This window comes from Arachis hypogaea, chromosome 20 (assembly GCF_003086295.3).
Source record: "Arachis hypogaea cultivar Tifrunner chromosome 20, arahy.Tifrunner.gnm2.J5K5, whole genome shotgun sequence".
NCBI classification, from domain to species: domain Eukaryota; kingdom Viridiplantae; phylum Streptophyta; class Magnoliopsida; order Fabales; family Fabaceae; genus Arachis; species Arachis hypogaea.
In genome coordinates, this window is record NC_092055.1 from 131,372,213 (window position 1) to 131,444,301 (window position 72,089).

A 72,089-nucleotide genomic window follows, 5' to 3' on the forward strand; every position below is an offset into this window, starting at 1 on the left:
TAAAGCTGTCGGGGGGTGAGAACCTAACCACACGGTCTCACCACGGAGTTTCAAAGTTGTCATAAGAATATATTTAACAAGAAAACTATTTTCAAGCTCAGCGATTATCATTGCCTTATGAATATTTTAAAACCAATAGGAAATCGTTCAAAAAATTTTTCAAAGAAACAATGTTTAATCCTTCAGAAGTCCGAAACCTTTACTTTCTTATAAGAAAAACTCAATCAGAAACCAACCACGCAATCAAACAACACAGTCACTAATTCAGCACCAAAGTTCATTCTCAAATGTAGCACGCCAGGACAAACACAGGCAAGACAGACAAGAAAAGCACAAGTAGGTAGCAGTTACAGCAAATAGTTCAAGTAGCAGTTAAGAACAGTTTAGCAATTAGGCAAACCAAAACAAGTTCAAACCCAAGCAAAGCATACAAATGCATATGATGCATGCCTGTCCTATGGCTGATGAGGCTCATCTGTCGGTTATCCAGCCAACCCGACAAATCTGAATTGTACTTAGACTGTCTCCCGACGTACATCCCCAAGAGTCTATGCATATCTTTTTCTCAAATAATCAATATCTCAGACCATTTTCAATTTAAACTCATTTTTCAACAAATCAAGCTTATTTCTAATATTATAATCCTTTCTAGATCTCAATTCATTTCCAACAAAGCCAACCAACATTTACTCAAACCCTTTTCAACGGTTTCAAATTCGAGTCATTCACAAATCTCAAGCCGTTTTCCAAACCCAAATTAACTCTAACATCAAATCATTTTCCAATCCTCAAATTATACTTGATAAACATTCAAATCAGATTTTCAAATTAATCTTCTACTCACTATCTCAATACCAACTCAATATTCAAAAATAGCCACAGTCAAGTAAGCAATCACATTCATTCAAGGCAATTCAATTCAATTCATAAGACTCCATAATCACTAAAAATATTTATTTTCTTAATATCAATTTATAACAACTCTTAAGAATAAAAATGAGTTTAACGAAAACGCCCCTACCTCAATTTAGTTTAAACGCATCAATTCCTCTTTCGTTCATCACTTTTGTTTGGCTCATGATCCTCAAAGAGACCAGCCTTCGATATTATAGTCCTATAATCTCCAATATTAGCAACATAGAGATGGTTATCAATCAAAACAGCGGTTCAAGTAGTAGAGCCATCATCCCAGAAAATGTCTTTTTCAGAATACAGAAATTGAGAATTAGTACCTTGGTACGTTTCACTTATAGCCAATTTGGCATCAGTACAAGATTTTGGATGCTTCATGAGATTATCAAAGAGATGCTCTTTCAAATACTCTGCACCACGAAAACCACCATGACCATCAAATACTCCAAGTAAGCATACTGAATGACCACCAATTTTTAATGTTTTAATATCGTAAAAATCCTCCATCGCCCTCTGAAGCTTGAATACCTACAGCTAAGCCTTCCATCCTCACTATTCCACCCTCCACTTGCAAACAGGCCATCATCATCTTTCTCTGGCATCATATCTACAAGGGAATCAGCACTTCTTCACATGGAACACGTATCCACCATCATCACTGTGAATGTCTTGAATTGGCGAGTAGGCGAATAAGAAATACTAGGGACAGCTTGCAAACTCCTCCTAGTGTTGTTTATTCTCACTCATTTGGCAAAGGTTCTAGCTTGAATAACCAAAGACCTTGCACAACTGCTACATACCATCTAAACGACCAACCAAGAAGACAAGGGTTCCGGCGGCAACTGAATAACTCACAATAACAACTTCATTCAACATAAACACTCCCTCACAACAGTAACGGAACAACTTAAGCGTACACAACGAGATCAGAAATAAGGCTAAGGCTCACCAGAATAGTAGCGGCTTCAACAGTGGTTCTCTGGCGACAACGGCGCCGTTCTCCGGCAATAGAAGCACGGCTACAGCAACGGCGGTGGCAGAACAGCAACTCCAAGAATCCAACCACTGAACCAATCTTCACCAAATTCCAAACCTTGATTTTGGAAAACCCAATCTACGAATCTTCCTCATCAAACCCCGATGACACCGTGCAACTCACCGGCGTCCATGGCAGCGGCGGAGATGAAGCACAGCAATGAGCTGCTATGTACATCGCATCTTTTTCTCTCTCCTTCGTCCAATGGCAACGACGACGGCAAGGGTTCTGGCGGCAACGCGAATGCTTTCAACAGACGGCGGTGGCGGCTCTGATTACGACGACGAGGTGTGGCGGTGGGGACAAGGCAGTAGTAGTGTGTGACGATGGTGGTGCGAGCTGGACAGCGGCAACCTCTTCTCCTCCCTCTCCATCCTCGGCTCTCTTCTCCCCTTCGTTCTCCCTCTTCTCTATTTCCATTTCCCCCTTTTCTCCTTTCTTCCCCCTCTCCGTTTTTTCCCTTTCTCCTTTTCTTTCATTTTCTTTTCTTTTGTTTTTGCTGAAGGCTGAGGCGTAAGGGGTGAGGGGGTGGCGGTGATAAATTAGGGTTAGGATAAAGTGGTTTAGATAATTTTAATAAAATTAGAGGTACATAGTATTAATTAAAAATCTAATTTAATCCCTCAAAATTATTTTAAAATACTAGTTAATTATAAATTTGCTAATTAACTTCTAATAAGTATTTTAATTTAAAATTAGAGATAATATAATTTATTTTCTTTGTTTATAAAATTAAAGTATTAAATTCTGAAATCTCAATTATTTAAATTAAATCATATAAAATTTTTATCCTTTTATGACTATTAAGTTGTATAATTTAAATATAGAAAATTACTCAATAATTATGAGATTAAGTAAAATTTTTAATTTAATTATCAAAATTTAATTTAATTACTTTTAATAAAATAATTTTTAAAAATAAAATCTTTAATAAATAAATAAATAAATTGAAACTAACTCATAATAATATATATATTTTTTAAAAAAACCTGGGTCTTACATAAAGGACCTAAGTGACTGACGGAGTTAATTGTTAAGTACTAATCGAGTAATTAATTTTAGTTGATGACTAAAGTGTCTGGTCCAAAATTCTTTGAGGACCAAAATGGATAAATACTCAAAAATTGAGACTGAAATTTTATTAATATTTCTTTTAAAAAAATACCCTTATCCAAATTTTGAAATTCCAAGTCTCCTCTTTGTTAAAACTGGTTAGGATTTCTTCTAATTTTCATTGCATCTCTTCTCATTCTGGAACACAACGTTGGTCCAAACCCTCCTCAAGCCCATTATGCCAGCATCGCCACCAGGACTAGCTCACCATAGTCGTCAGAGCCGTGGTGATGAAGGTAAGTCACCTTGCATCTTGCAATTTAATCACACAGAATACAAACATTGACAAAAGTAAACGCTGAAAGCTGTGAAGCTATCACACTGTGGAGCTGGTAACTCCACTCATAAACTACGATTTGATCTGTGTTCTGCCTTTGTTCATCAATTGTAACACCTTACCACATAGAATCTTACACTCGAGTCGTAAAGCAGAGGTAGTGAGGTATTACGACCTCTAAAATAATATATATATATATATATATATATATATATATATATATGTATGTATGTATGTATGTATGTATGTATGTATGTATGTATGTATGTATAATAATAGAAAGAATGTAATATACGAGGAGCATTGAAAGATAAGCAAAAACGTAGAATTAAAAGCGCAACGCTCAGAAATAATGTTTACTTGCGTGTGAAGAATAACTAAAGCACACATACATATGTATATAAAAAGAGAATAGAAGGTCAAGGGTACAACTTAAGCAAGCTCCTAACTCAGCCTGCGGAGTTAAGGCTGGCCGAAGAATATATTTATGTACATACATATAGATATCTATAACCCAAAATACATAAAAGTAGCTCTAGTTCTCCATAAACCTCTATGAGGTGTAACCGTAAGGTATATATAAATAAGGAGAGTCTGTACACATATAGATAACAAAATAAAACAAAATGTAAACTCCCAAACACCCACTTCGCTGTAGAAAACTTCAGACGCCTAGCGAGGTGCCTCTCAACCTACATCTAAAAACCACAAATATCCGTATGGAATGAGAACTGGAGGTTCTCAGCATAGTAGAGGTGCCGCATACATAAGATATAAGGTCCTGAAAAAGCCAGAAGCAATTCTAGAACTCTGACATCTAAATTATAAAATTTAAAGATTTAAAACTGAAACCATAAACAGGTTGGTCCTCGAAGGTTCTAAACTTAACCCAAATCGTACTATAACCCTCAAATCCTCCGCCTTTCCTCCAATCCTCCAACTTTGGTGCACAGACAAGCAAAACAGATAAGTCAAGCATATACAGAAAGTATATATAACAAGTAGGCAATTAGCAATTAACATGAATAAATAATTAAGCAAGCTAAGACAATGCACAATCAAACAAAACATACAAATGCACATGATGCATGCCTTTTCTACTGGCTGTGAGCTCACTTGTCGGTTACTTTACCAGAACCCGACACACCTGGTAGCTAACCCGGATACCATCTCTCAACTGCGCATCTCTAAGAGGCATAAAATCGGGGGATTAGTGCCCTACCACCTTCTCCTGGAGGCATACACAAGGGGAAATAAATCGGGGGATTAGTGCCCTGCCACCTTCTCCTAGTGAGGCTATGCCATACTTGTCAAGGGATTAGTGTCTTACCACCTTGCAGACAAAGAGAGAAAGAATGTGAGGGAATATATCGGGGGATTAGTGTCCTACCACCTTCATCACATCCCACAAAACACAATCACAATAAATGTGGGAGAATGAATCGAGGGATTAGTGCCCTACCGCCTTCTCCACATCTCACAAAACACAATCACAAGGAATGCGGGAGAAAAAGATCGAGGGATTAGTGCCCTACTGCCTTCCCCACATCCAACACATCAATATCATCATTATATCCATTTATTCTCAAAATTCATCATCATCATTCCTTTACAATCATTCCTTATAGCGATGGAATCACACATATACCTCATAACTTCGCATTTTTGTATATAATTCATCATTTAAAATCTTACTTCACTCTCAAGTTACCACCTCTTCCTAGTTTCATCTCATTACTAGGCATACTATTAAGATCTAGGGCTAAAAGAATGAAAATAGAGGTTTAGAGGTTTGAAATTAAGATTTAGAACACAAATCCATGTTTGCTGAATCAGGGGCCATGCGTACGCGTGGGCCACGCGTACGCGTGGGCGTGCAATTTTCCATGCTTGCGTATGCATTACCTCGTCCGCGTATGCAGGTAAGCTAGACAGAATCAAACGTCCATGTATAAAGCCCCATGCTCACGTACGCAAGGGTCTCTTTTCGCCCATGATGCATACGCAGCACATGCCTGCGTATGCATGCATGCCAAACAGAAACGCCCATCCGCGTATGGAGGGATTTGCATACGCATGCATTGCAGATTAGTCAAAATGGTTAAGTTTATAGAATTTCAATTTTACATATCAAACTTCCGACGTGCATAACTTTCTCGTTTTAAAACATTTTTCATCCGTTCTTTAAACGGCATAAATTTCACGGACCCAATTTTCATATGAAAGAAGTTTTAAACAATTTGGGTATCCAGAAGCTGAGTTATGGCTCGCCAAAGTTTGACCAAAAATGAGATTTTCACAAAAATACTCTAACCTCTATTTTCAACAATTCACCATTCAAAAACCAACTTTCTATACTAATAAAAAACACCAAAACATACCATATTATAGAAACACAGCCCCACATCCTACCACAACCAATCATACCTCAATTTTAAACAATCTGATACATAAACTTCTCAATTGAACCAGCAAACTCATCAATAGTTCATCACATATATATTCAATCCCATCATTCTCATCATTCATCATTAAAATCATCATGCCTCAATACATTCTCACCACAAACATCAATTGCCATAATTCATACTCAGCCCAATTTAACAATTTTCATCAAGGGTACTAAATATTTAACACAATCATGCATTTCAACATATCCTAAGGTCATTTAGCCTAAGTTTTCACAAAACATTATATATTATATACGAAAAACCAAAACTATACCTTGACAAATTTCTCTCCTAAGTCAAAGGCACCACAAGTTGGCATAAAACCTAGCCCCAAGGTTCTCAATCCTCAAACTAACAGCACCCAAGGCTCCACCAAGCATCCAACATTCACAATTTAACTCCAATTCACATATATACATTACCTAGTTCACATTGCCACATCCAAGTATACCAATTATTATTCAAACATAATGAACAAGGAAAAACTACTAGGGTTCAAAGATTCTCACCTTACTCAAGTACCAATATTACAAGATTAAGCATTTTCCTCAAGCTAGCTTGAGCCTAAACTTCACAATTTAACGAAATCTAAACACATACACTCATTTATTTTTGAAATTAGGGGAGAGTGGCTGAGAAGAGAATAATGAGTTACTTACCAAATTATTCTATAGTTTTTGTAGAGCTCGTTGCGGTGAACACATGGCCGCAAACGGTGCGACAATCAGAACTCCAGATCAAAAGTTATGTGAGGTTGAATTATTAAGTGAAAGTTTGTATTTTTGGAAGCTCTCTTCTCTCCACGGACATGCTTCAGCGTGTTTTTGGCTGAATGGAGGAAGAAGAATGACTCTTCTTGAAGTTATTGGGCTGATGGGTTGGGCCTTGGGCCTATTTTGGGCTCGGTTTAGCCCAATTTTAGGCCAAATTATTTAAAATTAGCGTCAAAATTCTTGTTTTAATTAGGTCTATCTTATTAAACTATAAAATTCATAATAAATTATTCTATTACCATTTAAATTTTAATTTCTAATATTATAATAAAGGATAAAGTTATAAAAATATTTATTAAGCCAAACAAACTTCTTTTTTATTTATTTTAAACTCATGAACAAAATTTAAGCTTTCATTTTTTTAGGATAATTTTTTAACAAAAAGCTGTGTGTATATACCGTTATTTATATAGGTGACTAAAAGTGTGATATACGAAAATAGGAACTAGAAAATCAAATAGGGAATTTAGCAGTAAATTTTATTTACTGACGTGTATAGTTAGTTCGAACAGAAATCAGTTAGCATATTCCCTTCATAAGCAATGCCGCCAAAGGCATGCATGTACGTGTATAAAAGCCTCACATGAATGATGGAGAGTTTGGATCCTTCCACTCTAAACCAACTCTCATTTTTTGAGCTTCTCCTTCTCACAAGGTGTAAGCTTCTGCCTCATCACCATAGTGCACTGAGTATGAAAGCTAAGCTTGCAGAGGAGAGTGATTCTTTCACCACTTGTGAGATTATATTATCAGAGAAGTTCGTGAGTTTGTTCATTATTGATTTTTCTACTAATGGTGACAAATGAGCCAGAAAGTATCGTAATATTTTCGTCTAGGACCGTGCAATTCGGAGTAGATGACTGAGATTTGAAAAGGATATTCATTGGTTTCTTAAAAGAAATTATGCTATTAGATCAGATTTAGAGTTGCCACCAATTAATTTTTTTATAAGAATGGAATGACTAATTGAATGTCAAAAAATGAGAAAAATCTATCTTACTAGAATTTGAATTCAGAAAAGAGATTAGCATCCTATATCAGCTACTTTTAGATGGTTACCCTTTTTTTTTTTTGCTAAGATAGTAAATTTCATTGCAATAAGGTCCAATTGGATAACATACAAAAAAAAAATTAGAATAGAAAAAGATCCACCAATGTAACTAAAAGAAGTCCTCTTCGAACAGGGGTACAATCAAAATTGAAAAAAAAAATCATCTTATAAGTTCTATCTTTCTCACTTATCTTCGAGCTTTTTTCACGCACTGCAATGGAGATCTGTGTTTCTGTTCAAACACTATCCTGTTCCTCGCCGTTGCCAGCATAAATTTGCTGCTAGTTCCTTTCTTTCATCCATAAGCCTTGTTTGATTGCTTCTGTTTTGGGTTGTTAACCACCATTTTCATGCTTCTTCTTTGCAGGTCGGCACTGTGATTCCAAAAATGTCCCAGCTGGCTTCCGCGAAATCTGCACATATCCAGATGCAATGAACAACCGTTTCTTCCACCAAGTTGGATCTGGGGTCCTGGTGTGGAGATTCTATTTAACAGGTATACCTTTGTGTAGTATCTTTTAAATAAAATTTTTTATTTTTAGTTGGCACTTCAATTTTCAGAAATTCGACCACATCTATTTGTTTTGGAATTATTCAGGGAGGTATGTAATTGATAGGTGATTAAATTAGAACCTTGTCTGATAGCCGATTGCAACTGAATAATTATCATTCTTTTTTTTTTCATTCAGATAATTTTATCTCTTCCTTCATTAATGATAGTGTTAATGATAGCTGCTAAGACTTTTGGATTGAACAATTTTACTATTGTGTTGTGGTTTCATTTTCTATTCGAAAATATTAAATCTCATACTCGAAAAGGAATGTCTTAAACAGTTATTTTTTATCCATTATTATTTGTAAATTTTATTTTATTCATTTTCTTTAAAAAAATATATATGTATTCTCTTCGTATTTTTGTTATTTTGATAACTAAATTTTGTTAATATAATTTGCGAGAAGTAATATATTATATTTTAACAATTTTATCAAAAAATATTTATTTTATATTATTATTATTTTTGTTATGAAAAATAAATTTAATCAAATACTCATAATTGAAACTTAGAATATAACTTTAAAAATATTATAACAAAAGAAATATAATAGTTTTAATTGATACTTTAATCTTCTTCTAATTTCTATCATGAGTCAATTTAAAAATTTATAAAGTATATTAAATGATAATAATATATGTTTATAACTATGATAATATATTGTTTTTTACAATAATACTCCTTGAAAAATATAAAAAATAAATTTAAAAAAATTATTAGAGAATATGTATTATATATTTTTTTATTTAAGCATAATAATCATTAAAGTGATTGAATATATATATATATTCGCATGAATTCATAAAAATATGTAATAGCTTCGCGGAAATTAATGCACAAGCTATCTTTATTGTCTTTGGTTTGAACTTTAGATGGCAAAATTTTTTTATACATCAACAATGTAAGATTTAAAATAAATAAAATAAATATTTTTAATTTCTTCAATTATAAAATTTTTATCTTCAATACTATAATTAGTATTTCTAATTAGTGTCAATAATCTAATTCTAGTAAAAAACTGCATATATAAAAATTAGTGTTTTACGTGGACATGTGTTGCAATTAAAAGTGAGTCACTATAATTCTACAGCTGAAGAAGAAAATAGATTTCAGTATTGTAGAATTTGCCAAATTTATTTTATAATTTGATGCCTCTTCTAAATCGTATTTTGATGATGATGATATGAGTATTTTTTTTTTTTTGAATTCTCAATAATAATAATAATAATAATAATAATAATAATAATAATAATAATAATAATAATTAGAAGAAGAATGAGATGAAGAAAAGGTACAAGAGGTGCAATAGAAAGGTTGAATAAATAGGGTTTGAGTATTGATGTGGAGATTCGTTTTGTGAAAATAAAGTATAGGCATTTAGAAGTGCATGAATGTAAACTTAATTTTAAGGATATTGATCGAAATATTTTGATATAAAACAAAATCCTCTTTGCATTTGTGATAAGTTAGATGAAAGAATTTAAAATGTTTTTTGTAGAATTTTTTTAATGAAGATTTTTGTTAATAAATATTTTATTCTTTATAAATTCATCATATATACCCTAGTTTCTAAAATTCAGACTCTCTTGTTATTATTATTTCGCATTATATATTAATATATTTAAGTAAGTACTGATTATATGAGTAGTAGTACTATATATACGTATGATTAAAGAAGAGAACGAGTTTTAAGAAACAAATTAAGCATAAAATTCATGAAGATTTTGTTGGTTCTACTGTTATAGTTATATATACGTGAAACTGATCTTACCTTATTAAATCTGTTTTTGGCATACAAATTAAATGGTGGTTTGGTTTAGATCCAGTTTGTTGTTTTAATATGTTAAATATAAAATAATCATGCAATATATATATAAGAACAACAATAAATTAAAGTCTCATACTCGATCATAACAATATATTAAAACTAAAATGTAAGACAAATGAGAATAAAATATAACCTGAAAATTTATTAATAAACGTGCATAATTGCATTATACTTACAGTGGACATTATTCAACTATATATATAGTGGTGATCTACATGTTCTTTAAAGAAAATATCTGAAAGGAGGACCTTCCAGTATTGTCGGTGTCTTATTACTAACTGGATTTGGACCACCGGAAATATCATGGTCATGATTCATGTTTCTAAAGGATAATTTTGTGGTGCCGGATTACCGATTGGATTTGGAACAGATGGAACATCATGGGTTTGGCGGCGGTGGCGGCGGCGGCAATCCATTATGGATTGGATTTGGACCACCTGGAACAGTACGGTCGAGACCTATATCGTTTGAGAAAGAGTATTTTCTAGGAGGAGGTCCATTTGGTGGCGGCGGCGGTGGCGGCAATCCATTATGAATTGGATTTGGACCACCTGGAACAGTACGATCAAGACCTATATTTTTTGAGAAAGAGTATTTTCTGGGAGGAGGTCCATTTGGCGGCGGCGGCGGTGGCGGCAATCCATTATGGATTGGATTTGGACCACCTGGAACAGTACGGTCGAGACCTATATCGTTTGAGAAAGAGTATTCTCTGGGAGGAGGTCCATTTGGTGGTGGCGGTGGCGGCGGCAATCCATTATGGATTGGATTTGGACCACCTGGAACGGTACGGTCGAGACCTATATCTTTTGAGAAAGAATATTTTCTGGGAGGAGGTCCATTTGGCGGCGGTGGCGGTGGCGGCAATCCATTATGGGTTTTATTTGGACCACTTGGAACGGTACGGTCGAGACCTATATTGTTTGAGAAAGAGTATTTTCTGGGAGGAGGTCCATTTGGCGGCGGTGGCGGCGGCGGCAATCCATTATGAATTGGATTTGGACCACCTGGAACAGTACGGTCAAGACCTATATCTTTTGAGAAAGAATATTTTCTGGGAGGAGGTCCATTTGGCGGCGGCGGCGGTGGCGGCAATCCATTATGAATTGGATTTGGACCACCTGGAACAGTACGGTCAAGACCTATATCTTTTGAGAAAGAGTATTTTCTGGGAGGAGGTCCATTTGGTGGCGGCGGCGGTGGCAATCCATTGTGGATTGGATTTGGACCACCTGGAACGGTACGGTCGAGACCTATATCTTTTGAAAAAAAATGTCCTGGAGGAGGACTTCTATTACCGATTGGATTTGGACCAGATGGAACTTCATGGTTAACACCAACACTTTTTGAAAAATAATATCTTTTGAACAAGGGTTCTCTTGAAATTGATAATGGCAATACTTCATTATTGATTGAATTTAGGCCAACTAAAACATCATGGTTGAGACCTACCTCAGGGTTATTAATTTTCGTAGCATCTATAGTGTCGTAAACAAGTGATAGAAAAAAGAAGCAAACAATGATATAAAACAAAAGTTGAGTGAATTCCATTTTTTAAATTGATGTGTTAGTAATGCTCCAATTATCTACTTATATAGGAAAACTATATCACCTTGGGGTTTCTCTTTTGATGGAAAGATGATAAAACTTAAATATTCATAGTCAATTTTTATTATCAGTGAAAAACAAGTAATTAATAATGAGCTATATATATATGACCCATTTAATGAGGTGCTAATATAACTATATCTAATTTGCTATTATTTTATAATGTGATAAGAAGTTATTTGCAAGGAGAAATTTGTGATCATCACAAGCTCTTCGGATTTCCAAATTTTAAAATATTATAAATGTATCAATGTTTAAAATCAAAATTTGAGAACATACAAACATTTTTCAAATTTGATATTTTTCAACCTTTTGTTATTATAAAAACTTTTTTACCAAAATTATTAAGCAAGAATAATTAATTTAATACTATTTTTTTTACGAAAAAAAAATGACCAACATTTGATTTTAGAAATTTTATAAAATTCAAAATAAAATCGGTCAATGCATCAATTTTTAAACTAAGAAATTGAGAGTATATAAGATAATTTTGACTGAAAAATTATTATTGAGAGAATTATTATAAAGTTAATTACTACTAAAAAATTATTTTGTTCTTCCAAAAATGTTAAGAAAGAATGAACCATTTAAATTGTATTTAAAGAAGAAGACCAAAATTAATTAGATATTGAAAATAGATAATCCTATCCTAAGATACATATTAAAATTGCATTTATTAGTTTGGGTTTAGAGGAATTTGCTGGATGGGAGCTGGGAGGGGAATGAAGGACTTTGAATATATAAACGGTATTTATAAATTTTATTATTATGAAGACAGAGATTGGAAATTTTTATTTATTTTTACATTTTTTTATAAATAACAGAATAGAAACGCTCAAGAAAAAAAAATGTACCCATGTCACTATTTTGATAAATATAGTTCTAACAGAATCTGAAAAAAAAAAACTAATAGATTGAAAGTTTATTTTTATTAATAATTCAAACTTTTCATTTAATTTTCAATTTCTCCAAGTCGAAGGTTTCATGAGAACTAAATATAAATTATTTTTTTATTTCTAAAAAATTACTATATTACCATTTAAATTTTAATTTCCGATATTATAATAAAGAATAAGATTATAAAAATATTTATTAAGTCAGACAAACTTTTATTTCTTATTTGTTTAAAACTCTTGAACAAGATTTGAGCATATAATTTTAAGGATATTTTTTGAAAAAAAAAAGCTATGTGTATTTAAAAGTTCAATCATAAAATTATTCATAATATATATGTGTATAAATATATATTATTTCACATATTTTTAATATGTATTTTATATTTTAATATATAATATATATTAATAACTAATTTTTTATGTATGTATGCTTATTTCAATATTTTATGATAAATTAATTATAAGTATTTTTGTTGGTTGAACTAAATATTATATTACAAATTATAAATAAATTATAACTGACGGATAAATTTAATTTAATTATAACTAGTCTCTATTTGTTGTTCCTGTCCCTTTTGCCCCATCCCCAAAAAAGAATTATAAAAATAAATAATAAATAAGTCTCTAATTTTTTTTTTGTATTAAATTAAATATCTATTAGCCTCGGGCATTTCTACGTATTAATTTTGGTTAAGAACTTATAATATCCATACAAAAAATGATTAGAGATCTATTTGTGTACTTTATTCAAATCATAGATAATAAAGAAAATTAAAAAGTAAATAAATACAATATGATTGAAATTAGCCAATTACACAAGAAAATGAAAAAAAAAATATCGACCAGCCATTTCTTCTTTTTTTTTTTTTTTTTTTTGAAAATCAATCATTTATGTTCTTAAGCAAATCTAGTTCTACGGGGAACAAAATAGAAAAAAAAAAAGAATACTTAAAAAGCTAAATCACTATATCTAATTCCTTATTGATTTGGTCAAATCATTTGTTGTTAGGCTATGAATTTCATATTTACATGTACCATATTAGTATTAGTATTAATATAGTATAAAAACCGCGTAAAATTTAAGTTTTCAATACCTGTTATATATTTATTAAAAAAAATATCATAGTATTTAGATTTTATTATTTATTTTGTTTTCATAAACTTTTAGTTCCTAAAAAGCAATTTTTAATTATAAATTTGTTTTTTAAATATGCAACAGGACATTACGTAAAAAAAATAATTAAACAACTATTCTAGGAACAAACACATCCCTTTTATCAGCATCAAGAACTAAAGAAAGAAAACAACGAACAACAAAAAAATATAATTTAAAAAAAATCATTCAATGGAAATGAGATTTATAAGAAATGGATATGGCAGTGTTTGTTTTTTGTCTATATAGGTGTGTTTGATATGGCATGAGAGTTTGAGATTGAGATTGAGATTGAGACTGAGATTGAAATTTAATATTATGTTTAGTGGCCAAAGATTATGAATTGCATATGCTATATATTATTTTTATTATAATTTATATGTACGTGTTTTGTTTAATAGAGTCTCTTCACTTATGTACTCATGTACTTTCCTAATCTATATATGAGCTTGGAATGAATTTATGAATTGTGAATTACATATGCTATATATTATTTTTATTATAATTTATATGTTTGTGTTTTGTTTAATAGAGTCTTTCTATTCATGTACTCATGTACTTTTCTAATCTATATACGAGTTTGGAATGAATTTATGAATTGTGAATTGCACATGCTATATATTATTTTTATTATATTTTATATGTATGTGTTTTGTTTAAGAGAGTTTTTCCGCTCATGTACTCATGTACTCTCCTAATTTATATATGAGCTTGGAATGAATTTATGAATTGTGAATTGCATATACTATATATTATTCTTATTATAGTTTATATGTGTGTTTTGTTTGGTGATGACACGCTATGTCCCACCATTAATATAATGAGCTATATGATGATATATACAATTGCAATAGATACGACTTGGTAGTGTATTCCAAACCACAAATTTGAGCATAATTCCTGTATACCAAGTAAACTTAGTATCACATAATATTGATTTATCATAACTATCATTACTTATTAATACCATTAATTGTTAATATATTTCATAATTCTGATTAAATTATCTATTATCACCCTTAACAAACCGTCTTTGGCCTCATTTTATAAATTATTTAGTATCAATATGTCATAAATACCTGAGTTCAAATAATAGTAACTGGGATATACCAGTGTCATTTTTGCATGTTAATACATATTATTATCTATATATTAATTATTATCACTTTGTTTTGATCCGAATGCAGTTAGAAAAGATGCCCAAGGTAGGTCGTTTCACGAAGAAAGTCCGTATAGCCACAGCATGTCAGCAACCTCAAGTAGGATTTGATGCGGCCTCAACTTCGCAGAGAGCGGACTGCCCAATTCCGCCGCCAGTGGCAATGGTGTCCCCGCATCCTCATCTTTACGCCCCTTTCGTTCGCATTGCAGCGAACCACTGCCTGCTCCACAGGCTTGCACCCATGATATTCAAAACTCGGAGCCGGACACCGAAGACTTAGACCCAGAGGCAGATGAGGTAGATTCTTTTGACTAACATGTTGATAACCTTTTTGCTGCATCGGATGCTCAGAAGCGCAAGGGACGCAAAATCACAGAATTTTGGGATGTTAAAACAATTGGTATAAGAGAATTTATTTAATTCTATTTTTCATTCAGCTATTTTCCTATGATGTCATCGCAACTTGGCTCCAATGGTAACTAACTAAGAATAAATATGTTTTACAGAATCTGATGGCACAATCAAACAGGTCAAACTGAGTGTGAAGGAAGCTATGAAGCCACCTAACGGAAGAAAGATTGTACTTAGGTTTAACAGTGCACTGCAACCAGTTGGGGATGAAGCAGGTCTACTGAGCAGCGTTATGGGACTGCTAGGATCTGACTACACCAAATTTCTAATATGCGAGAAGGACTGGAGAAAGGTTCGCACCAGGGACAAGATCTATAATGAATGTGTAAAGGTAAAATGTTATTTTTATATTTTCGTACCATTCCAAACTCATAATTTGAACACTACTGACAACTTAATTTTAATGTTGCAGGAAATGTTCCATTTTGAAGAAGATAGTAGAGGAATTATCAAGCGTATAATATTCAAAATGCTAGGAAGGGCTTGGAAGGAAACGAAGAACAGATTATACCATCACTGCTATGACCCAGAACTTTCACTTGAAGAAAATATCGAAAACCGCCCAGATGGAATTACTGCGAACCATTGGAGGTGGTTTCTCGATTATCGCAATAGCGAAGAGACACATGTAATATAGTTTTGTTTCATAACAGAAAAAGTCTATTTATGTCACATTGAGTTAGTCAGAACTAGTGTCTAGTAACTCTTAATTTGATGGCATGACAGGAGAAGTGTAAGAAAAATGCTGAGAATCGATCAAACCAGCTTTACACCACACCGGCGGATCGAAAAGCTTGGCAAGGCTCGGAGAAGAAGAGTTAATCTAATTTTAGGAATGTTTTTGAACTATATCTTCCTCTACTTATTCACTTTGTCATCATTATTGGTACAGTCGGAACGATAAGGGAGGAGAGTTAGTAGAGGAGAGTTGTATCTCTTAACGCACAAAAGAGCTAATGGCTCCTAGGTCCATGATGCAGCTCGGGCTATTGGAGTAAGTAATGTGTTGAGAATCGGGAAGTAGTTTCTCCTATGTTTTAGTTTTTAAAATTTTATTGGAAGTCTGTGCGGTTAGTGACTAGCTAGTAAATGCTTATAATTGCTTATATATGTGTGTAGGATAGAATTGAGGCTATTGAGCAACGTGATAAATCCTCTAGACTGTTGTCTCAGAATGATTCGCTTGCTCAAGCTCTCGGAAAGGAGCACCCGGGTAGGATGCGTGGCATGGGGTTGGGGATGACTTCTAGTCAAGTCTTCGGTATGAATTCCCATTAGCCGAACAATGATTTTGAAAGGGAGGAGACCCAAAGGGTGCTGCTTGAACTACAAGCAGAGTTGGCAGCAGAAAAATTGAAAAGGAAGGCAGTGGAGGATGAAGTAGCAGCTGGAAAGGTCAGGATGCATGCAATGGAGAGTGCTTTGATATGTCTACTTCAAGGGCAAGGTAGGAAGTTGCCATCAGACGTCGCCGCATGGATGAGTGCGTTGGAGGGACATAATAGAAAGTAGATCTTAGGATTGTGGAACCTTTTCTTCTTTTAGATATACACTTTTATGTTGTTGATTATGCAACTCTTAGTAAGGAGTATACTTTATTGATATTCGGATAATTATATTAATTAAATTAATGGTTTTGCTATTGTCGTTTACCTTGCAATTTATTTTTCGGGATATAAAATAATTTAACTTACAAATATTAAGAAGGATTAAGAAAAAAAAAGAAAAAAATGTACATTAAAATAAAAAACAGTGTGGTTTGTCAGTGTACAATACAGTATTTTTGCGGCCATTTAACCGGAAAATAGCGGCGGTTGCGAACTAGCCGTTAGAAATTTAAAAATTCAGTTTAGGAGATAGAAACCGCCGCCAGTTATATTTGAAAAAACATTGGGCCTTAAACAGCAGCGTTTTCAAACCGCCGGTGATTACATTTGAACAAAACCGTGGCCATTAAACAGCGGCAGTTTCTAACCGCCTATCATTTCGTGTGCATAACTGTTGTCCAGATCGCGGCGGTTTCAAACCGCCGCTAAACATTGCGACACTATTTCTGGGTTTTGCGGCGGTTGTGCCAGCGGTTCCTGAGAACCGCCGCAAAATCATATAACCACCCCCAATAGGCGACGCTTAACAAACCGCTGGAATCCCGTTTCGCGGTGGCTTAAAACCGCCGTGAATCACTCCAAGAACCGCCGCTATTTCCCGTTTCCTTTGTAGTGACAAAATATCAGTTCTTTAGGTAGCGTTTGTTTTGAGATATTGGGATAGAGACTAAAAGATTGAGATTCAGTATCATATTTGTTAGTCCAAAGACTGGTAATAAAATTTCAGCTGTCCCCAAAATTTCAGTATTTAATACTTTCAAAAATTAGAGACACCTGAGATTGAAATGTTTAGGGACGAAGATTGAAACTTTAATAATATTTTATACCTAAAATATCTACATTCCAATTAATTAATTTCAACTTTATCTTTTGTACAAATTAAATTAGAGTTTCATTCTTATTTTAGTCCCTCTTCTACTTTACACCATGTAAGGTCCCACATCGGTTGGGGAGGGGAACAAAGCATGCCTTATAAGGGTGTGGATACCTCCCCCTAGCATGACGCGTTTTGACGAGTGAGTGTGGGGGGCTTCTGCTATCATCCCTATTGTCAAAGGCAAAACCGTGAGGCTGTGCCAAAGCAAACAATATCGTACTAGCGGGTGGTTTGGGCTGTTACACACCAAATACAATACTTAGACTTATTTCAATCTTTATCTCTCAGTCTCTATCTTTTGGTCTCAATCTGTCAGTCTCTGTCTCTCTTTCAAACGCTACTGTAACCTCAAAAAAATAAAGACACATGAGATTAAAATTTTAAAAAATAGAGACTGAAATTTTATTAATATTTTTTTTAAAACAAATATTCTTATCCAATTTTTGAAATTCCAAGTCTACCCTTTGTTAAAACTGGTTAGGGTTTCTTCTGATTTTCATTGTATCTCTTCTCATTCTGGAGCACAACATCGGTCCAAAGCTTCCTCAAGCCCATGATACCAGCGTCGTCGCCAGGAATAGCTCATCGTAGTCATCTGAGCCATGGTGATGAAGGTAAGTCACCTTGCATATTGCAATTTAATCACACGGAACACAAACATTCACAAAAGCAAACGCTGAAAGCTGCAAAGCTACCATACTGTGGAGCTGGTAACTCCACTCATACACTATGCTTTGATCTCTGTTCTACTATTGTTTGTCAATCGTAGCTCCTCACCATGAGATTTCATTCTCTGTTTTGTAAATTTTGTTGTTTTTCTTGCTTCTAAATTTTTATAGTGGTCTATAAAATTCACGCGATTATTCAATTTAACTTTTCAGATTTTAATTTCACTTTAGTAGTTTTTCAAAGGGATAAGTATTGTTTTGGTCCCTCACGTTGAGGGTTGGAATCGAACTCGTCCCCAACGTAATTTCTGATTTAGAATCATCCTTAATGTTTTTTTCGTATTAAAATCGTCTTTTTTAATAAAATTTTTAATTTTATTCCTAAACTACCCCTACTTTAATAAAACCACCGAACCAAGCCCACCACCACAGCGCCACCATGACCACCTTTCCCCCTCCCCTTTCTTCTTCCTCTTCTCTCATCTCTTCTTTGTCCCCTTGCCCCACTCTCCTCTCCTCTGCCACCGAACAGCCACTGCGCCCCTTAGTGACGGCGTTGCCACCCAACCTTAGCCACTGCACCCTTACCGGCGTCCCAACCTGTCACCACCCCCTGTCCGAACCCTAACCCAGCCAACCACCCCTGCAACCCTCTACCATCTTCTCCCCCTCGCATCTCCTCTCAGCGTCGAACCACCATCGCGAACCAACCTCCCCATGGCCGAACCACTGACCTGTAGCCTCCACCATCGACGAGCCATGGCGACCCAACCCAGCGCCGCCGCGGCGTCCAGGCCCCTCCCCTCCGTGCGAAGCTCTTTCCCCTTCCCCTTGCTCCATCGTTCCTCCCACTGTCTTCGAAGGTTAGAACAGGGCAAAACCCCTGTTTCCATTTCACTGCGTACTGACCATTGCCACGTCGCCAGCGCCACTACCAGGCCAGCTGAGTTGCTCCGCCCGTTCCTCACCACCACGTTTCCTTCTCCTTCCCTGCTCCAATTTTCTGCTTCCCAGATCTCAATTTTTTTCTCTTCTGTTTATTCTGTTGGTGTTGGTGTTGGTGGAGGAGAGGGAGGAGGGGAAGTGGAAGAAGTCGGAGAAGAAGAGGAAGAAAATGAAGAGGAAGGGGAAGTGGTTTTGATATTTTTACTGTTGCATCTGAATTTTGCTTCTTCTTTTTCTGTATCTGTTGAATTTTGCTGTTGAATTTGCTTCTTTTTCTGCCTCTATATCTGATTTTTTTCTTTTTTATTTTGCTATTGAATTTGGTGGTGGTGGTGGTGGTGGTGGTAGTGTTGGTACTGGTGGTGGTGGTGGTATTGGTGCTGGTTGTGGTGTTGGTGTTGGTGTTGTTGGTGGTGGTGGTGGTGGAGGAGGTAATTGTGCTGTTAGTGGTGAGGGTATTTTTGTCCAAAAAAATTAAAAAGACGATTTTAATACGAAAAAAATGTTAAGGATGATTCTAAATCGAAAATTACGGTGGGGACGGGTTCGATTCCGACCCTCAACGTGAGGGACCAAAACAATACTTATCCCTTTTTCAAATTAAGTTTCGGATACTATAGTGGTCCTTGAACTCCTTTTCGGTGATGAGTTAACAACCATAGTGATGATGTGGCACTTCTTTACTATATTGGATGCTGTAATAGTGGTGTCAATTGAACCTAAGGCCCTAAGGTTAACCATAAACCCTTCAATAAAATTTTAGCCTATAACTCCTAAAATTACAAAAATACATTTTATAAGGTCCTGACCTTAATTAAGTCCAAAAAAATTGAAATAAGACTGGCCCTACAAGCCTAAAAACAAATTGGCAAGTGACTAAGTGGTGAGATTGGTGACCTACGCAGTGCTGCTCTTCCTCCCTAATGAAATTGGTGGCTATACCTGGAGAAGAAGAAATCGGTGGACGACGTCGTGGCTGCTCCTCCTCCCTGACGTGGTGGACAAAATTGGTGGCTGTTCCTCCTCCCTGACATGGTAGATGATGTGGTGGCTGCTTCTCCTCCCTGACATAATGACTATCTCATCAAGAACTAAAAGTGCAAAACTAATTTAAAGCATCAAATATTCTTCTTCTTCTCCCCCTCTCTTAGAGTTTTTGTTTTGCTTGTTTCTTCTTTCCCTTTTCGTGATCTCAAAATGGGATTTTTCTTTGTCACTTGAACTATGAACTCAAGTTTCATCCTTTAAATGGTTGGTGTTTGAAAACAAATAACAAGAACCCAGTATGATTCATTGGTTCTTTTAGATTGCTTCTGATTTGTTGTTGAGTGCTTGATTAATCTTATTGGTGCCTGTAATAGTATTTTCTAATGGAAGTCCACGTTCTTCCTTATAATATTCTTATCCGATTCATTTTCTAGCATTAATTTAATTTGGAAGATTGTTTTATCTTTTTGACTTTGTAAATTGTATTTTGATTGTCTAAAATATGATTAGGAAATTTATCATCCTAAATGATGAGATTGTTTTTAAGACTTTTGAACAATATTTAAAAAATAAAAAAAAAAGGATTAGATGATCTATGAGCTGGCCCTAGGACTTTTGGTCCATAAAGATTTTTGGTCCTGCGAGTTTTTTGAAAATTTGACCCTATTGATTATACGGTCTTTTGTTCTTTTGGCCCTATAGGACTAAATATATTGACACTACTAGTTGAAATGACTAGCGGACCTAGTCAAAAATTAAAATTGTGATCCAATTTGATCCCTCCCATTTATATAATCATATTCTAATTAAGAGCGTTGCATTCTTTTTCATCTTTTTCCTGTTCTTTTTCTTTTTCTTAATATTTGTTCGTCGTCACTCATACTTACTAACTAAAGGTAATTGAAATTTAAAAAGAATATGCAATCACAATTTGATGATCATTTTGTTTTTGGTTTTTTAAAAAGAACAAACATCCAAGTAGAAAAATAAAATAAAATAAAATAAATATAATTTCCATCGCCCACAACCATCAATCATTGTTTATAGATGATTATTAATGTTGGGCAAGTAGAGAACAAACCCAATGAAACACAGAACAAATGCATAATAATTTAGTTTGGTTGTTGTCAATAATCACCGACCATGATATCTGGTCCAATGGTTCAATCCTTATAATCGTTTGAGGTAGAGGTGGTGGTGGTTGATTAGTTCCTCCAACAGTCTTTTGACAGGTGTGAATTAGGTAGTGTCTACACTTGAGGCAAGATGAATGAGAAGTGAGCCACTACTTGTCAATGCAACAAACATCGAAGCCATGGTTACAATTTGGCAGAATGCGCAACTTTTCACCATTTGTGAAGTCCAAGAGGCATATCACATGCTCAATGTTCAACTCCGTCGTTTGACTACTTAATGATGATGATGGTGATGATGATGATGAGTTAGGATTTGTTGTTGAGGAAGATGATGATGATGAGTCGTTGATTACTAAATCGAAACATACACCTCAAAGCACACTTTATGATTGGTTCAATTCTAAGGAGAAAATAAGTCGGATAGGAGGATGGAGAGAACCTGAAGAAGATGATGAAAAAGAAGAATGCAATACTTTAAATTAATAGAAATGAATTAGATCAGAGTTATATAAAGAAAGAAGATGGGTCACAATTTTAATTTGGTCATGTCAGCTAGTTATTGCAGTGTCCACCGTGGTAATAAAGTGCTACATCATTATTATAATTAGAGAAAATTTATTCCTAAATCAGTCAATTTTAAACAATTCTATTTAATATTTATTAAGAGTAAAATATTATTTTTGTCTCTAACAGTTGGGAGAAATCTTATTTGTGTTCCTAGCGTTTAAATCGTCCTATTTGTATCCCTAATGTTTATAAAAGTAATTCAATGTTATCCTGCCGTCAATTATACTAACAAATCAGATTGTATTTTTCAATTATTCTCACTTGGATGTATTCATTCTCAAGTAGGTCTCATTTGGATATGTTCGATTTCAATATTGTACCACTACAAGAAAAATACCCATTCAGGTACACTTGAAAAGTGTAGCCAAAAGTGAAAAAAATGATGCCTTAGGCTAAGGCTACGCTTTTCGGGCTACGGAGACGCTTTAGTGGGGGATGCCTATTCGGTCGTTGCCTATTCTCAAAGGTTACGCTTTTCTATACCAAGGGCTACGCTTTTGGCATTTGAGAATAGGGTGCGCTTTTCAAGTGATGCTATCCAAGACCAAAGGCTACGCTTTTTAGCTTCCATTTTTACCAGAATAGGCTACGCTTTTCAACGCTACTGCATCACCTGTAAAGCATAGCCACATTGTATACCATGGCTACTGTTTATAAGTGTAGCCTTAGATCCTTCATTTTTTTTATATATACATATTTATAATATTCTAATAATTTTTTTACATCTTAATATTTAGTAATATTTTAGTAATATTTACAATTCTGTATTTAGTAATATTTTTCTACAACTTAATATTTATAATTTCGTATTTTCAATTAAATTAGTTAAATCTCATTAAATAAAAATAAATACATAATAATACTAAATAATTTCTTTAAATAATAAAAATGATCTTTAATTTCAACAAAATATATTTATAATGAACCAAAAGTATTGGAATGAACATAATTTTAAATATTCATACATCTCACACTAAATTTATATATGAAACTACTTAGAGTTTACTACTAACAAACTATGAAAAATCAAAATATTATATCCTACATATATAAATCTTCTAATATAGAAGTCAATAATCAACGAACCATCTTTGCCAATAAACTATAATAATAAACAGCTTAATCTTCATCAACATCTTCAAAATTATCCTACATAATTATATAGAAAAATAATTAAAAATATTTATAATGAGATACAAATAAATTGAAAAACAATGAGATACAAAATTATCCTGCATAAAGTGAAAATCGTTTATGAAAGATATTTTGGTTTCATTAGCCCAGATTTGAAGAATCCAAAGAAAAAAACAACACTTGAAGTAAAAAAAAAAAAAAAGATGAGCAACCTCAGTTTTAATCTTTAATGTCATTGACTTGTAGCAACACCAAGTAGGTTCTCCCTGAAAAAATAGGAACTTGGATACATTGCAACCTCGGACACGTTGGATTGAAAACATCATCGGCAGTGGAAACATTAAAAAATAGGATTTAAAACAAAAAAATAATAATACTAAGTCAATTAACTCGAGTACAAGTGAAGGCAATTTGATTAGGATACAGCTAAATGGTTAAATTCAAAATAGGAACATTAGTTTACAAAAGAAAGCCTCAGTTGAACCATTGAAGTAAAATGAATGTAGCTTCACCAAGTAGGTTCTCCTGTAAACAGGGTCTTAGCTCCACAACACCTCAAACAGTTGGATTGAATCATCACAAACTATGTTTGGCACTCAATTAACATGCATTAACAACAGCTTAAAAAATAATAAATGCAGAAAGGCTCAGAAATATAACAGCTTCATCAATCACATTTTTTCATAAGCAAAACTGGCATTTGAAGCTGAATTATTATCCTCATAGCCAACCAGAAATATATCAAGCAGAAAACCGAAAATCAAATGTTTATTAAATCAAAAATCAATATTTGGATAAAATATTGATTGCCATAGAAGTCATTACTTACAGTATTTTATCAATTTCCTTCAGAATATCGACTACAACTGCCTGCATGTCCTTCCTACTAGGTTCTTTCTTGGACTTCTTACTACCTTTTCCTTTTCCTAACAATGGCATTGGAACAGAATAATTTGAGATGAAAAATTTACAAATAGACACATACATATAAAATACAGAACCATGCTGTGTAACTTGATACGAATTCATATCAAGGGTATGTTTATCAGGATGGTAAAAAATGGGGAGGCAAATTTCATGTGAGCTCTGTAATTGTCAGCATTTAGCTCATCCATGAAAACTTATGTCCCATTTTTCCCCAACCAAACACCTGAGAAGGGAACTTTCCAGAAACAGTTTGACAAGACTACTTAATCAAATTAACAAGTTCTAAAACTATTTCGCGCAAACAATAGAATGCTAACAGAAATAGAGCAAGCACTACAGATAACATCATATGTAAATTGGGAAAAATACAATCAATTCACCTTGATACTTCACTGAAGCTTTTGACGGCTTCTCTGTTTGTTTTTTGCTTGCAGCCTTTCCCTTAGTATCTGACTTTTCACTAGAGGTTTTCTGCTTCTTGGATGCCAAAAGCACTATCCTGATGAATAATTGCCAGAATGGAAAGCTAAGATTATCATTTGCTTTCATAATTGACAGAATACAGAAACTTAACAAGAAAGCTAAGTATCTCCAATTATATCAAGGCAAAATAAGTGCCAAAACCAGCAAAACAACTCAGAAAAAAAACTGCCAATAGTTAGAAAGCAACTTGGTTGAGCTACTGCATTCACAATTATACCAGATTGCAACACAAAGCTACTAGCTCGTATGATGAAAAAGTATAATATCTTATAAAACTCATTTTCAGATGTTGACTACACAATGTGAATCTTACGAGACAAATAACATGCTATGTTATCATAGAGAATAGTCTTATATATGTTACCTCTGCATCCTTAACAATTGGGGATTGCAGCCCATTAATGACTTCTTTTGCATCATATATCACTCTCGCTTTTCTGTTATTTGTATCCTTCATTTTTATTGTTCTGCCCCATCAAAATGGTTATGAAATTAGCATAAATCTAAGATAGAATAAAATTAATTGTTTAAGAATCGATAAGTGAAAAATTTTAAAGACAATATAATACCTATCCCAATGATCATCAACTTCATACAGAACATTCAAAGTTGATGAATTAAGGATCTTCCCTTTGACCACTTTCTAATTTCCACAAATCCAAGAAAATAATGAATTGATTTGTAAGATAAATCAGCCTCAAGTCCTGTCTCTGTTGATTTTATATTAATTTCGCCAATCCAATCAACAGCAGGAACTGGAATTATTCTGAATAAAAGCTGATAATATTCTCGTCTCCATTAGAATCAGTTTCGAACACCCTTAGCTTTATGATCTTACAACAAAGCATATTAACAAGGGTCATATCCAGTAGGTATGACACGAAAAAGCTAAAACCCCCAATTCATCACAAATTGAATAAAGAACAAAACTAGAATTCAACACTAATAATAACAAGCAATGCTCAAATGTGACATGAAAAAGCTTCTAACACAGACAGCACGACAGAAATTGAACCAGACATAGAAAAATCCTAATTAAAAATGAAATTTTGATATAGGAGCCCTAATTAAATTTAACACAGGCTAGTGGGAATTAGGAACCCTAATTGCCTAAATCAGGAAAAAAATTAAAAGCCTACCAATCGTGGATGAGAGCGAATCGAGCAGGGATAGATGGAGCAGAGGCGGCATGATTAGCCAAGGAGACGCGGAGCAAAGCAGAAGAGCACGGCAAAGAGGTGGTGCAACGTAAGAGAGCTGCCACGTCGTTGCAAAGTAATAGAGCTGCGGCGGCGATGCGGTGTAACAGAGCCACGGTGGTGGCGTGGCGTGGCGTAGCAAAGCCGTGTGAGGATGTGGTGCAAGGAGAAGAGCCATGTGATGGCGTAGCAAAGCTATGAACTCTTAGCTTTGTGCGAAACGATGATATCACGGGGGAAAGGGAGAAGAGGTGGAAAAATTCACTGGGTGTTATGTACTTTGGGGGAAAATGGGAAAAAATTCACTAAGTGTCAAGCATTTCGTCCTAGATACGTATGGTTTTCGATCTTCGTGATGGTGAGAGTTTTTGATCTTCTTTGAAAGGGTTTTCTTCGTGCTTTAGAGGTGAGTGATGACGAGCTTTGGAGGGAATGGGTGAAAATTTCACTAAGTGTGTGAGCTGAGTGTGCGTGCTTAATGGAAAAATTTAAGAGGGAAAATATTCAGCAAGTGTCAAGTTTTTGGCTCTAGATACATTAGGCATCACTTTTAAAATACACTCAAAACTTAATAAATATGCTACCCTCTAAAAGCGTCCTCTTTGATATGAAAAGTGAACCTATAGATCTCAACCTACGGCTACGCTTTATAAGTGATTTCTATAATACCTAAGGCTACACTTTTTAAATGATGCCACAATTGTGTATCTTTTTCTCTTATAAAAAGGCAACATAGAGAATAGGCTACGCTTTTCAAATGTAGCTTAAAAAAAGTGTGGCTGAATGAGTATTTTTCTTGTAGTGTACCCATTATTTGTATTCAGGTTCAATTATGTCCCTAAAAAAGTGAATTATGTAAATATTGCGGAAACTAGTTTCAACTTTTGATGAGCTATTATCCGGAGTGAATTATGGTTCTGTCTCAGACATTTTTATTCTAATTTCAAGAAGAGATTTTCGGAACTCCAACTAAAGCTCATGATGTGTAATTGACGGCAGGATAACATTGAATCACTTTTACAAATGCTAAGGATACAAATAGGACGATTTAAACGTTAGGGACACAAATAGGACTTACCCCAAATATTGGAGACAAAACGATACTTTACTCTATTTATTAATTTTAAATTATTTTTTAAAATCAGAATATTATTCATTAACATTAATTACGTTTTTGAATAATAAAGATTTGGTAAATTAATCGCTTCCTAAATAAAATGCCATCAACCTTTCCTCTTATAGCGTCGGCCTTGTCCCTCGTGTAGACCACCACTTTGCTGCCGCTGTAGTGCGCCACCATTCCCGCCGCACAGATCGCCGCGTGCGCCATCGTTCTCACCGTTGGTACAGGGACAAGAAACATCCATTCGTAATAAAAGAAACATTCATTTTCAAATAAAAGAATCATCTAATCTCGAATAAAAAGAACATCCAATCTCGTATGAAGTTCTACTAAGTTTCTGAACCCCAAAATAGAGATGAAACATCCAGTAAATCGAAGAAACAACATCCACTAACTTTTGGAAGATGGGAAGTGACTCGACGGCGTGATGGAAGAGGAGGAGGAGGCAAGACAAGATGGAGGAGGAGGAAGAGACGCGGCGTCACGGTGGAGATAGTTAAAACACGACGTGATAGAAAAGGCAGATGGTGCGGCGCAACGACGCAGTGGCGACGGAATGGAAGCCTATGCAGTGTGGCGGAAGAGGCATACGACTTCCGTGACTTGTCGACCGTGGTGGATGGCGTCCTTGCAGCGGAAGCAAACATGGCGTGATGGGCTCATTCATGGTAGCATTGGAGGAGGCAACGGCGGCGCAGACGTGGTCTGTGACAGAGGTTGATGGCATGGGTGACAGCGTGCAAAGTAGGAGAGTGAGGTGACTACTTTTTTTTTTTTTTGAAACTAGGGTTAAGAGGAGTATAAATAGAGTGTTTTTTTTTTTTGTTTTAGTGGACTTTGGATCTACTCCAATAGGAGTTGGTAGGAGTTGGCTGAACCTTTTATTAGTTACTTAGCGAAATTGTTATGATTATTGACTCAACATCGATTATGGTGCCCAAAACTTAATATAAAAGACCACTATAGTGAAATTAGAATTTGAAGAATCAAATTAGATAATTACATGAATATCAAGAACACTACGGGAATTTAGTGCTTGTTTGAGTGTCAATAAGTTGATAAAAAAATATTTTTTTTCAATGAAAAAATATCTATTTTTATTTTTTAGCATGTTTGGTAAATTTCTAATAGTAAAAGTAAAAGAACTAAAAAAATAAAAAAATAATTTTTTTGAGAAGTTACAATTTATAATTTGTTGAAAAAAATTTTTCTTAAGAAAAAAGATGTTTTTATATAATAAATAAATAAGTACTTTTATATTATTCAACCCAAATATAATTGATAGATATTTTTTTTGTAAAAGACCTCTAAACATAAAATTACTTTTACTTCTCTATAAGATCTTCTAAAAGAAAATAACTCAAAAAAATATCTTTTATTAAAAATTCACCCACCCACTCACTCACTCACTCACTCACTCACTCACTCACTCTCTCTCTCTCTCTCTCTCTCTTTCTCTCTCTCTCTCTCTCTCTCAATCTTCAATACCACCATAATATGCAGTGCCACCACACTTACACCCTCCTTTACCAACACCACCATCATCACCAACACCACCGACTCTGAACTAAGAGAAAGAAGAGGGAGAAGGACACACACTCTCTCTCTCTCTCTCTCTCTCTCTCTCTCTTTAAATCTTCAATACCACCATAATATGTAGTGCCACCTTCAACACCAACATAATATGCAGTACCACCATACTAACACTCTCCTTCACTAACACCACCATCATCACCAACACCACCGACTCCGAACTAAGAGAAAGAAGAGGGAGAAGGCGCAATGCGGCGCTGGCGAGGTTCGGAGTTGTTGCAACCACAACAAATAAGAGAGATAAAGAGACGAGGAGTACACGCTCCGAATGGTTTCTCCCACTTCTCCTTCCTTCATTTTGGGGTTTATCGCCACGTGTTCACTCCATCACCTGCTTCAAGATTCTCTTAATCGTAACATTGTTTTGAACTTCCTCAATACCAGGGGTGTTCACGGGTTCAGGTAACTCGATTACCCATCTGTAGGGGTGTTCATGGGTCGGGTGAAATCAGGTTTGTCCTGACTCAGACCCGACCCGAAATATATACCGGGTCTATTTTTTAGACTCTAATCTAACCCTAGACCTGATGAAACCCAAACATTTTCGGGACACAACTATACCGGGTGAAAATCGGGTCTTTAAAACTTTAATAATAATTTATAAAGAAACTTATTTATGATGCACTTATTTATAAAAAAGAAACTTGTTACCGAAAAGTTGATATTCATATTTGAACTTAAATTTGTCCATAAATTCTAATTTGATGCTTCTTTGATCTATTTTCTAATTCAACAAGTGTGATTAAAAATAAACAATAAGCTTATAATTAATATAACATAATATTAAAATTAATTTAAAACATATATATCTTTTTAGTTTCCTTAGGGTGCACATTGGTCGGGTTCGCCTTAACTTGGACCCGGCCCGAAATAATGACCGGGTTTATTTTTGAGACCTTACCCGACCCTAGACCCGGTGAAATTGCACCAAATTAGCCCCTAAAATATTCAGAGCCGGGCAGAGTCTAGGCCGGGTCGGGCCCACACCCCTACCCGTACGCATAGTTGTAAGAATAGGACCGGACCGGTCGGTTCGATCGAAAAAACAGTGAACCGGACTTCCAACTGGTTCGGTCCAGCATCTGAACCACTTAAAGAATAAAATCGATCAAAGCCAGGAAAAACCGGTCAAATTCGTTGAACATCGCTCAAAATCGGTGAAAACCGATTCAACCGAACCATTTAAGAGAAAATTCCAAAATTAATGAAGATGTATTTCAAACCTGGTCTTCTTTGTGCGTGCATGCTCTTCTTTGTTCCTTAATATTTTGAATGCTAATTATTTATTATATAGTAAAATAGATATTATTTTAATTTTATACTCACTTATATTTAAATTAATTATATTTTTATTATTCATAATTATTAATATAAATGTAATTAAATATGTATAAATAAAAAAGATCAAATAATTTTATTAATTACAATATAATTATTTTTTTATGATTATATGATATTTATCAATATTACTTTTTAATAAATACATATAGTACATAACAATATAATAAATATAAACTAATTAATTAGTTATTAAAATAAAAAATATTTATTTTAATATAAAAATAAAATAAAAAAAATCCTTATTATGAAAAAATACTAGAATTTTATATACTTATTTAATAATAACTATATTACAACTTGTTGATTATAATTTGTTGAAACTCTATTATTTTTAAAATATTAGTAAAGATATATATATATATATATATATATATATATATATATATATATATATATTTTAATTTTAAGTTTTAGACTATTTTATATTTTTTATTTACGTTCAACCAATAACTCATCAGTTGAACCAATAAACTAGTAAATCAGTAGTCTGATCGGTTCGATTACCAGTTCGATTCTGACAACTATACCCATCTAAATCCGAACCGAACCGATTAAATTGGTTCTGAAACCAATGAATAATCGGATATAATTGAACCCAACCCGATGATACCCAATCATAATTGGTTCGGGTATCAATTTTGGAAAAGTGGAATCCTAACTAACTTGCAACCCCAATTACCCTTTTATTAAATAAAAAATATAAATTCTAATAATATATATATAACTCTATTATAATTATGAATTTATGAGTATTTTTTTATTGTTAAAATATTATTGACTTGTTAGTTGGTATTATATGTTTATCATATTTACATTATTTTTCTTAAAAAATCTCGTTTTTAAAATTGTTTTTTTGAATTTTTATTTTATTGAGTATCTAATTATCTGAATCGAACTAATCTATTATTAACCGACTTAATTTGGTTCAAACTAAAAAAATATAAAACTAAACTAATCCAAACCAATTATAATTTAATTGGTTCGATTCTTGTTATATTCCAAAGCTAAATAAATCCAACCTATGAACACCTTCCTCAATATGATAATTTCCTTTTTCTTTCTCTCCAGATCTGGGGAGTTTTTTTTTTTTTTTTAAAATGGGCAATTGAGGAATTCAATGAGCTTGTGATGAATGTAAATGGGTCGGACGGTTGGTGTTAAAATCTGATTTTGATTGATGAAAGAAAAAAAGTTTTAATTTTATGGAGATAAAAATTAAGTGTAGTCAACTTTACGTAAAATTAATAATTAAGAATTGTTAAATAAAAATTTAGTCAAATCAATTAAATCATTTAACGACTTTAAATTATCAACTTCAGATAACTGCACCTAAATTTCTATCTTTTATGAAATATGCATTCAGGTATTTATGGGAATGGAAATGATTTATATCATGGGGACATGGTTGATTGAAGAAAGACTAAGAGCAACAATCTCAGCACTATTTATGTTCACATGTGGTGAGATCTTGGGTTATTCTACACAGCTCCCATTACTATTATGGTGAATGAGTTTTATATATTAACGGTATTGCTGTCCGAGAATGCAGCAGTGGGCGTTGTTGTCGACGCTGTCATGGTAGTAATTGTGCGACTGGAGCAAATATTCCAGTGCTAGTGGTGGTGTTATAGGTGGAGATTGAGAGAGAGAAAGAGAGAATAATATGATGAAGTATCTACTACAATGAAAATTTTATTATTGTTATTATGTAAAAATATTTTATTTTGATTATTAAATAATAAATTATAGAATTTAATTTTTATATATTATAAAAATATTATTTTTATTTAAAATATAATTAAATAAATAAATTATATTTTTTAAATAAAAATCATCGTAAAAAAATATTTTTGACATTTTAATAAAACTATAGGAGTAGCTGCCAACTTGCCATATGTTGATAATACTGACGGTGATAGGTGAGACAAGGATAATTTGGGCTAGTTTACTCATTAGATTTGAGAAAGCACAGGGGCATTTCTGGAATAACAAGATAACATCTTACTTGTAAATAAGCCACGTGAGTGCTGCTTTGGCAAAAGCGTGCATCAAACTGACTCTGATTCTAGGGTTCTCATTTTGCGGCGATTGAAGTAGAAGATTTTCATCTGCGAAATTCTTCGGTGTTCTTATTCTGATGATTCTAAATCCGTGTTGTAACTCTTAACCTTAGGGCTCAATCCCCTTTTGATCAAGGTACAATAATTCTCTTGCTTCAATTTTTCACTTCATAGTTTGAACAATATTTTAGCCATTAAAGCATTTTTAGGTAACAATATTAGGCTTATGACCTCTTTCCATCGCATTATCACTCGAATTGTGAGCTTAATTTCTTTTATTGGTAATTTCTATGGTGTAAATAGTTGATGCATTACTAGTTTGTGATGAAGAAAATGCTCAGAGTGTGTGTTGTGTCGTGTGATGTGATTGAAAGAGTTTATAAGCCTACTTTTGATACTTACAATGCTTTGATGTCTGAATGTTGTTTGAAACTGTAATGTGAATAAGGCAAGAAAATTATATTGTAAAAGTGTTCAAGAGAGGTTGTTCCCTGATGCTAGGAGTTATAACTGATAACTGATTAGATATATGCCCTTGGAGTTGGTGTTGAAGGAAACTGCAGTTAGTTAATCCCTGTTATGGTTTGTTCTGTCTTCTGTGAACATTGATGAATGTTGTGGAATGTGCTAATGATAGGGAACAATGACGGCGCTTGTTGACTGCAACTGGTGCCACAATGCCATGTTGCTGTGGAATTCAGTTATAGCCTATTGATATAATTTAAGATTCTGGTGTTTATACACATGTCATTTGAATTGTTTTTGTTATATTTTAGCTGCTAGATTGCTTGCAGGTTGCATTCTTTTCTATTACAGGTACATAAAGTTTCGGCTGAGGAAGGGTAATACTGGTCTTATTTCAAGGTAAGGGTTTATCTTCAGGTTCAATGAGTTCGTCCACTAATGGGAAAACCTAAGAGTCAAATCCAGTTGAGGGTGAAGTACAATTGGAACTTGGAAGGACCGAATTGCCGAAGTTTTACATTCTTTATCACCATCTTTCTCTTGCTGATTGTATCCTTCTTGGTTGTGTTTATATTAAGGCTCCAGAAGTCATATAACAGCATTAAAGCAAGATGAGTGCCATCTCAAAGTCTGCATTTGACTTTCCTATTGAAGAGGGTTATACCTGCTAATGAGATTGTCATCTATTGATGTCATAATAAAAGATTAAAAGTACAAGCATATGTATGAAATGCTTAAAAAACACACATTATTTGATTGCATTTGGAAGACTATTAAGATGGTAGGAGCTAGAGTCAAATACTTTTGCTAATGTAGTTGAATGTCTATATAATTTGTATTAGCCGTACTATGGTAGTTTTAGCCCCATTTGTTTAGGCTGTAACTAAAAAGTTGTAACTTTATGTTTCCAGAACAATTCATGCTTATTAGGGAAAATTTTTAAACACTTGTCAATTTACTCTTCTTTTCCACTAATTCTGGCATTCAGTTCCATTCGGGTTATTTTTTTTAAAGCTGATCATAACTCACCCTAACCACATGTCTGTATGGATTTATGCCAACTTTATCTATTAAGAGAAACTTTGGCAATTTTCAGATGAAGCAATCAAATCAGCTAATCTGGTCTTGTTAGCTAATTATGGCTTCCCATCCTTACCTTGTTAATGGACTTTTCTTGTAGCTTCAAGCAACTTTTGGGTCAAATTTTGCCTACTGAAGATGATGGAAGAAAAGGGGTGTGAACAACAATTATATTCAACTTGGTTCTAGTCTTGTAAATTTATTTTTGAAGTAAAAAAGATTTTCACTCCCTCTCAAAATTAAGAATCAATTCTGAGAATTAAAATCCAAACAGCAAACATGTTACCATATCATATGAAATGTTTTTATTAAAGCAGTAAACAAAAATGTATTAACTGAAAATCTTTCTATGGTTTTCTATCTATACAAAACAAAGAATCTTGGTCACTCTACAAACTAACCAATACAAATCTTCTAAATTCCCTTTGAAAAAAAATTCAAGAATCTGCTAATCTCTTGGCAATTCTATGGCGGTGATGATGATGATCATGCTGTAAGTAAAGATCATAAGGTTTCCACAGATAATCAACAAGGCATGGCTTCTTGGCATCAAGCCTTTTCCATGGCTTCCCTTTACCACTCCAATGCATCAAACTAACTGGACCAGGATGCAAACTCCTGCAACTGTCAGCAACATTATCCCCTCCAAGACCATGTTGATTCCATCTATGTTCAATAGGCTCAACATCACCACCAAAAACAAGCAAGAATGGAGGTAGTGAACCCAACTCATAGATCCTTCTTTCCTTCTGAACTTTCATCCATTTCTCAATCCTCTTGGTGTATTCACCTTTTCTCCATTTACCCAAGTCCATTACCATAACCCCAGTGTTGAAATAACAAGGCCTTTTCTTCTTCCCTTCAAAGATCTTAAGGAACTCTGAACTTGACCAAAACTCATAGGAGAAGTATCTTGTGAAATTTGCATGACAATATTCAGGAGCACCAATGACTTTTGAACTTGAATCTTTCAGAGAAACCTTCCAAAGCTTTTGGATGTCATCAACAACTATGACATCAGAATCCAAGTAGATTACTCTCTCAACACCTTGATCAAGCAAATCAGCAAGGTAACTCCTTGCATAGTTCAAAGGATTCTCAAGTGCTTCCCTTATTGAAGGTGATATGAGAGCATTGACTAACCTTACATTGAACACGTACACTTTGAATTTCAGTGAAGGAAAAGAAGATTGAACAATACTTGCAAAGTCAGCATCAGATTCAGATGAAATGATGAAATGGAAGAAGAGATTCTCAGGACAAGAAGTGTGTTTGACAACAGAATGAACCGCAGCCAGAGAACCTCTAAGGTATTCAAGGTCAAGGGTCATTGCAATATGAACAAGTGATGGTTCACATAACAATTCTTGCAAATTGTTTCTTTCATCAAAAACAGTGCAACTTTGCTGGTTTCTGTATTCTGGCGCCTCTTTAAATTGCAAAAAGGAAGCATCTTTGAACTCATTATTTTCATGGCCATTGTTATCTCTGATCTTGAAAGATCGAATACCATTGGCTGAAGAAAAGAGAAGCAAGCAAGTTGAGAAGAAGAAGAACAAACAGAAAATTGATCTAAATAGAAACATTTCTTTCATAAGCTTTCTAATTCTATTGATGCAGCTGACAAAAGAAGAAGAAGAATTTTGGATTCAAGAAGCTGAAAGAGAAGGATGGGTAAGTTTATATAAACGGAAACGCGGTTGTTAATGATGTCATGTGACCGAGTAAGAACTCGAACTTGTTCAGAGACTTTGGTTAGGAAAGTAGTAGGTTCAAGGAACCTTCATTTTCTCTTGAATTTTTTCCTTGTAGGTGTGCCTTTTGAATTATTCTTTGATGGGGAAAAAAAATTGAATAATTTTATTCATTTCTGTCCAATTTTAACATTGGATTTTTAAAGAAAAAAGAGCAAAAACATATTTTGCACTTTCGGTTCTGTTAATTGTACCTGTAACGCAGACATACCCATTGTGACCACGTGGCACGTGCTTTGATTTTATTTTTATTTTATTTTTTGGGCACATCAATATTTTCTATTATTACTTTATTGGAATGTTCACATTTAAAATAAGAGTCTATGGTTGGTTCCATGTTAAGAACGCGTCTAAATTTGTTTTATTATATTCACCTAATAATTTTTGATAATTTCGTATAGCTGTTTCTCTCTTACCTAATTTTTATTTTAATCATTTTATATTGTTAAATTTATATTTTGTCAAGTACTCATATCACAATTCTTTCCTCAAATTTCACATCAGACTGAACAAATAAATATGATTTAATTTTTAACTATTCTAATGACTAAGACTAGTAATGAAAATGAGTGTAATAGTTTCATTTAAACATTTGTTTTGTAAGAGTTTTAAGAATTAACGGTTGACTTAATTTTTATTTTTGTAGTTAATGTGCGCTAATATATATATATATATATATATATATATATATATATATATATATATATATAAAATTTTTATTATGGCATAATACATAATTTCCTTTATATAAAATTGTCAAGTATATTTTTCCTATAATTGCCTTTTCTTTCATTCAATATTATATATACTATTTGGTTAAATTCTTATCGGTAGAAAGGAGAATTTACTTTTAGGAAAGTTCATAGAAAGAATTTATTAAAAAAAACTGTTATTTTAGCCAAACGTCTTTTAATTTAGAACAAATATTAGTAATATATTGACACAAAAAAAAAAAAAAAACCATTTGTACACTATATCATTCAATTATAATCTATCTAATTAATAATTAATGTTGTTGAGTTGTAACCTAACTATCTGAATAGTTATGCAAAGAAAACAATTTAATTAGAGAATAGTGTGATTTTTTTCTCCCAATAAAATACATTGACATAATGTCCATTTGCCATTTTCCCCGTCAAATGACCAAATTGAACATAATAAAAAAGGAACTTATTTGTTCCCGAAAAAAGAAAGTGCTATTTCAATCTTAGAGAAGAAGTAAAGGTTGTATATAACTCATACCCTCTTAGTTGAACAATAATAATTTAATTCTACGACGCAAAAGTGTCTTCAAGTCAAAGTATTAGAGTCAACGATGTACAAAGTTCAACAAATGTCTAGAAAGGGCTTTGTATATTCTGGGGTGTTGCGTGCGCATATGCATATATATACATATTGAAAACATATGTTATTCTCTGAAAACTTTTATACACATTAAAAATGATTGTGGAGTTTTAATTCATATTTCTAATTATCTTCTATATTTTTAAATAAAAAATTCTGAATTATTTATATTGTTGATGCTTTTAAAAAGTAATATACATTTAAATTTTTATTCATTTAAGTATTAAGAAAATAATCAAGAATATAAATAAGACTTCCAATAACAAAAATATTAAAAGGATTGGTGTTTAATTTTTTCCTAATGTTGATCGAAAAAATTATTTTCGATCAGAAATGGTCAAATCGAAAAATAAAGTATGGGTTTTCGAGAAAATGTGTTTAGGAGGCTAAGTTTGGGAGTTGCTGATGCGAAAATTGTTACCAATTACTTTGTCGAAATCGAAGAAGCTAAGTCGAGAGGGAGATTCGATTTGAGGGAGGACTTTCGGAGATTTAGTCGAGTGGTCAAAGAAGTGAGAAGGTTAATGGATAATTAATCACATGAGGAATATCTATAATCGTGTAGTGGGAACCGTTACCAAGGGCGGTTGTGTTTCAAAATTGTAATTTATTTTAATTATAATTAATTGTAATTAATGTGATTCAATTTACTGTTACGTAAGGTTAGTTTATAAATACTAGGAAATTTCAGTGAAAAGGGGTTGGAACTTTTACTCAGAAAAACACTCTAGCACACTCACATCCCAAGAAATTCCTGAGTCTGCAATCGAGTAACTTTTCTGTAGGGTTTCTTCCACCTTCCTTATTCTTTCAATTTATTCTCTTGTAAATTTAACATTTCAATTCATTTTATCTATTAAGTGTTCTTTATTTTATTATTCAATTTACCTTTCTGCGTCTAAATTTTATATGTGGAAGTCCTTTGCTTCAAACGAAGGCAATTTATTATTTTCCTTTAATTTCTTTGAAAAAATTATTGATTTAGTTTACAAAACTTTAATTTATGAATTTTATTTGTCAATTCATAAATTTATTTTATTTTAATTTTTAAATTTAGTCTAATCGAAGACACTTTGATGCACTTCTAGAAAACTGGTACTCGCACAGAGGAGTAGGTTTCGCTCCCAGATCACTAGATCTCGAACCACCATCGATTTGCTAAAAATCGACAAAACAAATTGGCACGCCCAGTGAGACAATTTTTAAGTCGAAGTGTGTCAAAAATAAATACTTTCCAGTAATTTCTTAGTGTATGCGATTACAAAGTGGGAAGATCATTCACATGGCTGATGAATTATCAAATGTGAATGGTAGTTTTTCCACCAATGATAGTATACCGGTATCCGTACAACAAGCTGACGTGTCTTCACGTTCGGAAGGTGCAATTGGAACTGAAAGCATAGTCGTCACGACTATTCAAACTGAAAATGTTGGACGTAATACGCGTCCACATGGCCCTGCGCCACCGTTTCAACCTCCATTAACCGTTGGTTGGCCCCCTTTATGGTCTTCCTGCTGGTTACACCCGACCGGTGGGTGGGTTTGTCCCGTCTATCTGTTTTGGGAATGCAAATGGAGTAAATATTATGCAAAACCCACAACAACACTCTGAGTATTCTCGTGAGTATCATGTGTGCTCCACTTTGAATGCTGCGAGTTCAATGGCAGCGTATCGACAACAAGTGGAGGAAAATCATCATGACTTGGTTAATTTATTGACTCAGCAAATGACTACAATTCTGAATCCTATGATGGCCGATCATGAATTGAGATTCGAGCGTCTTGCTAGACAAGTCGAGAGGATCGCTCGAATCGTCGATTATGATGAAGGCGAAAGGCATAATGTTCGAGGAACTAATGAGGGGATGGAAAATATTTTTCAAAATGAAAATCATGTTCCAAATCGAGAAAATCCTCGCATAGTTCATCGACATGAGAATGCTGATAATGTTTTACATGGATTGCGTGATCGTTATCAGGTCACCCGAATTATAGAAGAAGTGTTAAATCGGGTTGGATTGAATGTTGGTTTTATGAATCAGCCACATTTTGTCTCGGCTTTTCCCCAAGTAGTTAAAATGGTTGAAGTGCTAAGAGAGGTAAAAAATCCAAAAATAATTACAAAATTTGCTGGAGAAGTCGGAGAATCAACAACTGAATATGTTGCTTGTTATTTGGTCGAAATTGGAAACTTAGCAAATGACGAAAATTTGAAAATGAAATTTTTTCCGTCGTCATTGACGAAGAATGCATTTACATGGTTTTCGAATCTTAGACCAAATTCGATCACAACATGGAATCAGTTAGAAACTGCTTTTCACGCTTAGTTTTATCGAGGGAAAATGAACGTAGCAGTTACCGATTTAGTAGCTTTGAAACGTGAAGATGGTGAAACCATTGATGATTATTTAATACGTTTCAAAAATGCTAGAAGTAGGTGCTATGTCACATTGCCTGAAAATGAAATAGTGAAAATAGCAACTATGGGGTTAGGATTCTATATGCACAGAAAGTTGCTTAATGTGCATATTCCTGATTTGGCTGAAAAGGTTCGGCAAACTGAGTTAATGAAAAAGGAAAAAAGAAAAACATAGAACCGAACAGAGGTCGAAGAGTAAACCGTTTACTCGAAAGGAGAACGTTGCTTATGTAACCATGGAGTCCTCAGAGGAAGAAATTGATTTCGAAACAGAAGTCGATTTGGCCGAACTTAAGAAGGACCCTCCATATGTTTGTTCTTTGTTGGAAAAACTCCCTGGTAGTGAAAAGTCGAATGATTCAAAACTTAAAAGTGGAAAGAAATATAGTTTTGATATTTTGAAATCTGATCAGATTTTCGATGTGTTGCTTAAAGATAAACAATTGGTTTTGCCTGAGGGTAGAACACTACTTTCCTTGAAGGATTTGAAAGGAAAGCCTTATTGCAAATTTCATCAAGCAACAAGTCATTTGACTAACAGTTGTGTTCGTTTCAGGGATTTGATTCAGGAGACAATAATGGAAGGACGTTTGAAATTTGATGATGGCAAAAAGGAAATGAAGGTTGATGTAGATCCCTTTGAAACTGATGCCAGTTATGTGGAACCCTGCTTTGGAGTGAATATGGTGGGGATGTCTTATGATTTTGATGTGGTTCTTGATGATTTTGAGAGTAAGAGCTGTGTACCCTAGAACAGGGGATGGTTTGTTGGACTTCTTGGTTCAGCAAAAAATCAAAGACCGGGACGTATCTCTGTGTCCACGGTATAACGCTGTTTTTGATGCTGAAGCGGCGGCAATCTTTGAAAAGGAAAGAATGAAGAAAGAATTAGCCCACAGGGAGGAATAAGCACGTCAGAGACAACCAATTCGTCGTGTAGAAGCTTCTAGTTCAAAAATTCCTCTACATGATGTGGATACACATTTGAGCCGATCTCAGGCTATTGGTGTTCAATGGATCAGAAACTGTCAAGAGTTTCAAAAGCGTGATCACTTATATCGACGTAATCCTCAATGGAGACATAGAGCGCCGTCTCGAAATCAGTATGCCGCTTTTCGAGGACGAGCCAGAGGATACCCGAGAGGAAGAGGAGGAAGGAGAAGTTTCCATCAGAATAAGAAACTTCAAATTGATACAGGGAGGAAGCAAGCAAGGGGGCAACTCCTTCGGTGCATTCCTGAATTGTCTTTCCTTCTGATGGAGAGACTTATCCTAAAGAGATTCCATCACCAGCCAAGATGGACAGAGGGAAGGCAATCACTCAGTCTTCTGGGGTAGATAAACATAAAGATATTGATGTCGATGAGGAATACTTCGACGAAGGAGATGATGACATGGTGGGGACGATTTCGATAATCCCTACCCAGTACCTTGGGGAGTGTGAAGGTAATCCGGATGAGGATTACGATCAGGAAGACGAAGAGGCTTTTTCTTTTATTCGCATAGAAGATGAACTATGTGTTTTCCTTCGCCCTACTGAAAAGCAAATGTCTCATTTGCATCCTCTTCACATTGTTGCTGTTGTGAATGGTTACAAGATAAACAATGTATTGATTGATGGTGGGGCAGCAATAAGTCTTTTTCCTGAAAGGATGCTAGGAAAAGTAGGGAAACATGTTAGTGAGTTGGTCCCTACGAATATTGCTGTAACTGATTTTAGTGGGAATTCCACGCTAACGAGAGGGCTGGTTACCTTAACTGTGAAGGTGGGGTCGTCGGAGAGACACTCAGTGTTTGTGGTGCTGTCATCGAAGGGAAGTTATAACGCCTTACTTGGGAGAGATTGGATTCATGGAGTAGGTGCGGTGCCATCTACGGTGCATCAAAGTGTGCTTCTATGGACTGAGGAAGGCAAGCCTGAAATTGTCAAAGCAGATTCGAGTCTTTATGTCGAACAAATGCATGTCGATTTTAGGATATATAATCGCAAGCTGAAGCCTTTAAATGTTGATCGATCTCTGAATCCTTACAATTGTGAAGGTTGTTATTTGACTTCGGAGGGACTGTCGGTGAAGTTGCGCTACCCAAACATGCCCTATGAACCAACAGGTTGGGATTGTGATTCTTGAAGGCCTCGAAGACTAAACCATGGACCAGGTTGAGGAAGTTTCCGATTACTTGGTAACTTTGCATAATTATTTAAATAATTTCCAAGCTTTAGAAAATAAAGATGATTTTTATGATAAAGTTGAATCAGATAGGATTAATAGATTTGTTAGTAGTAATATGTTTGATTCGACACCTCTAGTCAAATGTAGTAATGATCTTTTTATTACTTGTAATGAAGTTAACGATATGAGTCAGACTGCCGATTTAATAGCAGAGGCTCATTGTTTAGAGAATAAAAGTTATTATGATTCAATCAAAGATCAAGTTTTTACTCTTTCTTATGATGTTATTGATTTTACTTTTGATTGTATTTATGATTTGGAACCTTTGGGATTTAAAAAATGTACAACTGAAGATGATCATTATAAGGGGTTTGAATCTCAAGATCCTTTAGAAGAAGTTAATTTGGGTACTCATGATGATGTTCGAATTACATATATTTGTAAAGATCTTATTGATCCTTTTCGAACTAATCTTATCAATTTGTTACATGAGTTTAAGGATTGTTTTGCATGGGACTACCATGAAATGCCTGGTCTTGATCGATCATTAGTAGAACATCGATTAGCATTGAAACCCAATGCTCGACCTGTGAAACAAACCCCTAGACATTTTGCTCCTGAAATCAATGTGAAAATTTACGAAGAGATAGAACGCTTGATTAAAGCCAAATTTATTCGAACTGCTCGTTATGTAGAGTGGGTGTCGAATATAGTTCCAGTGATGAAGAAAAATGGAAAATTAAGGGTGTATATCGATTTTCGAGATTTGAACAATGCTACTCCAAAGGATGAGTATTTCATGCCAATTGCAGATATGTTAATCGATTCTGCAGCAGGAAACGAAATCTTAAGCTTCATAGACGATTATTCTGGATATAACCAAATTTTTATTGCGGAAGATGATGTGGCCAAAACTGTTTTCCGTTGTCCTGGGGCGTTAGGTACATATGAATGGGTGGTTATGCCTTTTGGTTTAAAAAAATGCTAGAGCGACATATCAACGAGCAATGAATGCCATTTTTCATGAGTTTATTGGAAAATTTATGGAAGTGTATATTGATGACATAATGGTCAAATCCATTTCTGTAAATCAACATATAGACCATTTAAGAAAAGCATTCTTGACTATGAAGAAAAAAGGATTGAAAATGAATCCTTTGAAGTGTGATTTTGGTGTATCGGCAGGAAATTTCTTAGGCTTTGTCGTTCATAAAAAGGGGATAGCTATCGATAAGAATAAAGCAGATGCAATATTAGCTTTGTCTACACCCAAATCGAAAAAAGAAGTACAATCGTTTTTGGGGAAAATTAATTATCTTCAAAGGTTCATTTCGAATCTTTCAGATCAAACCAGGGTGTTTGCGCCTCTAGTAAAATTAAAGAATGGTTCGAAATTTGAATGGACTACAGAACATCAGTCAGCATTCGACTCGATCAAAACTTATTTGGCCAAAGCCCCGATTATGGCGAATGTTCGTCCATTTGAGCCTTTAAAATTATATATTGCAGCATCTAAGAATTCGATTGGATGTATGTTAGCCCAAGATGATGAGAATGGGCATGAGCGCGCAGTTTATTACCTTAGTCGAGTCCTAACTGATATCGAAACAAGGTATTCACCGACTGAAAAATTATGTTTGTCATTATATCATGCTTGTATGAAATTAAAGTGTTATATGGTGGCTAAATCGGTAAAGGTAATAGCGCAGACTGATATTGTTAAGTATATGCTTAGTTTCCCTATGTTAAGGGGGCATTTGGGAAAATGGATGTTAGCATTAACAGAATTCGATTTGCAATATGTCCCAGCGAAAGCTGTTAAAGGACAGGTCATTGCAGATTTTCTTGTGGATAATTTGAAAGGTCTGAATGACTAGGGGGCAAATATTATTGATATAGAGGTCAATTATTGGAAATTATATTTTGATGGATCTAAGCACAAAGATTGGAATCCTTATTATTTCACCTGAGGTTGTTCCATCAGAATTTTTGTTTGAATTAAAGTATCCTTGCTCTAATAATGTCGCTGAATATGAGGCTTTAATTTTAGGTCTCGAAATTTTAATTGACAAAGGAGCTTTAGAGGTTCAAATTCTAGGAGATTCACAGTTGGTTTTAAAGCAGTTATCAAAGGAGTTTAAATGTAACAATGAAACATTACAGAAATATTTAGTAACTGCTTTGGAGATGTTAACTTCTTTTCAGAAAGTTTCTTTGGTACATATCCCTAGAATTCATAATGAAATTGCTAATGAATTGGTCCAAATTGCTTCAAGATATCGAGTTAGCCCAAAAACTATTAAAAAATTTTCTAGTATCCATCAAATTTTAGTGCTAGCAAGTGAAAGAGAAGTGCTGTGTATGGATGAATGGGAGGATTCTGATTGGAGAAAGCTTATTGCTCAGTATTTGAAAGATCCCAATACTGCAGCTGATAGAAAAATAAAGTTACGGGCAATGAACTTTGTTTTATTGGCTGATGAGTTGTATAAAAAAGGGATTGATGGAAGTTTGTCGAGATGTCTAGGTCGAGAAGATCAGAATGTTGCTCTGGGCGAGGTTCATAATGGAATTTGTGGTGCTCATCAGGCAGGAAGGAAAATGAGATGGTTGTTATATCGAAATCATATATATTGGCCGTCTATGATAAAAGATTGTATTGATTATGCAAAAGCATGTCAGGAATGTCAAAAACATGGCTCGATACAACAAATTTTGGCAGCTGAGTTACATTCGATAATAAAGCCATGGCCATTTAGAGGTTGGGCTTTGGATCTAATTGGCTTGATTCATCCTTCTTCATCAAGACAACACATGTTTATCTTAGTGGCTATTGATTATTTTACGAAGTGGGTTGAGGCTATTCCGTTAGTAGAAGCTGGGCAAACTGAGATAATTGACTTTATTGAAGAAAATATTATCCATCGATTTGGAATTCCTCAGACGTTAAGTACTGACCAAGGAACTATGTTTAGTGGTCAAAGAATTAAAAACTTTGCAGCTTCGAGGAATATTAATATGGTCACTTCGACTCCTTATTATGCACAAGCTAATGGCCAAGTTGAAGCAGCAAACAAGATATTGATAGGTTTGATTAAAAAGCATATTGGGAATAGGCCTCGAACATGGCATGAGACTTTAAGTCAAGTGTTATGGGTTTATCGAAATTCACCAAGAGGTTCGACAGGAACCTCACCTTATAAATTGGTGTATGGCCATGATGCAGTATTACCATTGGAAATTAATTTGAATACCTTGAGGGTATCGAAACAAAACGATTTGCCGGTCGATGATTATTGGAATGCAATGTTTGACGAGTTAAATGAGTTAAAGTCAGAGCGAATCTTAGCACTAGAGAATATAATTCGACAGAAAGAAAGTGTTGCTCGAAGTTATAATCGTCGAATTTCTAGAAAATCTTTTCAAACAGGCGAATTGGTTTTGAAAGTTATTTTACCAATGGAAAAGAAATCGAGATTTCTTGGTAAGTGGTCCCATAGTTGGGAAGGTCCCTTTCAAGTGATAGGGACATATTCTGGAAACGCTTATCAAATCAAAGATATCGAGTCAGGAAAGGTGATTAGCTCAATTAATGAAAAATATTTAAAACTTTTCTATTGTTGGCAAACATAGAAAATTCAGCATGCATAAAGTTTAAAAGAGACAAAAGTCATTACAAAATAAAAGAAAAAGTTTAAGGCACCAATAATTTAGCTAGAACAGAGCGTAGTTTTGTCCTTTTGTTTTCCAGAGTTGTGAGCATCCCATTTTATTTAGATTTATCAGTTTGGATCTCCTAAAGCTGTTGTTCGACTTTCTCTCGCTCAGCGTCAATTGAGACAAGTTGTTGGATAAGGAGATGTTGTTCTTGCTTAGCTGCAACCAAAGGTTTAGCCAAGGTGGTCCAATTTTGGTGTAAAGTAGTGAGTTGTTCTTGAATTAGAGCCAATTCCGCTTCGAGCCTTGCTTCTTCTTGGTCATGAAAGGCTTGGATAGAAATAGCACGAGCAATCTTTAAATCAAACTCTTCATGAGCAGTTTTGATTGGTTGAGCAGTTGTTTGGTAATTTTCAATTCTGGATATGGCTGTGGCTTCTCGATTTTCAATTTCTTGGAATTGAAAATGGAATGCGACACTTTCTTCAATGAGTTGTTTAAATCCTCGAATTAAATCAAAATTGGGAATGTTGGTTGGGAGTTCAAGATTAAGGATTGGGTCATTAACCCATGTGGCAGGAGGATGATCCAAGAGCTTGATGAGCGATCGAAGTTGTTCCCGAGTATCAGGATCCAATTCGATTGGAGGTCTTGTAGAAACTGGACTTGAGATGACTGGAACAGGTATTGGCACTTTAGTTTCCTGGATAATTTTATTCAGAATAGAAGTCAAGTCATCCAAGGTAGCACTAGATAGAGTTGTCGGAATAATTGACGTGCTTGGTTTTGGTCCTGGAGGAGTATGAAGTTATGCCAAGTCTGAAGGTGTTGGTTGTAATTCTGGTGGAGTTTCTGAAACCTTGGATTTGGAGGAGTCTGAATTGGTAGTGTCAGCAGCCTTGGAAGCAGAATCAGAGTCAGGAACTATTAGATTCTTTTCAGAAAGAATAACCTGATTGTCTGGTGAAGTCGATTCAATCCTTTGAGTTTCTGCTGGGGAATGTTGCAAAGGATTGGCTGTTGGGTCCACTATTTGTGTTGTGTAAGAAGAAAGTGGAAAAGTGGCTGGAATTACTCTGGGTCCTGAAAATTGAATCGAGTCGTGTGACGTTGACTGTTCTTGACCGTGTTGCTGTGGCAAAATTAATGGGTTAAGTTCTTCAGCAGAAGTGACTGAGTGAGTGACGTGGGAAGGCTAGAACAAAAAGGTACACATTTATGAGTTTAAATTTTATGTTAAAATAGGTAAAGTTTGTAGTGACGATCGTGTTACCTGAGAAGTTTTGGTCCTGCGGATCAATTGAGGGCCAGAATCAGAATCGGCTATATCTTCTAATGGGGAAGAGACAACAGGAGTGTCTTTATTGGCCGGTTCGATTTCCTCAGAACTCTCAGTTGATGAAAGCAGTATCAACTGATAAGAAATCCAGAATTAAGTGTGATTTAAAAGACAAAAGTTGAAGTATGGATTAAATAAAGAAAGGAATTATAAAGTTACCTTTCGAGAAGTTTTAGTGGGAGTTTTCCTGCTTTTCACTGGTGGTGGTCGAGCAGTTTCAACTTTCCTTTTCTGAGTTCTTTTTGGAGAACTCTCAGCAACAGGGGCGGTTTGGATTGCAGTTTGTTGAATGTCTTCTAAGGTACGAGTGTACCTAGCATAATAGGCAGCCCACCATTCAATACATGACTTGGTAATATAAGAACTGCGTTCATACTCCATGAAATTAAAACGATCCCTGCGCTGTTGATTCATGGCGAGGCAAGAGTCGAAGTTTTCTTGGGTAGTCAGAAGAAAGTGACAGAAAAGGTCATTGTTTTGAGGTTGAGGTTTGGGAATGGCTTGTGAAAATCCTAATTGTCTGGCGGACAGGTGAGGAGCATACAAAGTTATCTTGAATTTTTCTTTTTTCTGTAAAGATAATCCTGTGGGGATTACCTGAACGGCTAATAGGTGTGCCCAACTTCATTTGGCAAGTTCACTTCCTTCATATGGGTTTGGAAAAAGCAAATGATCTAACCAGGCAGGGCCTCGGTTGCGGCACAAAAAATGAGTGAAATTCAATTGTTCATTTTCAAAATTTTACAAGAATGAAAAAGGGTGAAAACAGCCCAAAACATATCCTCATCTGATTGTGCATTTAGGAAATTGGGTTTGTACGCAAATAATCGAAACCCTTCAATATACTGCTTGTCAGTATGACCACTCTCGGGTTTTGTCATGAAATTCTCAAAGATGGCGTTGAGCCATAATTGAAGAAGCCATAGAGGGCCTCCTGCACTTATTATTTTGTTATCTCGTAGGTCACAAACAAATTGGCCAAGTTCCTCGAAAATGTGCCCCAAAAGAAGCTTAGCCAGGTTGAAAGTTTTACCTTCATGGAGAAGTATGGCCAAAGAGAGGTAAAGTTTTGATATTTGGACGCTACGAGAACAAAATAGAATTGCATTTAACCAGTAGAATAGGAAAGCTACATGTTCATTATCAGTGATTCTGGTACCTTCTCTACCCATGTTATGGGCGATGAAATCACTGTAAGAGCTGCTCAGAACGACGTTGTATTGACGTTCAGGTTGCATTTCAGAAGTATAATCTGGTAAATTGATGGGAAGTCCAGTGATTGCGGCTACGTCGAGAAGAGACATTCCAATCATTCCACAAGGAAGGTGGAAATTATTGGTGGTTCTGTTCCAGAAGCATGTAACAGCCCCGATCATCCAAGGATGTGTAGTCAAAGAAAAATGAGAGAGTCTCAGCAGTTCGTGAATCCTAGAGCTTCCCAACTGGCACTTTTGGTGGGTTCGAGACGTCGGTACCAGGCTGTAAAGTCATATCCTCGTGGGTTGACTTTTGGGTTGTTCTTGAACGTCCTTTAGTTGATAAAATGGGAAATGTTGAAAGATTGATTTATTAGCAAATCTTCCCCTTCAGCACTGGGGAAAGAAAGAGATTTCTTGTTCACCTTTTCCAGAGACTCAATTGGTCAGAGGAAGCAATGTGTGTCAGTTTCGATTGTGAAAGGAATTAAAATCCTATTATCACTGGACTGAATGTGAGGATCATCAATGATTTCATCATCGATCTAATTAAGAATGCGAAGAGCTGGTGGAGGTGGTGGTATTGATGCATGGCCTTTACCTTTGTCAGAAGAGGTGATTTGTGAGGAAAAGCCAGCCATTCTCAGATTGGAAAGTTTTGTGAAGAGATTCAAGGTTGTAAAGAAAGCTTAGAGAATGATGGAATTCAGGAAAATTGAATGGAGGTAAGAACGGTGGATTTAAAGTGTTATTGTAACCGTTACTGTAGAGAAATGCAAAAAGAGGTAACTTCTTGAGGAAGATGGAATGGTGGAGAGAGAAGGCGTGAGTCTTGGGAGAGGTGTCGAGTGGAGTGGTGATAATGGAAGGTTTAAATGACAATTATTATTAATTTGAAAACTGACGTTTTTGGATTAAGTGCTTTGCTTTTCGATAATGATACCAAAGGAAACCACATTAATCCAAGGGGGCAATTTGTTAATCGAAAAAATTATTTTCGATCAGAAATGGTCAAATTGAAAAATATCATGTATGGGTTTTCGAGAAAATGTGCTTAGGAGACTAAGTTTGGGAGTTGCTGATGCGAAAATTGTTACCAATTACTTTGTCGAAATCGAAGAAGCTAAGTCAAGAGGGAGATTCGATTTGAAGGAGGACTTTCGGAGATTTAGTCGAGTGGTCAAAGAAGTGAGAAGGTTAGTGGATAATTAATCACATGGGGAATATCTATAATCGTGTAGTGGGAACCGTTACCAAGGGCGATTGTGTTTCAAAATTGTAATTTATTTTAATTATAATTAATTGTAATTAATGTGATTCAATTTACTGTTACGTAAGGTTAGTTTATAAATACTAGGAAATTTCAGTGAAAAGGGGTTGGAACTTTTACTCAGAAAAACACTCTAGCACACTCACATCCCAGGAAATTCCTGAGTCTGCAATCGAGTAACTTTTCTATAAGGTTCCTTCCACCTTCCTTATTCTTTCAATTTATTCTCTTGTAAATTTAACATTTCAATTGATTTTATCTATTAAATGTTCTTTATTTTATTGTTCAATTTACCTTTCTGCGTTTAAATTTTATATGTGGAAGTTCTTTGCTTCAAACGAAGGCAATTTATTATTTTTCTTTAATTTCTTTGAAAAAATTGTTGATTTAGTTTACAAAACTTTAATTTCTGAATTTTATTTGTCAATTCATAAATTTATTTTATTTTAATTTTCAAATTTAGTCTAATCGAAGACACTTTGATGCACTTCTAGAAAACCGGTACTCGCACAGAGGAGTAGGTTTCGCTCCCAGATCACTAGATATCGAACTACCATCGATTTGCTAAAAATCGACAAAACACCTAAAATACTTTTTATTATATATAATTTATAAAAAAGAACTGTTATTCCCAAGACTTAAATTCAAGACATCTTAGTTAAATTAAACTATAAATTATTTGTCATCTCAATTTTTTATTATTTTTACACACATTTAATAAATAAAAAGATGAATCAATAAACACATTAGTGCCTATTAATATAGTGATATAGATCATTGTAAATTAATTGTTATGTTGGATTCGCTAAGAAACTAGAATTGATTCACATATCCTGTGGGAAAAATCTATGCTAGTTTGAAAGGTTATAGAAGCTTGTGCGTTTTTTTTTAAAAAAAAAAAAACAATTTCGGAAAAAAAAGAAACCCTTTAACAACCTGTATTAATTGGGTTGGATTGAGTCTTAAGATTATGTTGGATTGATTTCTAAAAATACAAAATTACCAAAAAAAGAAAAAAAAAGGAATTCTAGTGAACTAAGAATGCTAAAGAAGAAGATACCTATTGAGTTTCCAACATTAGCATACCTCAAAAAAACTGATATGATAGAGCAAATTTGGCACAATATGTGGTTGGTCTATGATGTCTAGCATCGAGTACTCATAGTGCATGATTGAGTAATATGAAAAGCATTGGCTCCAATTCTGAACATAACATTGACATCTACACATTCATATAGTTTTCTACACCCCGGACATCGCCCATCAGCCTCAAGGATCCTTTTGTGACAGAAAAGACACGGTCGAAATTTGCAAGAACAAGGAAGAAAGCTTGTGTCCGTAACATCTAAGTCCTCATAACAAATGGGGCATTGAGAAGGTTGTGAAATGATTGTTTGCCATCTCCAACTTGCAGGTTTCGGGTTACCACCATTCCTGTTTGAATTTAATGATGAACTATGTTGCTTTGAGAGGTTCGGTAAACACATGGGACGAAAAGCATCATTAGGTTTCCATGCTTGACGTTTCTGATGTGATTTTTTAAACTCCGGTTTTGGGTTCTTAGTAGCCTCTAGAATGGTAGAAGCCGAATCTGAAGTTGTGGAACGTCGATTATCGTTGGCATTTAAAGCATCGGCAACAGCCTCCCAGTCATCAAGGCATCCGTCGTCGTCTGCTTCTTCCTCGCTACCTGAGAAACATGTACTCATGCTACTAATGCTGGTGCTACTCCATGAAGAGAAACCATTCCTTGACTCCTGATCGAGAGGACTTCGAATGGATGTTGAATCGTTGAGTGGGATGCTTGAATCGTTGAGTGGGATGCAAGAACTTTCTGTATCCTCTCCCCTTTTCTTGTTTTCCTTGTATGATGATCTGTTCTCCTCAGTAGGAATATGCTTAGATGATGGAGAATAATCAATGCTTCTATTTGAGTCGACATTAGATCCTTTCTTTACTGAAAGACAAGAATGTAAGAAACAATGAATAAAAAGAAAGAAAAAGCACAAGACACTTCGGCCTAGGGCTGGAAGTGAGTCAAACTAGGCCAAGCTCAAGCTCGGTTCATGGCTCGACTCAAACAATCGAGCTTATTTGTAAAGATCAAACTCAGCTAACCAAAATCTCACGAGTTGGCTCAAATAACATGAACATAATCTATATATAATAAAAATTTATATCTCTATCAATTATGATTGATGTCCTCTGTCATACTTATATATAAAAATTTGTATTATGTCATGTGTGTATAAAATACGATATATATATATATATATATATATAATCAAGCTAGTTCACAAACCAATGAGAAACTTACCCAAGCTCAAACTCGTCTTATTTAATATACAAGCTCAAATTCAAGCTCAAGATTGGCTAACAAGCTAACAAGTCGAGCTTGAACTGGCTTATGGAATGGCTTAACTCACTTCCAGCCCAACTTTGGCCAGTTTGATAAAATCGAAAAGATTATTGTTTGTGCTTTTAGCTTTGAAAAACTATGGGTGTTTTTCAAAGTATGAATATACTTTTCAAAGTTAAAAGTCTAATATAACCTTATATATTAATGAATATCTACATTTACTCTTTATTATATTTATGTCTACTAAAATTATTTAAAAAAAACAACCATTTATATCCATGAACTATATGAACGTTGACAAAAGTACTCATCAAAAAAGAAAATTAACGTTATATCCATCTAAGATGGATTTTGTATGATAAAAGTACCCAAATTCTAATTTTTTTTGTTGACTTTTTAATAAAATTTTCAAATTAACCCACCCTTTCTTTTTGCCCCATAGGTACGCTACCTACCTCTCCCTAAACTTCTTTTTAATATTTGGGATTAGGGTTTAGCTAACTTGACAGGTAGAAGTTTTTGAACCTTTTACTTGATAAACGCAAAATAAATACATTGAAAGTTTGAATTTGTATGTTGTCTATAAAAATTTCCTTTATTGGTAACCTTAATGTCACATGTTCGTTTTTTAAATTGTGTTGCATACTTTATTCCTCGTGGTTTTGTTTCTTTGTTTCTCTTCTTGTTTATATTATAACTAACTAACTGTCTGCAATGGTATGGTGGGATGTGGAAAATTCAGGTTTCCTTTTCTTCTGGTAGATAGAGTGATGAGTACAACTCCAAAAAGTCTTGCAGTTGCCATAAAAAATGTAACCATCAATGACAACTTTTCCAGCCACTTTCTCGAAAGGCCAATCATGCCTGGTGTACTAATGGTTGAGGTTGAAGACAGTGGGGGTAATTTGAAAATTTTATTAAAAAGTTAACAAAAATTTAGAGTTTTGGTATAACGCTAGTTTCCTTCTTTAATGAGTAATTTTTTTGTTAGAATTCATAAAGTTTATGGGTATAAATAGTAGTTTTTTCAATTATTTTTAAATATCTAAAACAATTTACCAAAGATAATTTTTATAGCTTGTACTTATTGAAACTCACTTCTATTTTGATTTACCAAATATAACTGGTACAAATTTTGGAACGCTATCTTTGAATAGCTGGCTCTAATGAGCTACTTTTAAAAAGCCAACACTTTACCAAAATAGGCCTGGGAAACTTCAAAGGGCTTTATTAGAACACCATCATGTTTGAATTTCACAAACATATCAAATATGCAAGTCCTTTCCTATTTTAGATTTCTATTAACTATATAAATCCATAGAGAAACACACAAAATTGGAAGCACTTATAAAACAACCAAGCAACTATTGCATGCAAAATTGTTTTCCCATTCATATGGTTGCTTTGGACATTCCACACGAGAAGCCAAATCGAAACTAAACAAGCTTCAAAGATCAATGTTATGTGACTTGAAAGCTCAATCAGAGAAATGATATTCATACATGTTGATTTCCATTTTAGTCATAAAAAGTTATGCAGGTTGATGTTAAACAAAAATATATGCCAAAACTTAATACCAAAAAACAGGGGTCATTTGCTTCGATTTAAAAAAAAATGAAAAAACGAAATTAATATCTAAAACTTAAATAAAAATTCATGGTGGAATCAGATAAAAAAAAAGGGGTAAAGAGAGTTACCTCGAGATAGCCATTGCTCTCGCCGAACATCAAGCTTGATTTGCTTCAATTTCGCTGACCCATTTCCCTAAACATCATTACCAATGCAATCAATTAATCAAATGAAAAGTTTCTTCTTTTTTTCTTGGCGGTTGGGGGGAAGAAAGAAAGAAACCACAAAACAATGGGAGGAAAAAAATTGAAACTTTACAAAATAGAAAAACAAAATTACTAAGTAATGATGAAAATTTAGCTACCCTTTGATACATCCAAAATCAATAGCAATGCAATGCCTCATGGGATTAATAAAATTCCCAACTTAAAAAAAAATAGATAAATATAAAGATAAATTTTTTAGGGAAAATTATTTACCTTCTTCTTCTTGGCGGGGTCTTTGAAGAGAGAAGGATCAGAAGCAGAGATAGCAGAAGCCATTGGAATTAGAAGAAGGTTTAATCTCGAGAATGTAAAAAGACAAGGGGAGAGGAGAACAAGAAGAACAAGGATAGGGAGGGAGTGGATGTTACAAATTCCTTGTTTGATTTCTCTTTTTCATTTGTTTTTGTGTGTTGTTAGTTTTTTTTTTTAAGAGATGTTCTAAGTTTTCTAAATTAAAAGTATGTGTTTTCTTTTATATATATATATATATATAATTGATTTTTTTTTTGACAGATATATATAGTTGACTATTGATTTATAGTACAAACTACAAACAATGAATCTTTGCCGTCTTGGAAACTTGTTTACACAACACATGGATTCCAAAATTAAGGAAGGAGAAAAATAGAAAAAAGGAGAATTATAAGAAGAATTATTTTTTTTAGGAGTATTAGGGACAAATTTTGTGATTTGTAGTCATTAATTAGTTATTATTGATATTTTTAATGGTATAAGATTTTATTCAATAGTGTGAGATTACTCATTTTTTCTTTTGATGGTTAAGTGTTTGACATATTTTAATAAAAGTGCTAGCTTCCTAGATTTTTTTTTAAGATCGTTCTTACATATCTCGACCCAAGTTGGGGTGAGAAGATTTAATTTGTGAATTATCTCCTACGATAATGTCATTAAGAATAAATCTAAATTAAATAAAAATACACATCATACTAAAAACGTCTAGAAACTAATAATCAAAACATAATAACCTTCAAACAAACAAATAATGAGTAACATTATATGATAAAATATGAATAAATCTCTTCATATCTGTTGTTGAGCACTCCAAATATTGTGTTTGTCTTGTTTTGATCTTCTCCCAAATGATTTCATCATGCTAACCGCTCGTATCATCCTAATTTCGCCGACTCACTTTTTTCATCCCACTTTTATTGCCATGCACTTATATTTATGTGATCCATTTTACCCAATAGTTATTGTCTGTCACAACCACACTCTTCCATTCCTTTCTTGCCTTAAAATTCTATACTTTATCCCAATATTTTGTACTAAATGCTTTATTTCATTAGCTTTATTTCTTAAGTTCCATTATTCTCAAGACGTATTTTTCTCCCCATTTAACCACTTTATTATATACTCTTATTGTTAATAAAGATTATAATGTCTTCTTCTTTAGTTTGTAATTCTTCCTATAAAAATTGAAGCATTAATTTCATATTTTATCATCAAATTTTTTAATAATATTCTCTCTCATAAAATATTTTATCATCCATGAGAATCTTTAAGGTAACCACGAACAATAAAATTATCATAAGTAAGAATATATATTTTACATAGTTATCAAGATCACATCTCATTAACCTTTTTATTAACCTGAATCTATCATATTTCTTCTCTTTTATTACACTCTATTAATTCATAAGTGCATTAACATGCTGCCAACTGTTATTAATATCAGACACTTTATTTTCAAAAAAATTTATATTTTTATTGTACTAGATAATCCTACCTAAAGGGCACAGGCGCGTGAGATGGATGGTCCTAAAGAGAAAAAAACATTCATTCAGTAAATACTCGGGAAAATTCATTCAAGAACTCGATCTTAGTGACTGCAAACGATATATTCCGAGTTACAACAGATTATCTGAATTTGGAGCTCAAGTATTGAATGATCACTAGGCATCTGTGACAGATTTGAGATGGACATGTTATTAAAGTCAGTGAGTTTTGCTGCTAAACTTTTAGAGAAATGGTATAATAGCATGAATGAAAATAAGATGGAGAATCTGAACCGTATTGAAGATCAATTTACTGGTTTATATCTCAACAATGTTAATCTAAATTGTTATGTTTTTACCATTGTCATCTGTTGTTAGAGTATATCATGATCTGATTTTGTCTTAATCTACATACGATGACCATCGTTTCGATGTGCTAGACATTTTGCGTAAAAATCCAACTCATGTACAAGAAGAATGATGTTAAGACTATAATAAAAATTAATTAGTAATATAAAATATTGATGAGTCCATATTTGATGAGATATTTTGATTTGATTTGAGTGGATTTCATCACATAAACCTACGCTTAATCACTAAAATAGCATACTTTTGTGTTTGATCCCTAAATTGATCCTAAATGTGAAAACATGCGTTTTTGTGCTTAAATTAGTGATTTTAATTCCACTTTTATTCCATTTGATGCCATGACATGTTTGTTAAGTAATTTCAGGTCATAGAGGCAAGAATGGATAGCTAAAAGTGGAAGGAATACAAAGGGAGAACACATGAAAAAAACAAGGGAGAAGCACACAGCCATGTATGCGTACACACACATCTGTGCGTACACACAGGTCCCTGCACATGAATTCATTAATAAAACATGTGATCCGTGATTTTGGGGGGCCTTTGGCCCAGTTTTGGAAGGCTTGATGCTAAATGGAAGTGATATATCAAAGGGTATTGAAGCCACAAGCTTTCATTAGGACTTAGAACTTTATTTTTACATTTTAGAACATAAAGTAGGAGTAGGAGTAATGTACATTAGGGAGAACTCTCTTAGGATTTTTAATTAGGGTTCATTATAGCATTTTATAGAAGTTTTGATCTTTGATTTTGCTCATCTTTTTTGTAAGTACTCTCAATCTTCTTTTTAATTACATCATAATTACTCTAATTTTCCTTTGGTTCAAGTGCTTTGTTAATATATACAATTTTGGTATCTTGAAGTTTTGATTGATGAAGTTAGTGTTTTATGGTTTATATATGCTTGATTGCTTGTTTATAGTTGGTTTTGTGAATATTTTGGATATAGTTTTCTATTTTTCTTTACAATTTTCTGTGTTTTGGTTTTATGCCCACCAAGTGTTTGTGAAAATGCCACTTGGTAATTTTGAGTAGATTTTTACGCCTTGACTTGGGATTTGAGTTCCTAAGATACTAGAGTCATAATGTCTGATATTTAGTGGCAATTCTTGGGTAGTTAGTTGACTCTTGTTTCCATTGACGGTAGTTTTTTACCAATTAATTTGGTAAGTTAGCTAGGACTTATGAATTAAGGTCAATTATGCTTGCTTGACTTACTCCTCGATGTTAGGGGTAGACGAAGCGAGATCGACTCATCATGATTGCCATAGTTGTCGTTATGGCGATGATAGGATTCCTTGGATCCTCATTCCCAAGTCAATGCTCTTTTATACTTATCTTTGCATTTTCACTAGTTTTGACATTATCTTCTCTTTACTTACATTAATTCCAATTTTGATAATCTCTTAGTTCTTTTATTTGTTAGTTCTTTTAATCTTTTGTTCTTTGATTTCAAAACCCATTTTCCTCACAACCGAAAGCGTGACACTTCAATTGCATTCCTAGGGAGAACGACCCAAAGTTTAATTACTCTCAGTTTATATATTTTGTATTAGAAAAGATCAAACTTTGATTGAGAGGATAGATTGTCGGTTTGGATTATACTCACAACGGAATTATTTTATCTAATTTCCGAACCGGCACAAATCTTCTCATCAAGTTTTTTTTGGCGCCGTTGCCGGGGATGCAATTGGTGTTATATTTTTTGTTGTTGTAAATATGTTAATAGTGTAAATAGCTTACTTTTTAGTTATTTGGTTGTCTTTATTAATACTTAGGTGTTTGTTTTTCTTGTTTATTAATGTCTTTTGCTTTTATTTTCTACTTTCTCTATGAGATATCACCCTTGTTACTTGGAGCTTGGTTGTGAGTATTTTGTAGGGTATGATAAATTCAAATTGGGATTGTTTCATGGAGTGGGAGAATCATTTAAGGGAGGAACCAATTGTGTATGAGTAACACTCATGACAACCACCTCCTCTATACTACAACGAGACAAACACTCTCCTATGTGAATATCAAACCCAAAGATATGAAAGATACCCCCTACATGACCTCCAACCACCAAACCTTCAAGCACCACACCCTCCACCTCCATGGAATCAAAATGCTTATACACCTTGCCATCAACCATATGAACCACCACCTCCTTATACATCACCTCAATACCCTCACCCACATGACACACCTTCCAACTATACAACCTTTCTCCCAACTATTGATCATTCTTCTTCACCAAAATGTGAAGTTCCCCAACCTTTGCCCCAAGAACAACAAGACCTTCAAGCATTCTTTCAAGAACAAGAAGGGTTCCGAAAGAAGTAAGGGGAGTTCATGGCTACTATAGCCGAAAGCGGTGAACCGTTTGGCCTTACTAGACTCAAGCAATCAAGATATCCCCCTTGAGAAAGGTGGAGGATCAACTAAGGAGTGTAGTGAGGAGGAGAACGTAGAGTCTCAAAGAGAAGAAGAGGAGATAAGGCTTGAGTCACAAGAGGAGGAAGGTAGAACTAGTGAACCGGAAGAGGTGAATGGAGAATTGAGGGAGTTTAATCAAGAATTGGATTGAATCATCAATAATTTTTTGTCCACCTTGGTCAACCCCCTCAATGATCTTGAGGAAGCCTTCCCCTTAAAGTTCGAGAGAGAAAGAGAAGAGCTAGAAAAGGGTGGTGAGGAAGAGGTGATCACCCAAGAAGTAGAGGCATTCATGCAAGATTTCAATAGGGTGATTTCAATCCAAGGACAATTTGAGTGGGTAACAATTTTTTCTATGAGCTTCATAGGCCCATACCAATATGTTCTCTTGGAAACGGATCACCAACTTAAGGTGCTTCTTGGAGTGTTAAATGATGAAGGATTGGATGTTGGTTACCAAAGGAGTTCAATGTATAAGTGGTGCAAGGCTCAATTGGGAGGATCACAAGGTTTAATTGGGTGCTTCAAAGGTGATTCAAAAGGATGTTTATCCAAGTGCAAGAACAAGAATCAACAAGAGGATGACTGGAAAACTAGAATTTGGTACCCTGGAGGAGCTTGGAAGAGCAAACATGGGGGCGACTCAAGGATGAGTGAAAGCATAAGCCACCATGACACAAGCTCCACTAAAAAAGCCCAACTTAAGGACTATAAATCAAAGTGTTAGGTGGGAGACATCCCACCATAGTAATATTCTTCCAACCTTTCTTTCTTTTAGTTTTTTTTTTATTGTTGAATTTTGTCTCTTTGATTAGCTTAGTTTGATTGCATTCTAGGTTTAATTTAGTTGCAATTTATGTTTGATCATGTGTTTTTGAAGAATGATATGTTATGGGGTTGAAAATCTTTGATTGATATCATGATTGGTGCCTTAGAGGCATTAAAAATGTTGTAAAAACAGAGCATTGTGCGTGCGCACAGCCTTGTGCGTACGCACACAACCCCTAATTTTCGTTATCTGTGCGTGCACACAGCCTTGTGCGTACGCACACTTGATGACACACGCTCTGTTCGCAGCGCTCGCACACCCTGTGCAAGTGAACCTCAGCACATTTTCATTCTGTGCGTACGCACACATGGTCTTTTGCCATGTTAAAAAAAAGAATAGAAAAAGAAAAAGAGAAAAAGAAAGCAATAAAAAAAGACAAAACGTTCCAAAGTAAAGTAACAATAACAATGCATATGAGTTGTGATTAAAAAGAAAATGCATGAGTGTGTAAAAAAAGTGAGGAATGGGTAGTTAGGTTTGCTTTGAGTTGTATAGGTTGTTGTGTAGGTTAGGTGAGATTTTAGGCTAATCAAAGATTCAAATTTTAAGCTCACTTGACCATATGCATTCTCGCCTTTACCCTAGCCCCATTATAACCATGAAAAGTGCTCATGATATTTGTATGCATACATTAAACGATTTTTGATTGGTAGAGATGAACAAATATTAGAAATCATTATTAGAAGAGAATTGAGTGAATCAACCCTATACACTTGAGCGATTAAAGCGGACACACATCTAGTGATGGTTCAATTGCTCAATTACATGTTTTCACCTATGCTTAAATCTTATCTTGCAAGTTTATAAATTCTCTTCTAGAACTCAATTCAATTGTGGATTTGATTTGATTGCTATTACCTTAGCCCTTGTGTTTATATATGTATTCTTGGAAATTGATTTATTTTGACTAAGTAGTTGCATTCAGTTACATAGATTGCATATAAGTAGTTTCCTTGCTTCAAATAAATGTAATACCCCTTGTTTCTTTCTTGAGCATGAGGGCATGCTATTATTTAAGTGTGGGGATGTGATCATCCATATTTCATGGTATTTGTTTGCTCTAATTGGGTGGATTTCATCAACGTTCCTTGCACTTATTCAATGAAATAGTTCGGTTTTGTAAATTCTTCATAAATTGTTTTCAAAAGTGAAAACATGCTTTTTAGGCCCTTACTTGCTAAATTTTATCCACTTTAATTCTAATTGATGCCTTGATCTGTTTGTTGAGCGTGCTTTCAGGTTTACAAGGCTAATATGGATTGAAGAAGTGAAGAAAAAGCATGCAAAAGTGGAGAAACCATGAAGAAATGGAGTTTGGAGCAAATCAGCAAGTGTGCGCACGCACAAGTATGTGATTTGTAGTCATTAATTAGTTATTATTAATATTTTTAATGGTATAAGATTTTATTCAATGGTGTGAGATTATTCACTTTTTCTTTTGATGGTTAAGTGTTGGACAGATTTTAATAAAAGTGCTGGTTCCCTAGATTTTTTTTTAAGATCGTTCTTACATTACTCGACCCAAGTTAGGCTGAGAAGATTTAATTTGTGAATTATCTCCTACGATAATGTCATTAAGAATAAATCCAAATTAAATAAAATACACATCATACTAAAAACGTCTAGAAACTAATAATCAAAACATAACAACCTTCAAACAAACAAATAATGAGTAACATTATATAATAAAATATGAATAAATTTCTTCATGTCTGTTGTTGAGCACTCTAAATATTGTGTTTGTCTTGTTTTGATTTTCTCCCAAATGATTTCACCATGCTAACCGCTCATATCATCCTAATTTTGCAGACTCACTCTTTTCATCCCACCTTCATTGCCATACACTTATATTTATGTGATCCACTTTACTCAATAATTATTGTTGGTCACAGCCACACTTTTTCATTCTTTTCTTGCTTAAAATCCTATACTTTATCCCAATATTTTGTACCAAATGCTTTATTCTATTAATTTTATTTCTTAAGTTCCATTATTCTCAAGACATATTTTCTCCCAATTTAACCACTTTACTATATACTCTTATGGTCAATAAAGATTACAATGTCTTTTTCTTTAGCTTGTAATTCCTTCTGTAAAAATTGAAACACTAATCTTATATTTTATCATCAAATTTTTTAACAACATTCTCTCCTATAAAACACTTTATCATACCATGAGAATCTTTAAGGTAACCACCAACAACAAAAGTATCATAGATAAGAATATATATTTTACATACCCATCAAAACCACATCTCATCAACTTCTTTGCTAACCTAAATCTATCATATTTCTTCTCTTTTATTACACTCTATTAACATCAGACACTTTATTTTTAAAATATTTTATATGTTTACTGTACCAGATAATCCTACCTAAAGGGCACAAGCGGGTGACATAGATGGACCTAAATAGAAAGAAACATTCATTCAGTAAACGATATATTCCGAGTTACACTGCCAGCAGATTATCCAATTTCTGTGGTTAGTCAAAGATCTGAATTTGGAGCTCAAGTATTGAATGACCATTGGGTATCTATGACAGATTTGAGATGAACATGTTATTAAAGTAGTGAGTTTTGCAACTTTTAAAAGGATGGTATAATAGCATGAATGAAAATAAGATGGAGAACTTGAACCGTATTGAAGATCAATTTACAGGTTTATATCTCAACAATGTTAATCTAAACTGTTATGTTTTTACCATTGTCATCTGTTGTTAGAGTATATCATAATTTGATTTTGTCTTAGTCTACATACTGCAGCTTTAAATTTAAGGTGCATTGAACGTTTTATACGATGACCATCGTTTCGATGTGATAGACAATTGCGTAAAAATCCAACTCATGTATAAGAAGAATGATGTTAAGACTATAATAAAAATTAATTAGTAATATAAAATATATATTAAAATATAAAATATAAATTTAAAATAAATTAAAAAATATCATATATTATTATAAATTAATACATAATGACTGATTTAATAATTTATTTTTATGTATATATAATTTTTTTATAAGATACATTTAGTCAAATCTATCTTAATAACATAGGTTAAAAATATAATAATAAATGTCCTTAAAATTCTTAATATGATCAAAGTATTAAAAATATAATTTCATAGTAAAAAAATAGTTTTGAGACTACTAATTACTCGATATTTCAAAAAACAAACCATAGTAAGAGAGAGTACATGAGAGTACGTGAAATGGAGAGTGGGAAGAGCGGGAGAGAGTCTTCGAGGGTGGCACATAGCGAGGCAGCCGGCCATGTCGGCGGAAGCAATAAGGGGGAGAGCAGAGGGGACATGTATCGGGTGAAAAGGAGGGGATTGGTAACAAGACTCAAAGTCAGCGGATATCGTTCAGAGATAAAGTTGTTGGTGTCTCAGCAAGGAGAGTTTTGGAAGTTGCTGATTCTCTTGATGGGGATAAGATGGCTACAGTAGTTGGTAAGCAAGGCGATTCGGAGATACCAACTGTGACGTTCACTGAAGAAGCAAAAGAGATATTGGCAGAGCCCTACAAAGATGCCATCGTGATCAAAGTTCTTGGAAAAAATTTTAGCTATACAGCGATCACGCACAGGCTTAAAGGCGTATGGAGAACCAAAGGAGGATATGAGGTACTAGATGTCGGTTTTGGCTATTTCTTAGTCAAATTTGATCTCTTGGAGGATAGAGAGAAAGTTCTCCTTGGATGACCGTGGATGATTACTGGAAGCTATGTTGCGGTTAAACCTTGGAGTTCTTCATTCAGACCTTGTGAAAACACTTTTGGGTCTACCATGGTTTGGATAAGAATCACAAGTTTAAACATTAACTATTATCAAGAGAGAGCCATGAAAATGATTGCGTCAGCTGTTGGCAAACCGATCCGCATCGACTTAGCCACCAAGTCTGCAGAGAGGGGAAAGTATGCAAGAGCATGTGTGCAAATTAACTTGGGACTTCCAGTTATAAAAAAAATTCAAGTTGATGGTCATATGTATGACATAGAATATGAGCACTTGAATTTAATTTGTGAAAAATGTAGCTGCTTTGGGCATGTCACAAGAGAATGTGCGAAAGAGAACAACAATGGCATTGGGAAGGAAAGCACGATGAAGGAGAAAAATTTGCCATCACTTTTTCCTGTAGATAACAACGAGAAAACGGTGGAAGGTAGTCAAATCCCAGTAAAAAATCAAAATTTAACTTTTGAATTTGGAATTAATGCCAAATCAATTCCAATTATGGAGAAGCATGGTGCAGCAGATCTTGTGCATGATAATTTGCAAGACTCACGTATAGAAAGGGATACTCGTGCAAAAGAGGGTGAATGGGTTACAGTTAGTAGAAAAGGCAAGGAAAAAGTGGGTAAAGGCCACAATGTGGTGCCAAAAAAAGCCAATGTAGCAATATGCTCCAATTTGGTGAGTAAGAAATTTTCTTTTGGGTCTAATAACATGCATGCTGGATCCTCATCAAATGCAAATGTGAAGTCCTTATCAAATGCAAAGGTGGGGTCTAAGTAAAAGAAAGATCCTCCATCCACGCTTGACTCTTTGGGAACAACTCAGGTGGCTTTCAAGGATCAGAGTACTCCCTTTTTTAAAGTAGGACACAAAAGGCAGCGTCCTATTTCGCTTCAAAACTCACTTACTGAAGCATTGTCAATGGATTCTCGAGTACAAAAAGAGCTTGATAAAGTTAGTGCAACAACAAACTTGGAGACCTAACCTCAACAGAAGAATGATGATTCTGCGGTGCAAGTCCACAAGGAGACACTTGGAGATAGGGGTCCATCAACGTGAGGTAGAATGATTAAACATTCCAATTATTTAATTTATTTTTTATGGATTGTGACCATTTAAATATTATTAGTTGGAATGTTAGGGGGCGTCAAATAAGATGTCTCGGGTGCACTGTAAGGAGTTGGTACAAAAATTTCAACCAACTTTTTTTATTTTGGTGGAAACTCATATTGGATTTGAAACTATGAAAGAATTTTGGGAGAGATTAGGCTATTATCCTATAGGGATTGTAGATGCTGTTGGACACAAGGGAGGAATTTGGTTCCCCTCTACTAATTTAAAATTTTCTTGTAAAATTCTTTGGGCTATGAATCAATGTGTAACTTTGGAAATTGATGGTGGTGGGCGAAGATGGATCTGCAGTGCAGTTTATGGCAGCCCTCAAACCACTAATAGAATAGAATTATGGAGTCATCTGCTTGATATTGGTTTGTGCATTCAGGACCCGTGGGTGGTGGTTGGGGATTTTAATGATATTTTGAGTGTTCATGAGGTGAAGGGGGGTAATTTCTATTCAAATCGCAGTAGTATCTTTGCAAGTACTCTAGATTCTTGTGGTCTTTTTGATCTAACAACCTCTGGAAGACGGTTTACTTGGTTCCATAAAATTCAAGGAAACAAAGAAATTGCAAAGAGATTGGATAGAGCTTGCTGTACTACAGAATAGAGCCTTCTTTTTCCAGAAGCTTTTGTTGAAGTTCTCAGTCGTTCCCACTCTGATCATTGTCCCCTACTTATCCGATGTCAAGGAGTTCCTATCAAGAAAGGAAACCGGCCTTTTAGATTCCAAGCGGCATGGGCAATGCATCCTGATTACAAGGCCATTGTTTAGAAATCTTGGGATAGTACAGGCTTTGGCATCCATAGGAAGTTGCTGGGGGTCCAAGAAGCTTCGTTGGAATTTAACTCTACGGTCTTCGGCAATATTTTTATTAAAAAGAGGGAATTGGAGGGTTATTTGAATCGTATTCAACGAAAAATAGAAGCTGACGATTATCCGATTCTGAAGCACAAAGAGGAAGAATTGAGAGCTGAGTATAATATAGTTTTGGCCCAGGAAGAATTGCTTTGGTACCAGAAGTCAAGAGATCAATGGGTTCGGTATGGTGATAGAAATACTAGCTTTTTCCATATGCAAACCATCCTTAGAAGAAAATCTAACAAGGTTCATGGGTTGCTAGTCAGTGATGGGTCTTGGTCTGATGATCCGGAAGTTTTGCAAAGGGAGGTTGTTCATTTCTTCAAAAATATTTTTTGTTCTACTGAGCCTGTTAAGGTTAATTGCATGGGAGAAATTCCTATGCCATTTCTTAGCCAGGATGCTTGTGATAATTTGTCTAAACCAGTAACAATATTGGAGGTTAAAGAAGCTTTGGATAATATGAGCTCGTTCAAAGCTCCTAGGCCGGATGGTTTTCAAGTTTTTTTCTTCAAGGAATATTGGGATGTGGTGGGTCATGAGGTATGGCGTACTGTTTAGAAAGAATTCTTAGGGGAGACGTTAAGCCATTCTTTGTTGGAAACTTTGATTGTTCTTATCCCTAAGTACGACCCTCCAACTAGATTGAAGGATTTTCGGCCAATAAGCCTTTGTAATATAATTTATAAGCTGGTGACTAAAGTGCTGGTTAATAGATTACGACCATTTTTGGATTAGATTGTTAGCCCAACTCAGGGAGGGTTTATTCATGGTAGAGGAGCACCTGATAATATTATTGTCGCCCAAGAAGTTCTTCACTTTCTTAAGCGGACAAAGTCTAGAAAAGGAGCTATAGCTTTTAAGATTGATTTAGAAAAGGCTTATGATAGAGTTGATTGGAATTTTCTTGAGCACACTCTCAATCTTTTGGCTTTCCTTCTCTAATTATTCGGCTTGTAATGAATTGTGTTCAGGCCTCAAATCTTTCCATCCTTTGGAATGGGAATAGATTGGACAGCTTCCAACCTCGCAGAGGGCTCAGGCAAGGAGATCCAATTTCTCCGTATTTATTTGTTTTGTGCATGGAGAGATTGGCGTTCTTCATTTCCAAACAAGTTTACGAGGGTATTTGGGATGGTGTGGCTGTTTCTAGAGGGGACCTAGAGTTTCTCACTTGATGTTTGCAGATGACCTCCTCCTTTTTTGTAAAGCGAAGAAAAGTCAAGTTCAGAATGTTGTGCACACCTTGGAATTGTTCTGTAAAGCTTCAGGTATGAAGGTTAACATTGAAAAATCTAAAGCTATTTGTTATAGAAATATCTCTAATAGAAGGAAGGAAATGTTGTCTGGTGTTTCTCATATTCCTTTTACTAGTGACCTAGGCAAATACTTGGGGGTGAACCTTAATCATCCTCGAGCTGCTAGATCTATTTTTTCGGACTCTTTAGAGAAGATCAAGAATAGGCTGGCTAGTTGGAAAGATCGGCTCCTTAACAGAGCAGGCAGGCTTTGCTTAATTAAATCTGTTACTTCTTCTCTTCCTATTTATCAGATGCAAGTAACTCTTTTTCCTACTTCGATTTGTCAAAAGATTGATTCTGTGCTTAGACAATTCTTGTAGAAGGGAAAGGTGGGGGAGCGTTGCTTAAATTTGGTCAAGTGGAGCAAAGTTTTCACTCCAAGAAAATATGGAGGATTGGGAATTAGAGATACTCAATGTGTAAATTTTGCTTTACTCGGAAAGCTTGTTTGGCAATTATTGCATAATAAAGATAAGCTTTGGGTAAGAATTATGTTGGCAAAATATTTATCTGGGAGTTCTTGCTTTTCACCCAAATTTTCTAATAATGTTTCAAGCACTTGGCGAGCGATTTATAAGACAATAGAAAAGCTTTGTGATGGTTTTGATTGGTGTACAGGCAGGATGTCTCAATCCTTTTGGTATCATGCTTGGCGACCATGTGGAACGCTAGCTCCTTTGGTTCCTTTTGTGCACATTTCTGATTCTCACTTGAAGTTAGAAGATGTCTGGCACCATGGGCATTGGTGGTGGAATATTCTTTGCACAATGATTCCGGAAGAAGTTAAACTTGATTTGATGCTGTTTGATCCTTTCAAGCAGGCAGGAGATAAAACAGGTTGGTTTTGGACAAACTCAAATACTCTCACCTACTCGACTAAAAGCGGGTATGAATGGCTACTGAAGAAGAAATTTGGCTGGAATGATAATGAAAATTGGCTTTGGCTTTGGCGCTTGAGAATACCGGAGAAGATAAAGTGTCTGCTCTGGCTTTGCCTCAACAACGGAGTTTCCACAGCTAGTTACCGGTTTCAAAGAGGTATTTCTACTTCTGATTTTTATCAGAGATGTTATCTTGCTCTAGAGGATATTAACCACTGCTTTAGGACTTGCCAAAAAGCTCGTCAGATTTGGATTAGCTTAAATTTGGGAATGACCGCTGAGGACTCTAGTTTGTAATTTGTGTCTTGGATTCGTTCTAACCTTAACAAAAATGAGTTTCTCTTTGCAACAGCCTTTTGGTGGATTTGGAGGGATAGGAACAATAACATCTTCCACCAAGATGATCCATGGAGTAAGGAGAAAATTGTTCACTTAGTTAAACATGCTGCTCGAGATTTCTCTAATGTTGTTATCAACCAAAAACATATTATTCATTCTTCTTTGAAATATAACTGGGAACCACCTCCAATGAATGTCTGTAAAGTGAACTGCGATGCAAGCGTTTTTGAAAATGAGTAATTAGCTGGCTTTGGATGTATTATTAGAGACAGCATGGGAAGTTGGATAAAAAGTTGTTCTGCTAGTATACCTCTTTCTAGTGTTCTCTGTTATGAGCTTCATGCTATTTGGAGAGGGCTTGTTATGGCTTGGGATTGCGAGTGCAAAGAGGTCATATGTGAAACTGATAATCTTGATGCGTTTCTTCTTGTTTCGCGAGGCACAACCAGCATGATTAGGAATGACTCTGGTCTGCTTGACAAAATCAAAGAGATGCTCCAGCGCAATTGGACAGCTACTTTAGTGCTCATCCAGCAAACAACCAACAAAGCGGCTGATTTAATGGCTAAGACTGCTGTTTTAAACAAGCAGGTGTATCTAGAGTGGTTACTGCCTCCTAATAATTTAGTCATTATTATTAGAGAGGAGTACTACTCTTTTTCTTAGGTCTTTTTTCTTTGTGTTATGTTCAGTCACCAAAAAGTATTAAAAATATAAAAAAGAAATTATAATGTTAGTTAAATATTTTTGTATAATACTCTTTAAATATATTTTTAAGACATGTGATCATGAAAATCTTTATCATAATCTAAATTACATTTTCATGACCATTTAGAAAAAGGGGCTTGTTTTCATACACGTTTGAAAAGAACAAAGTAAATTGGTACATGACATTTTTGTTTATCTTCATCTAACAACAGAAATCCAACAAGAAACCCACATAGTATTTGTTGTGAGGAGGAGGAGATCTCCAAGATAGTGATAGAATGTCTACCTAAGAATCTTTCAAAAGATTGCAGAAAAATGGGATTTGAACTTATTTAGAAATTAATAAATTTTTTTTTGAAACAAGAAGAGCTCGACACAAACGTGGAGCATTTGAAACATAAACAGCAGAAAACCAAATAAAAACAACAATAAAAAAACACCTATTGTTACCACCTAGATCGCTCCACAAATACATATCCCCATGTCATCTCCGGCATTACCATCAACAATAAAAGGGGATCCTGGCACCTCCACTCTTTGTAATTTTGCATAGTCATGTTGATAACGTCGTCAGCACTTTTTCCTGTATTCTGAAATAATCTCCGATTCCTTTCCAACCAGACGTTCCAAATAACCGCGAAGAAGCTTATGAACCACTTCTTACATTCCTCCTTCCTAGTTGTGACACCTATCCAGCTTATAAAGTGCTCCTTTAAAGTACCCGGAGTAGTCCATTTTATGCCAAAATCAGATAACCAAGCGCACCACACTTGCCATGTAAAATCACAACCAAGAAACAAGTGGCAGACATTTTTAACCTCCTTATTACATAGAACACACATAGTATCACCCTGGTTGACAATTCCAAATCTACACAGTCTTTCTTTAGTGTTCACTCTGCCTATTAAAGCAAACCATATAAATAACTCAACTCTTCGAGGGACTAAGTCTTTCCAGATAGTCTTGGTGAAACTATAGCTTGTTACTTCCTCCGGAATCGTCTCCGCCTGTAGTACTTGCACAAAGGAGTTAGTAGAAAACACACATTGCCTGTCAAACTTCCAGACAACTCTATCCTCTCTGTCAGGAGCTAGTTTTACTGGCCTCAAAGTTTCATGTAGTTGATTCACAAGTTCCAACTCCCATTGGAATAGCTCGCGCCTCCATTGGAAGTTCCAAATCCACTCAATCCCATCCCAAAACCCACAAACCCCTATGACAAAGCCTTTTTGGGTTGAAACCGAGAACAGCCTAGGAAACCTATCCTTCAGGGAACCACAACTCAACCAGACATCTTCCCAAAAGTGAGTTCTCCTTCCGTCACCTATCTCCATTGACAAGCCAGTTATCATCTTTTCTCGTATAGGTTGCTCCTTTATCTGTAGGTGGCAAATATCTTTCCAAGGCCCCCCTCTAGTAGGTAAATTATGGACGGATAAGAGCTGGTTAGGGGAGAGATTATTACATGAACATACCACTTTCTTTCACAACGGACACTCCTCCTTAGAGAATCTCCACCACCGCTTAAATAACAGAGCTGTGTTGCGGAGCATCGCATCACCAACTCCTAGTCCGCCTAACTTTTTTGGAGCTTGGACCACTTCCCATTTAACCAAAGCCATGCCATACCTCCCGTCCTCCTTTCCCCACAAGAATCTTCTCTGCAATGAAATAAGTTTCTCCGCAACCGCTTTCGGCATCTTGTATAAGCTTAAATAATATACCGGTAAGCTATTTAAGACAGCTTTGATGAGAACCAATTTTCCCGCTTTATTAAGGACCTTAGATTTCCATAAACTAAGCTTGTCCTCCACTTTATCAATTATTGACTTCCAAGTCTTCACCAACCTCGGATTTGCACCTAAAGGAATCCCCAAGTATTTAACTGGAAGAGCAGCTTCCTTACACCCCAACAAGCTACACATGCTCTGAACCCACTGTTGATCACAATTTATAGGTATTAAACTCGATTTCTTAAAATTGATGCTTAAGCCCGACATCAATTCGAAGCATCGTAGAAGCCTTTTATAATTCTTAACGGACTCCTCCTCTGGCAGACAGAACAACACATTATCATCAGCAAACTGGAGATGTGACAATTCTATATTGTCTCTTCCCACGAACAGAGGGGATATCCGACCATTTTTGACTGCCTCCCCAATCATCCTATGTAGAATGTCAACAACAAGTACAAATAGGAACGGAGAAAGAGGATCACATTGTCTCAGACCTCTATCCATCTTGAACGGTTTAGTTGGCGAACCATTTACCAATACTGACATAGTGGCTGTGCTGACATACTCCATAACCCACTCTCTCCACCTAAGGCCAAATCCCATCTTCTGCAGGACAATGTCCACAAACCTCTACCTGACCTATCATATGCCTTTTGAAAATCCAGCTTGATTATCGCCGCTTCCTTCTTCCTCAATTTGAGCCAATGTACAGTTTCACAAGCAATCAGAGCCCCATCATGTATTTTCCATCCCTTTACAAACGCACTCTGAGTCTCTCCAACCAGACCTGGCATAACTGATCTCATCCTGCTAACCAATACCTTGGAAATCACCTTGTACACACAACCAACCATGCTAATTGGACGAAGGTCCTTAATCTCCTTAGCACCAGTAAACTTCGGTGCCAATGCCACCCATGTGAGATTAGAGTTTTTCGGTAGCCTAGAGGTTTGAAAGAATCCTAGCACCGCTGCCGTGAACTCAGTCCCAATTTCCTCCCAACACTTTTTAATAACGTTCATGTTGTAACCATCACTTCCTGGTGCCCTAGATGATTCACAGTCCCACACGGCGTCTTTTATCTCCTCAGGCGACGGCAAAACCTCCAATGCTTCATCATGTTCCACATCTATCATATTTACCAGTTCATCTCTGAAGCCCACCATAGGAGCCTCCTCCTGGTAATATAATTTCTTATAGAACTCTCTGATAGCAATTTTTATCCTTGCTTGATTCCTGACTAGCCTTCCATTAATAACCAGTGCATCAATCCTGTTATTCCTCCTTCTAGTTGAAGCTACGTTGTGAAAGTACCTGGTATTTTTGTCCATGTCCTTTGCGAGGCGGGATCGCGACATCTGTTTCCAGTGCAATTCCTTCCTTACATACCACTTCTTACAGCACGTCACCAACGCCTTCCTTCTTGCCTCCACTGTTCCATCAAATACATCATTGCTTACCATGTCGTCTATCTTCTTTATCTCTTCCTCAAACTTCATAATTTTCTTATCCATGTCTCCAAAATTATCTCTGTGCCACCTTCCCAGCGAATTTGTCAAGGCCTTCAATTTTTCTGTGAACTGTATATTCCCTAATCCCCTACATTCCTCCTTGACCATTCTTAGAAAGCCTTCATGTGTAAACCATGAGTCAAGACTCCGAAAAGGCCTAGGCCCATATCTCAAACTAGTATCTTCTACTATCATAGCGCAGTGATCTGACAAGCCTCGTGGTCCTCCTCTCAAGCGAATCTCTGGGAACTCCTCCACCCATTCTAAATCACCAAGACTCTATAAATCCGGCTACAAGATCGTCCTCTGAACCTGGTAAACTGCCTGTCATTAAGCGGTAGGTCCACCAGATGCATATCTTGTATCTAGTTCTTAAACTCTTCGGCAGAAATTGATAAGTTGACATTACCTTTCCTTTCTTCTATATGAACAATCTCGTTAAAGTCACCCATGAAGCAACAAGGTACCTGACATAATCCAGCTGTATAGCTCAACTCTTCCCAAATAATAAGTTTTTCGTCTCTGGTATGGGCACCATAGATCAAGAAAAATGCACAATTGAAGCTGTTCTTCAAAATTACCCCTTCTACACATAACAACCTCTCCCCTTTATAACAATTATTCATTTTAAAACTCATTTCATCCCACATTAACAACAAGCCTCCCGACGCACCATCAGACTCAACAAAAATTCCCACCCAACACTACCTTGTCCCCAGAACCTTGATACATCAAATCTAGTTACTGCAAGCTTTTTAGTTTCAATCAGACCTAACATGTCTAGTTTATATTTTTTCTTCATATCCTTTATCATTCTCACTTTGCCATCCCCCCTCAATCCCCTTACATTTCATGAACTAAAAATCATTTTAAAATATTATTACATACCTTGCTTTTGCTCTTAGGTCTGCATCGTCTTGCTTTCGCCTTTTGTTTTGCCAATCTTCTTTTCTGAGCATTTTCTTCATTTTGAGCTTGGAGGGCGGCCATGATATCGTCTTCTTCGTTGTACAGCATGGCTCCAGACTCCACAGCTATTTCCCATGTCCTCCTATTTTCCAACATCTGCTTGTCCAGCATTGAACTCTGGTTGTCACCAGCATCTTCATATTCATCTCCGTCACCCTTCCTAGTAGTAATCCCAGCTCCATCTCCACTCGGCATCAACCTCCCCGGCCCAATCTTCAAACAATTATAGACATTTACAGCATCGTTAACCGCATCTATCCTGTTAGCCGAGCTTGTGCCTTCAGTTTTCCCAGTGGTTTTGTTCTCCTCGTCTGAACCGTTGCCCCCGTCGATGTCCCCAAGGTTGCCATCGTCACTAACATTCCCATTTCCGCCATGTATGCCTACCATAGCCCCAGCAACTGACTGAAGGCCTGTGATTACACTCCTGTTCATCCCCGGAACCCTACCATCGTCCAATTCCTCCGGATTCGCCATCAACTCCTCACACCCAACCGCCTCAGCGCAGCCGCCTCTGCCGTCGATAGCCGGCTCACCCTCATCCCCATTAGCCATCCCAATCGCACACCATCCCTCCAGTCCTTGGCTCGCATGGGATTCACGTAAGCCTCTAGCCCCTCATTTTCGCGGGATCAGGGGGGAAGCAGCGCCGCAATCTCCCTGCATCGCTCCTGTGGTAGTTTCGCAATGAATAACAGGGTTGCAGACCCATGGCGAGCTCCGCTTCCTTCGACCCGCCTCATCCTGACCCGGTCCAGCCTTGTCAACCGCTGCTTCCGCGTTCTTTCTTGCTGCCCCTACGAGGAGTTCTGGCCCAGCAG

General features: G+C 35.1%; 3 protein-coding genes, 1 long non-coding RNA gene and 3 other non-coding genes across 7 annotated transcripts; 2 read left to right on the top strand and 5 right to left on the bottom strand.

The window, feature by feature from the left end:
• The first annotated feature begins 14,847 nt into the window (after positions 1–14,847).
• Positions 14,848–17,334, top strand: LOC140183240 (uncharacterized). The gene is made up of 6 exons (XM_072231264.1): positions 14,848–14,856; positions 15,045–15,110; positions 15,343–15,555; positions 15,637–15,852; positions 16,344–16,485; positions 17,234–17,334. Exons 1-6 carry the CDS (start codon positions 14,848–14,850, stop codon positions 17,332–17,334), a joined length of 747 nt encoding a protein of 248 aa, XP_072087365.1.
• A 6,021-nt stretch (positions 17,335–23,355) lies between these two features.
• Positions 23,356–23,475, bottom strand: LOC112788378 (small nucleolar RNA Z278). Its single transcript, XR_003195744.1, has one exon. It is a non-coding gene; the product is annotated as a small nucleolar RNA Z278 (small nucleolar RNA).
• A 141-nt stretch (positions 23,476–23,616) lies between these two features.
• LOC112788376 (small nucleolar RNA Z278) lies at positions 23,617–23,729 on the bottom strand. Its single transcript, XR_003195742.1, has one exon. It is a non-coding gene; the product is annotated as a small nucleolar RNA Z278 (small nucleolar RNA).
• Positions 23,730–23,785: 56 nt separating this feature from the next.
• On the bottom strand, positions 23,786–23,877 carry LOC112788372 (small nucleolar RNA Z223). The gene has a single exon (XR_003195738.1). It is a non-coding gene; the product is annotated as a small nucleolar RNA Z223 (small nucleolar RNA).
• Positions 23,878–31,854: 7,977 nt separating this feature from the next.
• On the top strand, positions 31,855–33,319 carry LOC140183298 (uncharacterized). Its single transcript, XR_011879230.1, has 2 exons — positions 31,855–32,007; positions 32,509–33,319. It is a non-coding gene; the product is annotated as an uncharacterized lncRNA (long non-coding RNA).
• A 387-nt stretch (positions 33,320–33,706) lies between these two features.
• Positions 33,707–35,496, bottom strand: LOC112783371 (probable galacturonosyltransferase-like 10). Its single transcript, XM_025826303.3, has one exon. It carries the CDS (start codon positions 35,009–35,011, stop codon positions 33,854–33,856), a length of 1,158 nt encoding a protein of 385 aa, XP_025682088.1. The 5' UTR covers positions 35,012–35,496; the 3' UTR covers positions 33,707–33,853.
• A 14,133-nt stretch (positions 35,497–49,629) lies between these two features.
• LOC112784749 (uncharacterized) lies at positions 49,630–53,304 on the bottom strand. Its single transcript, XM_025828065.2, has 3 exons — positions 52,974–53,304; positions 52,623–52,689; positions 49,630–50,523 (listed from the first exon to the last, which is right to left on the bottom strand). Exons 1-3 carry the CDS (start codon positions 53,034–53,036, stop codon positions 49,712–49,714), a joined length of 942 nt encoding a protein of 313 aa, XP_025683850.1. The 5' UTR covers positions 53,037–53,304; the 3' UTR covers positions 49,630–49,711.
• Positions 53,305–72,089: the final 18,785 nt, after the last annotated feature.

Coding starts and splice junctions, on each gene's coding strand:
- LOC112784749 (XM_025828065.2), bottom strand. CDS start 53,036: ATGGCTTCTGCTATCTCTGCTTCTGATCCTTCTCTCTTCAAAGACCCC. Junction 52,690..52,973: donor ACCCCGCCAAGAAGAAGAAG/GTAAATAATTTT, acceptor AATGATGTTTAG/GGAAATGGGTCAGCGAAATT. Junction 50,524..52,622: donor AGAGCAATGGCTATCTCGAG/GTAACTCTCTTT, acceptor CTTGTCTTTCAG/TAAAGAAAGGATCTAATGTC.
- LOC112783371 (XM_025826303.3), bottom strand. CDS start 35,011: ATGAAAGAAATGTTTCTATTTAGATCAATTTTCTGTTTGTTCTTCTTC.
- LOC140183240 (XM_072231264.1), top strand. Junction 15,853..16,343: donor GCAATAGCGAAGAGACACAT/GTAATATAGTTT, acceptor ATATGTGTGTAG/GATAGAATTGAGGCTATTGA. Junction 16,486..17,233: donor GACTTCTAGTCAAGTCTTCG/GTATGAATTCCC, acceptor ACTGTTGTCCAG/ATCGCGGCGGTTTCAAACCG.